Source organism: Nicotiana tabacum, chromosome 19, assembly GCF_000715075.1.
Source record: "Nicotiana tabacum cultivar K326 chromosome 19, ASM71507v2, whole genome shotgun sequence".
Lineage (NCBI taxonomy): Eukaryota > Viridiplantae > Streptophyta > Magnoliopsida > Solanales > Solanaceae > Nicotiana > Nicotiana tabacum.
In genome coordinates, this window is record NC_134098.1 from 125842214 (window position 1) to 125913945 (window position 71732).

The window sequence follows — 71732 nt, forward strand, 5'->3', positions numbered from 1 at the left end:
GAAGTCAGAACTGTATGAAGACGACTCCGGAATAGAGTTCTGTCGGTTCCGTTAGCTCCGTTGGGTAATTTTGGACTTAGGAGCGTGTCCGGACTATGAATCTGAGGTCTGTAGCCAATTTAGGCTTGAAATGCCGAAAGTCAAATTTTTTGGGAAGTTTGACCGGGGTTGACTTTTTGATATCGGGGTCAGAATGCGATTCCGAGAGTTGAAACAGCTCCGTTATGTTATTTGAGACTTGCCTGCAAAATTTGAAATCATTCCGGATTGATTTGATGTGTTTCGGCACAAGTTATAGAATTCGAAAGTTCAAAGTTCATAGATTTTGATTTGGGGTGCGATTCGTCGTTTTGATGTTGTTTGAGGTGATTTGAGAATTCGACTAAGTTCGTATGATATTTTAAGACTTGTTGGTGTATTTGGTTGAGGTCCCGGGGGCCTCGGGTGTGTTTCAGGGTGGTTTCGGATCATTTCGGACTATTTCGGAACTGTTGTATCTAGTATCTCCCTTCCTTCTTCGCGAACGCGAAGAGAGTCACGCGAACGAGAAGAAGAGTTTTGAGGCTGCTGGGATTTAGCCTTCGCGAAAGCGAAGGAGGTCTCGCGAAAGCGAAGGTATGCTTGAAGAACCTACGCGAACGCGTAGAAGGAAGGAGGGGACTGTGCGTGAAGTCATCAGCCTTCGCGAACGCGAAGCTTCAATCGCGAACGCGAAGCAGTAGGACCTGAGTGCATCACGAACGTGAGATCTTGAACGCGAACGCGATGATATGCATGGCAGGCCTTTGCGAACACGACGCTGGTAATGCGAATGCGAAGAAGAAATTTAAGCAGCGAGTTTTTGGCCTTCGCGAACGCGAAGAAATAGTCCCGAGCGCGAAGAAGGCCTATCTGGGCAGAATTAAAAGTCCCAAAAATAAGGGTTTGAGTTCATAACTCAAAATCTAATTTGGAGCTCGGTAGAAGGTGATTTTTGGAGAGATTCTTGCGTGGGTGTTTGGGGTAAGTAATTCTTATCCAGTTTTAATTAATTTCCATGATTATGTCTTTGAATTCATCATTTAATTCGGATTTAATGGAGAAAAAATTAAGATTTTTGTAAAATCTTCCAAAAACAAAAATTTAAGATTTGAAAGTAGAGTTGTTATTGAAATTCGATAAAATTGGTATGGTTGAACTCGTATCGGAATGGGTGTTCGTATTTCATAAAAATTATGTCGGGTGCCGAGAGGCGGGTCCCGCGTTGACTTTTGTTGACTTTTTGAAATAAATTTTTAAGTCGACGTATTATTATCCGGAATTTTTTTCGATGAATTTTAATGAAGTTATACAATTAATTTGGATAGATTTGAGCTGTCACGTGGTCAATTCAAGCAAGAAGGCGATTTTGGAATATCGGCATAACTTCAAAGAGGTAAGTGTCTTGCTTAACCTCGAGTGGGGGAAATTTCCCTTAGGCATTGAGTCTTATGTGCAACTTGGGTAATTGAAAATCATGTACGCGAGGTGACGAGTACGTACTTGGTTTATATGTGCAAATTTTATTGAGTTAAAGTCTTGAGCATATTGTGTAGTAAATTGGATAATTGTTGGCATATATTTAATCATCTACTTGTCGTGCCTAAATCCTTGTTGTTGACTCTGTTGTTATATGACAATGTGATATAATTGTTATTTGATTATTTATGAAATTTCGTGAATTTGCTGGTTTGATAATTATTGGAATTTAATTTTATTTTGGATTTTTCCCTCTGCAAATAATTAATTAAATGAGCTTAGGAAGAGGTGTTTATATAATTATTGAAAATTTGATCTTTTATGAAGATCTTGCTTTATGTTGAGTAATTTCTATTTCTATTGATTATTTTTGGGTGTTGTACATATTATGTGGAGTATTTGGCTATTTGCTGTGAAATTAATTGACTTGGTTGTAGCTTTGAAATTTGGTTGTGGCCATTGGGCAAATTATGATATGAATTGATTTTTGTTATGTTATTGTGATAATTTTCCGTGTAAATTGTTGTGTTGTGTGAGTTGTTATTTTGGGAAGATAAGGGTGACATTCACCGTTAATATTATGTGGTTATAAGGATGGCATTTCACTGTTGTGTTTGTTGGCTATTGATATTGTCTGGGCGGAGCGATAAGGGTGGCTATAGGAGCGATAAGGGTGGCAATAGGAGCGATAAGAGTGGCTATTGATATTGTCTCGACGGAGCGACAAGGGTGGCTATAGGAGCGATAAGAATGGCAATAGGAGCGATAAGGATGGCTATTGTCAGAGACGATATGTGATGATGTGGGGTTGACAATTTTCATGTGATGTTGTGATTTTCTTGTGTTTATTTTTATACCTTGTGAAACTTGTCTTGTTGTTAGTAAATTGATAATAATCTGATTTATGTTGAAATTGGGAGCATGTGGCTATTGCCAGGCGGTTTATAAAATGAAATTTGGGCACGAGGTGCCGTGAATTGTGATATGAAATGGGGATATTGGCACGTGAATTGTCCGTACAGTTGTGATATAAAATGTGGGCACGAGGTGCTGTGATGAAAAGATAATGATATTTGGCACGTGAATTGTCCGTGCAGTTGTGATATGAAATGAGGGAACGAGGTGCCGGAAAAATATGATGATTTAATTATGGGCACGAGGTGCCGTGGAAATATAAAATGGGCTGAGACCCGTATTTACGAAAAATATGAAAATGGGCTGAGACCCGTATCTTGATGATTATGAAATGAGATGTCACATGGTGACTTTTTAATTGAAAGAATTATATTCAAAATATTTATTTGGAAGGATTTTTACTTAGAAAGTATTATATAAAAGAATTGTATTTGAAAGATATTTATTTGAGGAAATTGTATTTGAAAATATTTATTGAAAGAATTATATTTGAAAAATAATTACTTGAGAAAATTATATTTGAAAGAGAGTTATCTGGAAGAACTATGTAAAAGACATTTATTTGAAGGACTTGATTTAATTGGGTGTAATTGTATTTATTAATTGTTGAGTGATATTAATGGTATTCTCGTTGTCTGATGTGCATATCACTGGTTGTTTTATTCTGCCTTTATTATTATTTGTTTCCTATTATTTTGTATATTATATTGCACAGGTTATTAGACTAGTGAGTGTCTTGACTGTACCTCGTCTCTACTCAATTGAGGTAAGTCTTGATACTTACTGGGCACCGCTATGGTGTGCTCACTCTACACTTCTGTACATTGTTGTGCAGAGCCAGGTATTGAAGATAACGGACTTGAGCAGAGTTAAAGCGGGATCGTAAGGATTCAAGGTAGAGCTGCATTGGTCGTCGCAGTCCCTTGGAGTCTTTTCGTTTCATTGTACTGTTAACTTGTAATCAAACAGTATTGTATATTCGATCCTCGTGATCATTCTATGTATTCAGTTAGAGTTCGTGACTCAGTACTACCAGTCTTGGGAGGTTGTATATTCATATTTGTTCCACTGTCAGTTTTGATTATTTATTTATTTAAAAAAAAGGCTTCAAAAGGTAATTGGAATCGGCTTACCTAGTCTTAGAGACTAAGTGCCATCACAACGCCTGTGGTGGAATTTTGGGTCGTGGCAAGTTAGTATCAGAGCTCTAGAATCATAGGTCCTACGAGTCACGAACAAGTCTACTAGAGTCTTGCGGATCGGTACAGAGACGTCTGTACTTATCTTCGAGAGGCTACAGAACTGCTAGGAAATTTCCATTTCTTTCATTCATGTCTTGCAGAATTTGTTGAATTTGGAATTTGAGTCTTTGCATCTCTATTCTCTCACATATGGTGAGGACACGTACTACCAGGTTAGCTGAGCAGGCATCCGCTCATACTGCTAGGGCTGCAAGAGGTCGGGGCCGAGATAGAGGCCGAAGTAGAGGTCGATGAAGGGCACGTGTTATGACTAGAGCACCTGTTAGAACAACAGTTGAGGAGCCACTAGTAGCTCCAGTTGGGGGACAGGTACCAGGAGCACTTGTTGTTACCCCCGGACTTCAGGAGACTTTGGCACAGTTCCTGAGTATGTTTGGTACATTAACTCAGGAGAGATTGATCTCTGTTGCACCAAACATTCCGTATATTGGGGGAGTAGCTCAGACTCCTATCATAACTTTAGAGCAGCAGGTTCACGTTGGTCAGATTCCAGGTGTAGTACCGGTATAACCTGTTATTCCGGTTAGGCCTGAGGTCAGGCCCGAGGTCAGGCCCGGGACATCAAAAGAAGAACAAAAGAGACTTGAAAGGTTTAAGAAATATGATCCACCAACTTTTAGTGGCACAGCTACAGAGGATGCCCAAAATTTTCTAGAAAACTGTCACTGTATTCTCCGCACTATGGGTATTGTGGAAGTGAGCGGAGTTGCCTTTACTACATTTCAACTGTCAGGCGCGGCGTATCTGCGGTGGCAAATCTATGAAGAAGGTAGATCAGCCGATGCCACACCACCAACTTGGGCTCAATTTTCAGAAATATTCTTGAAAGAGTTTGTTCCCCAGACTCTCAGAGATGCGTGGCGCACAGAGTTTGAATAGTTGTATCAGGGTACTATGACGGTGTCAGAATATGCTATCAGGTTCAGTGAGTTAGCCCATCATGCACCTATCTTAGTTCCGACAATCAGAGAACAGGTCCGCAGATTCATTTAGGGGATCGATTATGATATTAAAATATGTATGGCTCAAGAGTTGCAAGTTGATGCTCCATTTCAACAAGTAGTGGAAATTGCAAGGAAGATTGAGTGCATTTTAGGCGAGGAAAAGGAGTCTAAGGAGGCCAAAAGGTCTCGAAGATCTGGAGGGTTCAGTGGATTTTACTCTTCAGCTAGAACCCATTATAGCGGAGACTCGAGCAGTCGGTCAGCTCAATCCGCACATCATATTACTCGGAGTGCTCCAGTTTATAATGCACCACCGACACAAGATTCTTACAGTGCTTATTCCAGTTATCCGGCACAGACTCAGTACGAGCAACCGCAACCTCAGAGGGGTTGTTATGAGTGTGGTGATACTAGGTATATCATGAGAGATTGTCCTAGACTTGGGAGGGTGGATTTTATTAAAACACTCCAGCTATAAGCTTTATTCCAGTTGATACTCCACGTGCACGGTTAGCTAGAGGTGGAGGACAGGCGGGTAGTGGGCGCCTAAGAGGTGGAGGCCCGACCCGTTGATTTAATCGCTATGATTTGGCTAAGGCAAATACACCAGATGGTGTCGTTACATGTACGATCCTGATTTTTATTATAAAAGGATATTTCCCTTAATTTGATTCGGTTCTGAATATTGAGATGAGTACTTCTATTATGCTCCACTTATGGGTGAGCTTCGTAAATTTGTGACCCACTTATATGTTTATCCTTGTTGGGAGATTTGGGGGTGTGAGCCCATGTCTGTCATTTATTTTTGTACACCATTGAGGGCTATAACTCCAAAATTAATTTTTATTATTTATTACAGTGGGTTTAATGTGTTTCAGAATAATAGATTCTAATTTTTATGAATTATATGCCCTACCGCTATGAGGGTTCATTATGTGTTGTGAAAACTGTCTACGAAATTTATTGAAAAGAAGAAAGAGAGAAAATTGAAATTTCAATCGTCATAATGTGCAAAATACTTGTGATTCGGAGTTGAGGACGAGATCCTCGCATTTTTATATGATGTGAAATATTTGAACCGGACTACAAGTCACGGTGGAAGTTATATAAGGACGAGGTTCTTGTGGTAAAATATTTATGAGTTTAAAATTATTCCTTTGTGAAATTAATTTGTACAATAATATTAATAGGGAGTCATGCCTGTTAGGCTTATTTGATAATTCTTGTATATTTTTCTGTGCATATTCAGCCATTTTGGTGCTGTAAATATTGAGTTTTAGCCTATGAGGTGAGTGCCTAGGTGGCGTTAAATGTGACTCATTAATCCGAGTAAGTAATCATGAGGTCTTCATGCCTCACGTTCTGTTGTCAGTGTTGTGAAAATTTGAAACGAGGTGATGATTAATATGAGATTAATTTATGATGTTGGAATTAATTATAAACAACTTTTAAGACCAGAGATGTGGTGATGAGCATACATATGATGTGCTTCATGTCCTGATCATAATATTATTGATATATACCCTGTGGTATTTTGTTGGATTGTGGATATGTTGTTAGGATTTGTTTGGGTGTTACTCTGGTAGGTGGATATGCCCAATTACGGGGGAGACTCTGCCGAAATTTCTGAAAAATTTGGGAGTTAGTAAAATTTGAAGGATTGAGAATTGCAAAAGAAGAGACAAATTATGTTATGTGTTTGAGGGCAAATGATCCTAAGCGGGGAATAATGCAGCACCTCAAAGAAAGTTTTGAATTACTTCAACACTATCGAGAAAAATTGATGTGTGCATAGGCACGAGTTGCTATAGCCAGTTGAGACTAATACTGTGCGTTGTTGTGAGAAATCAGGCCTTTTGAAAATATTGGAGCGTAAGAAAATGGCCTTAAAGTTTACAAACATAGATAAAAAAAATAATCTCAAGTGAGATGATGTTGTCGGGCTTATCTCAAATGCGGTAACGTGGAATCAACCGTGAGTTTATGTGTAAAAGTAAAATTATCAATTCGGTAACCTCAGAATAATTCTTAGAACGTTCGAGGACGAACGTTTGTTTAAGAGGTAGAGAATGTAACGACCCGACTTGTCATTTTAAGAATTTATGTCCCGTTTAGTGACTTAAGGTCTCGAGCAGCCTCGCAATATGTATTATGACCCGCGTGTGTGGTCGAGTTTGATTTACGGATGATTCGGAGAGATTTGGGACACTTAGTCCCTAAGATGGAAGCTTAAGCCTTAGGATTTTTACCGTAGTCGAAACTGTGTGAAGACGACTCCAGAATATAGTTCTGTCAGTTCCGTTAGCTCCGTTGGGTAATTTTGGACTTAGGAGCGTGTCCGGACTATGAATTTGAGGTCTGTAGCCAATTTAGGCTTGAAATGATGAAAGTCGAATTTTTGGGAAGTTTGACCGGGGGTTGACTTTTTGATATCGGGGTCGGAATGTGATTCCGAGAGTTGGAACATCTCCGTTTTGTTATTTGGGACTTGCTTGCAAAATTTGAAGTCATTCCGGATTGATTTGATGTATTTCGGCACAAGTTATAGAATTTGAAAGTTTAAAGTTCATAGATTTTGATTTGGGGTGCGATTCATCGTTTTGATGTTGTTTGAGGTAATTTGAGAATTCGACTAAGTTCGTAGGATGTTTTAGGACTTGTTGGTGTATTTGGTTGAGGTCCCAGGAGCCTCGGGTGTGTTCGGGGTGGTTTCGGATCATTTTGGGCTGTTTTGGAACTGCTGTATCTGGTATCTAACTTCCTTCTCCGCGAACGCGAAGAGAGTCACGCAAACGCGAAGAAGCGTTTTGAGGTTGCTGGGATTTAGCCTTCGCGAATGCGAAGGAGGTCTCGCGAACGCGAAGGTATGCCTGAAGAACCTACGCGAACGCGTAGAAGGAAGGAGGGGACTGTCCTTGGAGTCATCAGTCTTCGCGAACGCGAAGCAGTAGGACTTGAGTGCATCGTGAACACGAGAGCTTGAACGCGAACGTGATGATATGCATGGCAGGCCTTCGCGAACGCGACACTGGTAACGCGGACGCGAAGAAGAAATTGAGGCTGCGAGTTTTTGGCCTTGAGTTCATAACTCAAAATCTAATTTGGAGCTCGGTAGAAGGCGATTTTTGGAGAGATTCTTGCGTGGGTGTGTGGGATAAATGATTCTTATCCAGTTTTGATTAATTTCCATGATTATGTCTTTGAATCCATCATTTAATTCGGATTTAATGGAGAAAAAATCAAGTTTTTTGTAAAATCTTCTAAAAATGAAAATTTAAGATTTGGAAGTCGAGTTGTTATTGGAATTCGATAAAATTGGTATGGTTGAACTCGTATCGGAATGGGTGTTCGTATTTCATAAAAATTATGTCGGGTGCCGAGAGGCGAGTCCCGCGTTGACTTTTGTTGACTTTTTGGAATAAATTTTTAAGTCGACGTATTATTATCCGGAATTATTTTCGATGAATTTTAATGAAGTTATACAATTAATTTGGATAGATTTGAGCTGCCAGGAGGTCAATTCAAGCAAGAAGGCGATTTTGGAATATCGGCATAACTTCAAAGAGGTAAATGTCTTGCTTAATCTCGAGTGGAGGAAATTCCCCCTAGGCATTGAGTCTTATGTGCAACTTGGGTAATTGAAAACTATGTACGCGAGGTGACGAGTACGTACTTGGTTTATATGTGCAAATTTTATTGAGTTAAAGTCTTGAGCATATTGTGTAGTAAATTGGATAATTATTGGCATATATTTAATCATCTACTTGTCGTGCCTAAATCCTTGTTGTTGACTCTGTTGTTATATGACAATGTGATATGATTGTTATTTGATTATTTATGAAATTTCGTGAATTTGCTGGTTTGATAATTATTGGAATTTAATTTAATTTTGGATTTTTTCCTCTGTAAATAATTAATTAAATGAGCTTAGGAAGAGGTGTTTATATAATTATTAAAAATATGATCTTTTATGAAGATCTTGCTTTATGTTGAGTAATTTCTATCTCTATTGATTGTTTTTGGGTGTTGTACATATTATGTGGAGTATTTGGCTATTTGCTGTGAAATTAATTGATTTGGTTGTAGCAGTCCCTTGGAGTCTTTTCGTTTCATTGTACTGTTAACTTGTAATCAAACAGTATTGTATATTCGATCCTCGTGATCATTCTATGTATTCAGTTAGAGTTCGTGACTTAGTACTACCAATCTTGGGAGGTTGTATATTCATATTTGTTCCGCTGTCAGTTTTGATTATTTATTTAATTCAAAAAAAATGGCTTCAAAAAGGTAATTGAAATCGGCTTACCTAGTCTTAGAGACTAGGTGCCATCACGACACCTGTGGTGGGATTTTGGGTCGTGACAGAAATATTTTTAATAAGAATTATAAAATCAAAGCTCACAGATTTATCAATCAAGCCATATTCGTTAATCCAATAAATAAAATACCAACATTTAGTAAACTCACACATCAGATTAACAGTTTAAAATAAATAATATCAACAGATAAAGCTTAAAATTTAATATTAAAATCAAATATCTTTTTTTTAAAATTAAAAATTTTACTGACTATAAAAAAAACTATCATTTGTTAAACAAATCTGTTTTTGGTATTTCAAATAAATTCTTTTTTGTCATTTTCATATTTGAAAATATGTTCATGCTCGAATATGATTAAACAAATTCAGTATCATGGGAAAATTAAACGTACTAATATATTATAAAAATAATAAATAAAATAATATAAAATTATTTTAATTATAAGTAAAATACCTAGGTAAAAATATATTATATAATATATAATATAGAATGTATTACATAAATTGGAGGATTTATAATGTCAAGGGTATAATAGACTTTTCAGGTAAAACTTTTATAAAATCTTGTCAAAGTGATTATCGTGATAAGTAGAGCATAGTAAAATAATTTTTGTGTAACAAATTAAAGAAAAATGACTTTTAAGTAATGAACGTAAAGTTGAATGACTTTTACGTAACAAAAAAAAGAAAAATGACTTTTGCGTAATGAACCAAAAGCTGAATGATCATCCATGAAATTTACTCATTTTTATTTATCTAATATGTAAATATAGTTAAGTTATTTCTCCATCACAAAAGTTAATTATGACTTAGCTACAATAAACCGAAAGTTGGATAACTATATGCAAAACTAATCCAGTAATCGAATAATTGAATACACTACAACTTGTCACATGGATACTTTTTAAAACTTTCAATTACTGTAGGAAAGAAACGGTCAAGTCTATAAACCATATTGCCTGTATAATAAAAAGAAGAAAATGAAAAATAAAAGCAAACTCCTAAATGAATAATTGAAGCAAACTCCTAAATGAATAATTGAAGCAACCAAATTCAGCAGGTTATCCTTTACTTGAGTGGATAATACGAATTAGATACACAGATTAAGGAGATAATATCGAGATAGAAAGAGACCCTACCTAATTACATAAGGTTGTAGACTTCTAGCTATTTTTGTGGGCCTTCAAAAGATAAGCATGACATTATTTTTACAAGAAAAACTAATATCATCACAAAACCAAGTCTCTTTTTGCCTCTTCCTCTCTCCTCTCTTTAAACGGTGATTGCAATAGAAATTATATTAGTATATCATTAGGAGTTGCCTTTTATGGTGTACTTGAGACTAGAATTGTAACTCTTGTCTTGTGTATTTGACTACTAAATGGACAATTGAAACATTTCGAGTCACTAAAACCTTGTCAATGCAAAAGCTTATATTATCAGAGATAGCGGAAACAAAGGTGCTGACAAAATTATAGCAACACATCTTCCTAAACTATAAAAAAGAGGAAAGTAAACTTTGGATGAGAGATTGTTACATAATTTGAGAATAGAACTCCATAGAAATTATTTTAGTTGAAATTACAAAATAAATGGACGAACAGGCAAAGGATCGGTAGAAAATAAAAAACATTAATGACATAACAAGTATAAATATTGTTTTCCATGATCACAACTGTCCCTAGTTTTATTGCAAAAAACAATCAATGAATTTACGGTCTGGTTGCACATATTTTGTTATTATTGGAATTGACATATTTGTTGAAGTAGTAATTTTTGTTCCTTTTCTTTTTTTTATATCAATCTCTTAAAACCCAAACAAATCTTTCTGATCAACTGCAAATTTGTCAAAAATGGCAGCAATCAACTCAAATATTTCTATTAAGTTGCAGTACACGAAAATTACAACTTTGTCTCATCGTGATGGGATGAACTTTTCTTATAAATCCTTTATTATGGAGGCCAGTATTACTAACTTATCAGCATTATTTTTTAGTGAATATAAATTTATATTCTCAAATTATATTTTGAGCTTTTTAAGAGAAGTATAGTACGTAAAATAAAGCAATCGTAAAGTGCATTTTTTTAATACTTTGATGGTTTCTACCATAATTCTCTCTTTTTCTTTACTAGTCTCATGATACGCGCGTTGCGTGTGAACCTTATATTAATGAGTATAAATTTTGTTAAATTATACAAATATTATTAGTTAATGTGTTTGAGTTATTAAATCTATAGTATATTAAAAGAACGAAACCCCTTAGTGAAATATTGTTCGCATTTTTATCCTTTAAAATTAATTTTTAAATTAGACAAAATCATCATTTAATTATTTTTCTAATATTTAGACCTTTGAAATCAACTGAAATTTTATTATTAAATCTTTCATTATTTAAACTAATTAATAAAAAATTCTAATATTTAAGACTTTAGAATCAATATGAGTAATAATGAGTTGAGAATAATAAAATTCACTTCCTTGTGATTTCTAGATTTGTCTTCAATTACCGAAGTTATGCGATTATTAATTTTTTTTTTGAATTAATTAGAAGAATATACTTAATATAAAGAATTAACTTTAGAAGATTGTAACAATAATCTTTCATATGCTTTAAATTAGATTATTTGAGCTTGATATTCCTTTGTTAATAACTTATTTAATTACCTTAGCACAACTTTTGCAGTCTTCAACATATTTACATTTTTTCTTAGAAATATAATAAATACCATAATCTATTTGTGGTTTCCTAGTTTTTTTTAATGTCCTCTTGACTTCTCCTAAAACTAATAGTCAAATAAAAAAGTATTTCTATTTCATTGGTATTTCTTGCTTTACTTTTTTTTCTTTCCCAAAAAATGATTATTATTTTTTATCACAAATAAATAATAACTATTTTTTCCTAGCAGTGATTACTTTTCTAACGCTAATGGTGATACTAATTGTATAAATATTTGCGGTAGTAAATTTTAAAAATAGGAAAGTATAATTTAATAACCAAACTTTTAAATAAATTACTTATCGATTGACAATTAAGAATGGCAAATAGTTTGGCATGAAAGAAAATACAGAGGCAAACTTGACCTGGTATGATTAAAATATTAGGACAAAGAACACAAAAGTTATCGTGGAGTTTTATTGTTGGAAAAAGTAGGATATGGATTATTCTTACGTTTATGCTTTTACATGATTTTGTGTTTTAGTTCATATTATTAAATTGCCTGCGGTTTTTTCTTTTCTTTTTAAATAATTTATATAAAGTAAAAGTTTAATTAGCTTTAATGTCCTAAATATTAGGACTTCTTAAGGAATGCTTTAATAAGTAAGATTTTAATTGATTTTTAATTTCAAAATATTATATAAATAACTTAAATTACAATTATGTCCAATATAAAATATATTTTAAAGGGTAAAAAAGGCGAACGACATTTTGTTAAAGACTTTCGTGCTTTTAATATAGTACTAGTTTTTATGTACGTGTTTCACACATAACAACCTAACTAAGAAGAGAGATGAAAAAAATAAAACGGTAAAATAAATACAGTACCATAGACACGACTAATAATAAATACTGTTAATTTCATGCAACTTATATCTCATAAAACATCACTTTCTTAGCTAGTTCATGCCATATAGGAGAATATTTTATTATCACTATTACATTTTAATTATTTATATAAACAAAGCGGGTAAGGAAACTTCAGTGTGCATTCATTTATAGATTGAACTATAAGAACTTGTGTTTTGTTGTAGTTTTTTACTATAGGAATGAGAAAAAGCTTTTAGCCTTTAAATAGATTAGTATATAAATAGCATGTCAACAAACATGTGTGGTGAAAAGCCCTTTTGTGTTAAAATATTTTAGTATGTATTACTATCATCTTTTATGGATCAAAACTAAGAAGGATTTTACTTTCACAGAATAATTTGACAATCGACATCTCATATAGTTGACCAACATATTCAATTTTGCTTGTTATTATAGTTGTTATCATAATGTATTTTGGAGAACTTACATTTTTAATTAATGATAAAAATTATTAAAAAATCTAGCACTACCATAATTGTTGGGATTAATAACCAATTATTTTGGAAGGAGACCAAATCATCTCTTCTTATACGCTCATGCATAATTCATGAATGCTGGATCTATTCTAGCTCTTGTATATATTGTTGGCTGAATCTTTTTTATTTGATGCTAGAAGTATGATTTTTACCAAACCTCTATTTACAGTCTCCGCCCTCGTCGATTTTGGAACTACTTGTAATATTTGATGAAAAGTACCTTCAAATCTCATTACTTTTCACCAAATGGTTCATCAATTTTCATTATACCTCAAAGCTCTTGTTAACTATTTCGATTGATTAACGCTTAGCTATAAGTGCTTCAAGCCAAATTGTTAAATTTTCTTTTCTATCCCTTTTAGCACCATCACTATGTTTTAGCACAATTGTAATGGTTATTTTAATTGTTTGAAAAAGTATATTGTATCGACTACCGATAAATTATTCAAAGCAATTAAGTTTTAAGTGTACACATGTTCTAAGAACCTTTTTAACCAAGCATTACAAATAATACATTGCTAACAATATTCTATGGCCTTTTTTTTTATCTGAATATAAATTTACTATAAATCCTGAATTAGGAGACAATTCATGGCATAAGAGCATTTAATTGTGAAAATAAGCCAATCAAGGGAATATTAAACTCCGACATATATTTCATCTCAAACCTAATCTAACATGCATTGGTCTGCTTTGAGAACTTTCTAAAAAAATTAATGCTTGAAAATAAATGTTTAACGACAAATTAAAGAGAAAATAAAAGGCTATCCCTTTTCCAAATATCTTAAATTCGCACGTTTTAGAATTGCCACAGCGAAGGGAAAGTTAAGCACATCTAGTTTTAGGGTTTCTAGTTTCATAATTATAGCTAAATATCGGAATGATATTTTATTTGAATTTAAAATTCTTTGATAGATTTTAAAATATTACAATTTGTTCAAAGTAATTTTTTTTCATTAAAGAAATATATCAAAGGATATAAAAATCAGTCAATTAAACTCATAATAAGATGTTTTCAAAAAAAAAAAAAAATCTAATAACTTTAATTAATATTGGGATTACTATTAGATAGAGCACGATTGAATACTGGAACGATGAACTCCTAACAAAAATAAATAAAAACATAGCTCTTGTTTTATATTTGTTGTGGGAGTTTAAGCTTAAAAATACTCTAATTTGACTTCTAAGGTGAAGAGTATTTTAGTTTTCGGTATTTTTGCTTGTAATCCACTATCAATATCTTATTTTGATATAAGTACTTGTGTTATTTTACAGGTGAATTTGAGTGGCATTGGAACTCTATCGTTTATTATAAATTCTAAGGAGTAATGATTTAGTTGAATTTGAAGTACACGCAAATTCTTTATCGTCCAACTTCATTGTCCAAGTGAAATTAGTATGACATAGTAACTAATATTACAATTTTATCCTTTAGACATATAAAAGACAATTAATATCTTAAGGTTATTTTGGTAAACCAACATTGTATTCATACTTTTATAATAATATAGATATAGATTGGAAACAAACAACAGAATTTTCTTTGAAGATGGCTATTTCTTGAAAATCTTACGGTCATAGGTTTATAAAGTCTGCTTGGAAATAATAAGGAAAATTATTGAGTTTTCTGTCATGACCCGCCACATTATGGTGTCACGTATGTGTTATTTGGCATATATTAATGCCACATGGAAGCTTACATAGGAGAAATGCTAGCATTTGTGAGAAGATTCTAGAGAAATATGGACATTTTCTTAGGAAGACCCTAGATCCCTATAGATTTGGTAGGAAAATCCTTGGAATCTTCTAGGTTTATAGAGAGTTATAGAGAAATTTCTTATCTTGTAAATATTAAGTACCTGTGTAATAATTAATATTTACATACTAGCCCCTATGAAACTAGTATATAAATGAGTTATTCATTTGTAACTCATCAAACAAAACAATCAAGTTCTCTCTAATATAATAGATCTCTTGTCTTTATTTCTATCATTCTCTTAGCGATCTTGAGTGTAGTAAGACTTCTACCATTCTCTTAACGATCTTGAGTGTAGTAAGACTGACTTGGCATAATAAAAACGTAAGCAAATTATGCAAGATCGTGAACAGGCTGTCAAATGGTTAGTTAACGACTAAGGACGTGACATTTCCATCCATTCCTTTTCTTTATTCTTTTTGGTTAAGAGGAAAGGGAGTGAAAAGGAAATTTTGTAGTAACTTTTCTTTCCTTTTCATTTATCAGACAAGATACAAGCCATAAAGGAAACCCGATTTTCCTTCATTTCCTTTCACTTTACCCAAAGCAAATCTTGAGAATCTTTACACTATTATAGTAAAAATTATCTGTAACTGTGATATGATATTATATAATTTTTTAACTATCAATATATATAAAAGTTAAATTCAAAAAGGAATTTATTTTTCAATAGCAGTGCAAACAGACGAACGAAGAAAGTCATCACCGATAACACAATAATTACGTACAACGTATTTTTAAATAATATAGTGCCTATATTTTCTATGATAACGACCTACCACTACCACGTTCATTTTTTTTTCTTATTTTATTCCAAAATTCTAGTCATCATTAAGGAGGAATCTCAATCAAGTTTTTAGTCTACCATTATAATCACCTTTTGATCAGATAAGACTACTTTGCTTCAGTCGTTTATTCTTTTGGCTCTCTTTCAGCTTTCAGGTGAGAAAATAATGTTAAATTTTGTTCTTGAATTTCAATTTAATAGTCTAGTGCTTTTAGTCTATATTTCTGGGGTTTTGATCCATGTGATCTCTGATTATTTTCAACTGGGGTTTATTTTTTTGTGGTCATATCTATGACTTTGACTTTTTAATGATGAATTTGGGGTTCTTTGTCTGTGAGATTATTCATGTGAAATTATTTTGATCTTGGATCAAAGTTTTGAGCTTTAATTGTTCTCAGCATAGTTTCACAAAGGTCTATTTTTGTTCTCTTCTCCCTTTTTGCCATACTATAGTTTGAAGTTTTGCTCGGTTCTTCTTCATTGATTACTGTTAGTGCAAATTTTCACTAGTTTGAGACAAAAAGATTATGGCGTTTGTCCATACTGATTTGTTTGAAGGTTCATATTGTCATAATTGGACACTGATTCTTGGGGGCTGTAATTGGAATCTTACGCTTTACATTCTTGCAGTGAAATCTTTTAGGTTTTTGGTCCATTGCTTCTGTTTGTAGAAAGTGAATCTCTTTTTGATGCTCTGAAAATATTCAGTTTCATCTGAATAGGGGGTAGATGGGGTCGGAAGGGCCTTCACCTGTGATCGTTCACGTGACTGGTTTCAAGAAATTTCATGGAGTTGCTGAAAATCCCACAGAAACCATTGTAAGTAACCTTAAAGATTATATGAAGAAAAGGGGTATGCCCAAAGGGCTGATCCTTGGGAGTTGCAGCATCCTTGATACTGCGGGCCAAGGAGCGCTGGTTCCTTTGTACCAGACGTTGCAAGCTGCTTTAGGTGGTGGTGACTCTGAGTCATCTAATTCCAAAAGAGTTATTTGGGTCAGTTACTCAATTGGCTTCTTTTTACCTTTCGTGCTCAACTTTGTTCTGTTGTCCACATGAGGAAAGCGTAGCTTTTTATTTATTTTAATTAGAAAATGGTTACATGGCCGGTAATTCTGTTGGGCCGTTGTATGTCATAAAGATGGAAATTCTTCTTTCCGGAATGGACCGTTTTGTATCATGACACCGTAAGTGTTCCTTTTTCTCCTATTAGGAAATGTATTGCGACCTTCTTCTTTTATTTGGATTCGGTTAGGATATATCTCGGAAATATAATACTTCTACTACTGTCGTGTTCGATACGCAAAGTTCTGGATCTTAGTTCATTATAAAATTGATCCTTTATGAATGCTACAGGCTACTGCTTTCGTATTTATGGAAGGATCCATTTGCTGACAAAAGGGTCAACTAATTAATTTTTTAATCCTGAAAACCCGTATACTACTGTTTTTTCAGAAATTTGTCGCATGCTATGATGGGCAGTGGCACTCTCTATATACTTTAGGCTCTTGGACCTATCTGAGATGAAATTCAAATCTTATTCTGGGCGCAATCCTGAAGATGTGTACTTAAATATGCTGCTAGAAGAACTCACAAATTTACCTTAACAAAATGAGTTTGTTTCATAGACTTGGGAAAGTTATTAAATCAGTTATAACATCAGAGTTGTATTCAGATGTTAAGAAGGGAAAAGAGGAGGGATAAAGGTAGCAAATGGAAAAAATAGGGATGGATAAAACTAAACAAAGACTCTATCTTCACAAGGTAGGGGTAAGGTCTGCATACATAGTTGCATGGAGTATCATTCCATGATGGCATGAGGGAATGAAGGTTAAGGTGTTCGAGTGGCCAGAGAATGTTATGGTTATGTGCTGAGTATTTTGATGCCCAATGGTCGTACTTCATATACCATGATTAATCTAATTCTTGATAATTTGTGTTCAGGTCCACTTTGGAGTAAATAGTGGTGCCACAATGTTTGCCATAGAGAATCAGGCTGTCAATGAAGCTACTTTCCGCTGTCCAGATGAGATGGGATGGAAGCCTCAGGTCAGTTAAATGACCTTTCAGTTTTCGTTGGTCCTGTTTCAGATTGTTCAGTCCATTAACTGAACTCAAGATATTTATCCTGGTACTTGCAGAAAGTCCCTATTGTTCATGCAGATGGTGCAATTTCGCGAAAACGAGAGGTAATATGATTTTTTGCATCCATCTCTTTTTCTAGATTGGATAAATTTAATGCTTATCTTGTTTCCCAACTCTGAAGTTTCAATCAAATATAGTTGGTAGTTGATACAGATACGACATTGTTATGTGTTAGTTCATACTTAATCGAATGTTATACTCCACCTTTTTAATCAGTAAACGTTGAAGTGAGTCTGCTTTAGCACTTCATTGAATAATACACTCCATATTTTTGATTTAACACCCTGTCTTGGTTTCCAAAAGAGGAGCAGGAGGGCAAGGCCAGAGAAATTGATTGGTTTACTTCCTTCGGATGAAGTACTGATGATGAACTTCCACTTGTTTGGGAAGTAAAAGTGACGTACTTCCTCTTTTCACTGTAGTTTTGAAGGGATACTGCTTTAGCTTTTGCTTCCTACCTGGAGAAATGACCCTTATAAGTCATCATCTAAATGATTGGTTACGTCAGGAGGCAAAAGTGCTTAGATATAACTAATTGTAGAAAGGTCAGTGTTATTAAAGGCGAAAAGCGCAAAAAAGCTCTAAGGTTTATTGGGGCTTTAAGCGCAAAGCGCAAATAAAGCGTGGGTTTCAATGAAGAAAGGCGCAAATGGAGAAAAACGACAAATATGTAAGCATGAATACCAAATATATGAACAAAGAAATTGAAGAAAATTTATGATAAAGTGAAATATCAATTGTTTTGTGTCGCCTCTTCAGAATTATGCTCATTGGCAAGGAAAAGTATGCCTTAAAGCTTGATGACAACACTGAAGCGCCTTCTAAGCGAGGCGAAGCGCTCAACATGTTTTGAGCCTCGCTTCAAGGCTTAAACGCGCATTTGAAAACACTGTGAAAGGTAACTACACTTCTGGGCATCCTATGTTGGAAATAGACATAGAGCACTCGGCTGAGGAAATAACTTGTAAAGGCATTCACAAGCTTCTGGGCTTATGCATGCTAAATCTTGAGTTAAAGGCTTAATTTTCCAGCCTCCAAGGTTCTCGTTTCCTTTTTTGATCATATTATGGTGAACCTTCAAATGCACACGGAGCGTACAGGAAAGATAGGGCCTTGCCCTATGTGCTTCTTTCTCTTCCCAGGAATGAAGAACTTGATTTAAAATGTGTTCTTTATCTCAATTTTTTATTTTGTATATGTATACATCATGAAGCGCTCTTTTCCACTCCTACCACCTCAAGCAAAGAGGTTTCAAGATACCAAGTGACCAAGTGGGGAAAAAAAGCATGTCTTCTAGAGAGCGTACCTTCAGTTTCTGCTCTTTCTCTATTCTAAAACTAAAAATAGAACAAAGAGAAGAAGCAAAATATTATTCTATATACCCCTTCCATCAGATTAGATTAACTAACTGTAATTCATTCAAAAAGAATAAAGGAACTGGTTTAAGAAAGGGCTCTTAAAAGTGATCTGTAGCCTTCTCCCCTTGGAGAAGTAAGATTATATAGGTAACAAGTGTTCATAGGTGCTCGATTGCAAGAGGCCAATTAACTTATTTCTGGCATGCCTGAGATTGCTATGAGACCTTCTCCCTCTTGGAAACTGGCTAATCAAAAGGGGACACTTTTTTCCATTTTAGTTTTTTGAAATTTTTCGCGCTCTTACCTTATCATTATTATTGTGGTTTTACAATGTTTATGGATAAGATTAGGCATTGATATATATATATATCGATCTATTATTTTAGTAAAAATAAGAAATTTCGATATTTCCATGGCAGGAATAGGGTAGTTGTATTAAGAAAGAGAGCTAAGGGTTTGATAAAGTTGATAAACTAAGTTCTGGACCTGCCTTAGTCTCAAATAGGGAACAAGCTAGGGACATTACTATATGAATGAGATGTCATCTTAGTTACATGACAAGGTATATCGCAAATTCCTAATATGAGGTGACCCCATGCAGCTGAAATTCATGATAATTGAAGACATTAGAAGGCACGAGGTAGACCAAATATTAGTTGGACGGATATCATCTCAAAACACTGCATTCTCGGGACTCCATGTGCACTTAGCTCAGTACACAAAACTGTGGAAGATAAAAATCTATATAGATGATGTGAAACTAGTCAGAATTAAGGGTTAATCCTTACTCACACACTAACAGTTGGTCTAGTGTATGTTAGGAGTCTTTTTTAGCTTGATTAGAGATTTGTATGTTATTTTATAGGGGTAAGTGTGAAATTTAAAGAGCCCCTAGCTTTAGAGAACCTCTAATTCGTCTTTATATTGAGTAATTGAATAAAGTCGACCCAAATATAGCATAATAGATGTGGAGAATTTGTACTGTCGATCGAACTAGCTCTCTCAAATTCCTCTTTCCTCCCTCAAAAAGTTTGGTAGCTTTTTCTTAAGGCAGTAATGTTTCCTCTCTTAGAAAGGCAAGACCTTTGAAGTAAAACCAAGATGAGGAAGAGGCAACTTAGTAAATAAGAAGGTTTTTGGTCAATTAATTGTCGGCGTTCTCCTTAATTAGGTTATGGCTACATAAATATAGCTGGTGATATTGTTTGTGAATCTTTTCCTTACCTTTTACTTTCTTGTTTCTCCTGGGAAAAGGGGAAGAGATATATATATATATATATATATATATATATATATATATATATATATATATATATATATATATATATATAAGAGAGAGAGAGAGAGAGAGAGGAGAATTCCAGATAGAATTTTTTTTTTGCCTTCACTACATAAGGCACTGGTTCTATATGCATTTTGTTGTGTTTGATATTGGAACTAAGATATTTTTGATTTTCATCTGTTGCTGCTCTCCTGCTGCTTAAGCAGGAATGCATGAGATGATCATTAGGAATCAATGAATGTTACAATTCAATTCTGCTGTTGGGTAACTGATCCCTGTAAGGGAGGTTTTTTTTTGAGATGGACCCATGTAAGGGAAGTATTTCGATATGCAAAATGACTAGCCTTCATCCTTATAATTCTTTTCCCGTGATTAAAATGCCTTCATTTTTTAATACTTAGGATGTGGAAAAAGCATTATGCTCAAATAATAATTAAGAGATCTTTTAATTATAGTTTGTATCCACTTGAGGAGGGTGTCATTTTAAGTAACCCAAAGTTTATGGGTTGGATACCACGTAGCAGGAGTGTGGTTGCCTCTCAAACTTCTGCAGATGTATGTTCGATAATTCTACTAACAAGAAAATAATTCAGTTATGTTTTTGAAGAGCCTTTGCATTTTGCTCACTAGACCCCCAATTTAAGTGGCCTGACACTTGGCCTCTCCCCATTCCCCCCCAAAAAAAACACCCTTCATCTGCCTATTGGTATCTTTACCTAGGAACAAATTATTTATGTTTGTCTTTGCACCTATTGGTATCTTTACCTCTTTTCTTACACTCTGTTCGCCCTTTGTCTAGACTGCTCTTCCCGTGGAGGAAATCACCAAGGTATTGGCAAAGATGGGATATGAGGTAATGACCTCTGATGATGCAGGCCGGTTTGTATGCAATTATGTATACTACCATTCCTTGCGTTTTGCAGAGCAGAATGGAATCAGATCACTATTCGTACACGTGCCCCTGTTCCTAACCATAGACGAGGAGACACAAATGCAATTTGCTGCTTCTTTGCTGGAGGTACTTGCCTCTTTATACTAATCTACTGCGTATGTGCCCAGAAGTGTATTTGCCTTGTTATTTATGCTGTGTATGCAGAAGAAGGTTTATTTGGATATAAATGTAATGCTTTAATAAACAGTAAACTTTTTTAGTGAATGGCAAATGCATATGGTATTTATACTATCTTCCTGGACATTCTTTGGGTGGTTATTCGCTTGGTTTTAGAGATGTTTCTTGCTAATGCGTTAGCAAACTTGCAATCTCCTTTTCAAAGTACTGGAAATGGTAGAAAGTTGGCCTTCAATTTATGTTCTTGTATTTAGTGTGTTTCTTTTCGTGTAACATTGAAGGCAGAATAGCCTAAATGACACCTATACTTGTGCCACTTTGTCATCCCGGTCCCTGTATTCAATGAAGTTTCATCCAGAAACCTGAACTCAGTCAAAACATGTAACCGTTGACCGAGCTTACGTGTCATTCATTTTGCTGAGTCAGAAAGATGACTGGTTACGCGCTCTAAAAAGGAGAGTGGATGTATTTATTTTGATTTAAAAATATTAAAAATAATAAAGAATAACCATAAAAAAGAAAGAGTAAATTAATTTCCCAACCCAAGTATCTCTACCCCTTTCCCAACCCTTCGGCCTTATTTCCCCCGTTTCTCCCCATCTTCTTCTCCCCCCTCTTTCCTATTGTAACCCCCCACCCCCACCCCTCTGCCCTTTGTGGATAGTTAGCAACAAAATTAATAGTATAAAAAGCAGAAGAATTTTCTTTTAGGAAAGCTAAATAAACAGATTTGTTAATGGGGTTAAAGTTTTTAAAGATATCAAGAAGCTATGACCAAGTAATTTTCGTGTTCATCGGTCCATTGTGATTATGGGCTTTCCAAAGGAGTCCGGTGAGTGGAGAAATAGGTGGTGGAGTCCGCTAGTGATTATTTTCCAGCGATCTGGTTTTGCTTTGTGGTGGTCGGCAGTGAAATACTTCCAGCGATGTAGTCCTTTGTTTTCTAGTGATGGTACGCTGCTCGTTGGTTGTTGCCCCTTTTTGTGTCTCTGTAAATTCTAAGATTACACTGGTAATCTGAATTTTACCTAAAATAGTGAGAGTAAGGAGATGAAGCAAGATAAATTTTTTTTTTTATCAAAATTGAAGAGTTTTATGTATATGAATTGGGGTTTAAGATTGTGCTTAGAAAGGAGGAAAGAGAGCAAAACGGTGGAGGCGACTCCGATTTTCCGGTTGTTTCCCGGTGATAAGGGTCGCCGACAACATAGGAAAATGGGGATGGATTTGAAATATTATTAAAAATTACTTTTTAAATAAATAAAGATGTGGACATGATATTTTCTCCACGCCAGGCGAGTGACCAACACGTAATGCTGAAGGGGTTTAAAATACATGTTTTGACTGAGTTCAGGTGTCTGGATGAAACTTCAGTGAATACAGGGACCGAGATGACAAAGTAGCACAATTATAGGTGTCATTTAGGCTATTCTGCCAACATTCGATGATTCATGTGGTTGATGACAGTAACGAAATTGGGGCTGAAACCCAGAATGGATTAACATTGCTTTTAGATGGGTCACCCAAATGGCAACGTAATGTGGACTTGATTGGTGGTGCCAGGGGCGGGAGCCAACGAAGAAGTTAGGGGTTCATCTGAACCCAGCTTAGTGTCTTACCTGTATATTTGTTAAAAATTCAGCTAAGTGTAAAAATAGGTTTTAAACCCAGTAAATTAGATATGATGTCTTACCTAAAATAAAAAATAAAAAATAAAAAAATTAGACGTGATGTGGTAGACTTCCGAATTTGATCTCATAAAGTTTAAATTCTGGATACGCCTTTGGGCGATGCGGTCTAACAAACTAAATGCTAAATCCCTTAATGCTTTTAATAGCATAAGAAATCTGACAAAAGAAAAAAACTAGATACTTAGATTTGATTACTGCAAATATTCCATTGATTGGTTAATGGCAAGAAAAAAATCGAAAAATTTCACTGTTCTGCATGCCCTCAGGTATCTAAGAACAAATATGAGGGATAAAGAGCCAAGAAACTTAAACTTATCGGTCATTTTTACACACACAAAAAAAAAAAGATACGAGACGGATTAGAAGGAAAAATTACCATCAGACAGTGTTTGCATCAAAACCTAGCTAATCTTAAAAGCTACAAATTAAGTGAGACCACATGTTACTTGACCATGGGTAGGTATTAAATCCTTATGTAAATCACACATGTTATGTGTTTATTGGTTTGATTGAAACATTGGGTGTGGGTAAACTTTTTCTGGGGCTAAAATCTTTTAGATAAATTGTGAAATATCAGTTGCATTAAATGGTGGAAGGATGGAAGCACCAAGTCTCTTTTGAACTGAAGAATATCCTAATCATCTTACTCTATAATTGCGAAAAAGTAATCAACTGAAGTGTTTTTAACCTAAAGAATCCCTAATTTTTGACATATACTTATAAGCACATGACCTTCAAAACAACAACAACAACATATTAAGCTTCTGTTTGGCCATAAAAATTGAATTTTTTTTTTCAAATTTTGTTTTGAAATATTTGTTTCTTTATAGATTTTAACCATTTTTTTTTTTTGTAGATTTTGAAAATAAAATCTTCAAATCCCAAAAATAGCTCTAGAATAGTTTTTGGAGTTTTTGAAATTTTCTACTTACAAAATTTTAAATTCTTTTCAAGTAAAATGATGTCCAGGCACAATTTCACCATTCAAAAATTATTTTTTATCTCATCTTCAAAAACTCATTTTTTTCAAGTTTCAAGTCAAATCTATGTCCAAATGCTAGCTAAGTGTGGTCCCACAAGTGGGGTATGAGGATGATAATATATACACGGACCTTGCCCCTACTTTGTGAATGTGGAGATACTATATCCGATAGACCTTCGGCTCAAGAAACACACGTAAAGAGTCAAAAAGGAGATGACAAGCTAAGTTATCAAAGGGACTTTTTCAGTTGAGTTTCGCGATTTAACAGAGATGCATTGTGTTAAGTGAGTCGTTTTAGAAGATTTATCTCAAAACTGATCAGGTCAAATTTGACAAATTTCTAAAGGTGATAGAACTAGTTGATTTGGGAGAAGAAGTAGGTTCCATTGTGCACCGGCCACAAACTTTTTCTGAGCACGCCCCTACAGCAACTCTGTATTAAAGTTAAAAGTGGTACATTTTTAACTTGTGCTAGTAATTTAAATGCAGTATATGTCGTATTTGAGAAGTTGGACAGGGATAAAGTACAATAGCCGCAGCCCCACAGCCGCCGCCTTCCTCCATTTGCTATGTTTGGGACCTCTCAATTTTCCATTTATAATGCCGCTGCCACTATTCCCACATTGATTGAATACTCTAATCATTGCATGTTCTTTAATTCTTTATGTCAACAGATAAGTTACACAATTAGTACTATTTTATTTTTCACGTTATCATATTCTATAGATTTAGTCGCCAAAATATTCTAACTTCTATACGTATATCTACTCAAACATACGGCCGCCCCACGATCAATCAAAGTACTCATACTTTATCTTTTACACAGATGATGTTGTAATTGCCGTTTCCTTTACTTTTCTTCCCTTGTTGAGTAAGAATGACAGTGTGTTGCACAAGAACACTACAAATTAAAGGGGTCAAAGGAAAGACTTAAATGAGAGCTAGACTTGCTAAATTATTACCCTTACATCTGTTTGTGGTTGAAATACATCATTACATACATGAACTATATATATCACCAAAAAGGACTAATGTGGGTTACTCTTATATCCACTCAAAATCTTCTCATGTGGGTGAAAGGAAAAGCATTGTGCAGCCTCTGCTCGTAACTAATTTGAATCACTAGTATTTGGCTGCATGTTACCCAAATAGAAAAGCCGTTGTGCGTCTTTTACTCAAAGAATTTCTACTACTAGGGACTTCTCCACTTAGCCTACAAATTACCTACGTGCACGCTATCCTACCTAACGTAAAGGCGATTGCCAAGCCTATTTTTCTAGTATATAACTGATAGTATACAATTTTTACATTATAACTCAGAATATTTTTTTTATGTGACTATTAGAAGTTAAACTCTGTGTCTTTTTATTCACACTTTATGTCTTTAGCCAATAGCCATGGAGCAAAATCAGGAAAAGTTCTTTTTAGAATGATTCATATTACAATACATTTCGTTCCTTTCTAAAAAAACTTTTGGCATGTAGCGAATGACAGGTGTGTGGTTTAGTTACTTCTTAAATCATTAAATGGTGAAAAGTGACAAAGTTCTTGATTCCTTTCTATTGCATTTCATAGACATCCTAACATGGTCTAAACGCTGAATTTTGGTTTCTTTTACTTTCGCTAAGCTAGAGATCAGGTAAACCATTCATTTGCAGAAAAAAAATATCAACTTCAACTCTTCAAGAGTCAAATGAAAATAGCAGCAGTCAAAACACCCAAGTTTAAGGAATTGAGAGACATAATTTACTTGTTAACGTAGATACATTGACACTGTAAATTTTATTAATATGTACTTTAACTTATTGTAACACATAATCTGTCTGATTTTTCGAGTTATTAAGTCTATTTTTGAGCAATCTACGCTAAATGCCTATGCAACTCCAATTTATTAACCATTTTATCCATTTTAAAATCATTACAAAACATACTCACCCCACTAAAACTTATTACTCTTCTAGCCAAACTCCAATCCTTAAGTCACACAAAACTCCTAAAGCTAAACTGCCAAACTTTCCTAGCTATTCTTTGGTTAAACAACCAAAAGTAAAGTAATTTTCTTTTAATTCTATTTTTTCCAAGACTATTGGTTTTGGAAAGAGCTAAACTTTTTCTTTATTTCTCTCCTTCTTTCTTTCAGTTTCAATTTTAATTTCAGTAATGAATTAGCTGCTAATTTGTTTAGTATTTGAATTAGCTGAGCACATGATTCAATTATGTCAAAATTTCATACCTTAAAAAAAAGTTAAACTCCATGTATATGAGTTTAAAATTTCAGATCTGAATTTTCATGTGTGTTTTATTGTTGGAATTCAATGGGTGTTGTTCTATGATATGTAGATTGTAGTGTTGGTGATGATTTTTGGAGATTTTATTGTGACAAAATTAGATTTGTCATTGGAGGATCTTGAAGCTTGAAACTCATATATTGGGTTTATGGAGTTTGTAGTTATTTTGATCTGATTCTGACTGGGGTATGTTCGAAATGTTAATTGGAGGATGTGGCTATATTGTGAGTCAATCTGGTGGAGATTTTGGAGTGGATTTTTTAAAATTTGGGTTGAAATTGAGTTGAACTAGCAAAGAAGATAGATTTGTAATGTATACCAAAATGTTACATTGTATACTGTATTGATATATAATAATTAATTCAGGAGTATATAATTATTTACAATATTATACTACTATTTTTTTTGAAGGAATGAACAGATCCTTTATAATACCCTGACATTATATGATATATACCATATGGGTGTCATAGAGGATTACTAGTTTTCTTTTTGAAGGAAATCAAGGAATGAATCAATCCTCTATGATACCCTGTAAGTGTATGAGATATACCATATGGGTAATGGGTGTATTTTTAGAAGGAATGAACCAAACCTCAATGATATTGTATTAATATATGATATATACCATGTGAGTAAGTGGTAACATAGAGGACTAATGAGTTTTTTTTGTTGAAGAAATGAACTCTGTATGATATATACCATATGAGTAACATAGTATACTGTAACAATATACTTAAACTGCTACTAATATATTTTTTTGGTATACTATATGCTAGAATAATTTTTTTAATAATTAATATACGAAAAATAAAATAAATAAAAAGGTGTACTATATCAGTTATCTTTTATTTTTGATATAGTGAAAAAAAGGAGAAAAAATAAAAAGAAACAAAAACAAAGGAGCCAAAAATGTGTGAGAAAATAGAGATTGAAAAAAATAGGAAATAAGGAGAAAAAATTGAAAATAATAATAAATGAAATTTGAAAAGGAGAAAAAAGAGAAGAAAAAACATGTATAATATATAAGTTGTTATAATAACTGATTTAGAGAAAAAGAAAATGAGAAAAAAGACAAACGATATATTATATTAGTTATATTAAAGAATTACATTACCGATAACCATTAGAATTTGTAATTATATGAGAAATAAGATAAATTACCTACTACCATTTGTTAAAATGCATTGATAGTCAAAAATTCCTTACACTATTAGCGTATAATGAGTTAAATCCAAATGGAAAAGAATATATTCTAAAACTAACAAAGCATTACCATGGTTTAAAAGATATTTATATCATTAACAAAGGGATACATGCTTACACTTTAGTTTTTAGTCCCTCTGCAACAATATTAGTAGAACTAAAACTTTAATACATATTGATTATCATACTAGTATCTTTTTTCTATGCAACAATAATACATCTTATACAACTTTCTATTCTTAGCAAATCTATCAACACTGATCAACATCATTACTTGGCAATGACTGAGGTTTGCCTTCCAACAAGCAAAAAACTGGTGGAATAGTAAGACTCCTAAGATCTCCATAAGCATTCCAACAATATGGTTCTATAATTTTCTGTCCTTGAGCTGGATATAACTCCACATCTACAAAAGTCAAATTTGTGCAAGGGACACTATCACTACAAGCCAAACGCATTGGTGGACTTCTCACATCATAAGTTCCCTTTATGTTTGAATAAATCACATCAGAAATGTACACTGCTGAAGTTTGATTTGCACAGCTCTTGTTGTTGTTGTTGCAGTAATATTGATCTAAAATTATCGGATTTCGGACGTTTTCCATTCTAATGTTGTTGAAAGTAACCTTTGATACTGTCCCAAATCCACCTTGCCATGTCTTGATCCTAACACCATTGTCTGAATGCTTAATAGTTGAATCTGAAACTGTAATGTTCGACACACATGCCCGCGAATTGCGAATGCCTAGGCTGCCAATGCTGAAAATTATGCAAAGACAGAGTCTTTATTTTCAAGATTTTGGGAAAAAGGGAAAGAGGAAAGACAGAGTAGACATCTTATTATGGGCTTAAAAGTGTTGTTCTTTCTACTTTAGTACAGTAGTGGTAGGGCATACCTCTTTCACTCTGGCAGTTTTGTTAGTTAATGTGCCATTTTTTAAGGTTATATATGTGGTTGCAAACTTGCTTGTTACTTTTTACATAAAAAGATGGTGATATTCAGAGTTGCAGAGAATTGAATATACCTTATTCCATGACTAGGACCACAGGTCATGTTCCTTATATCAACATTGAAACAACCAGCTCCAATTGAAATACAGTCATCACCTACAAAGACAAATGGGAAGTGCTTAGAAAGAGAATAAGAAGAAACATCATAGAAAAAGAATAAGTTATCACTTTCTTAAATACCATTGTAGATTATTGAATTATGTATAGTGACATCATTGGTATTCTCTATGTGAATTCCATCAGTATTGGGGCTCAGAGATGGTGATTTTATGTATAGTGAATCAATGTGAACATCATGGCAACTGTCAAATCTGAAATGGAAAAATGGACTGTTCTTGATTTTAAGTCCTTGAACTGTCAAATTTGAGCTCATGAAAAACCTTAAAGCCTGTACAAAATAAACATTCAGTGAATCAGTGAATGTATAATACAAAATAAACATTCAGTGAACAAAATAGTGTGTTTTTGGAACTTACCACTGGGCTGTCACAAGGAACAGGTGCAGTTGTTCCATTTATTCCCTGTTGCATTGATTTTTTTACATTAGAAAGGAAGTTAATTTGCTCAGTGGAAAGTTTTACGTTCAACTCTTATTATTGGAAAAAAACAAAAGGGATAAAGAAAATTACCTTATGAGGTTTGCAAGGAAGATTCCACCATTTTTCACCTTTGCCATCTATAAGTCCACCACCTTGCATTGACATTCCATCAATTCTGTAAAAGACTAACCATTGTCTTTTACTGACACTTTTTGGCCATGAATCAGGTCCATCTGGTGGCATTATGGTTCCTTCAATCTACACCATCAGATTAATTAGTCACTTCACCAATTATCAAAAGAATGTAAATATTGAAATAGTTAGCGACATTACCTGAAAAACTAGTCCACTTTTACAAGGACCAGTGAAGATTGTGGATTGAATCATGAAGGAATAGTGATAGGGAACTAATACAATGGCTGAATCAACTTGACAAGCAGCATCCCAAGCCATTTTAAACGCTTGTGTATCGTCGGTCACACCATCTCCAACAGCACCATAAGATAACACATTGAAAATGGCTGCAGAATCATTTGAATTCTTGCCATTGTTAGTTTCTGGTGCACCCTCAGGTGCAGGGGAAGGTGGCAATGAAATTTGTGACAATGCACGAAAACGGGGCACGTTCGGGTAGTCATAAAGCCTACCATGAACTGAACAAACAAAGGAAAGCAAGATAAAATGAAAAATCAAGAATAAAATCTTAGTAAAGTCCATATTTTGTGTCTAGATCTTAGGATGTTAATTGAAACAGAGAATTTATAGAACCAAAAAAGGAAGTGAAGGAAAACAATTTGGCTACTTGTTTTAGTAGACCCCTGGCTAATCCTAAGTCCTATGAGAATAATGTCAGTTTCACTAGGCTTAAAAGATCATGCCTTTGATCATTAAATCAAAGATGCCATACTCAAAGTTCATGAGTAGGTTTTTCTTGTCATTATCAGTAGGTAAAAAAAGAAGCTAAAGACTAGGTTTTTCAGAAGGTGAAGGATATAAGGGAAGGCACCCACGTTCTTGGAAGTCAAAAAAAGAACAAAAATGAAGTTGTTAATGTGACCACCACCAAAGAAAAGAGCACTTGTAAACAAGTTGAAAGACTATGCAAGTAGTTCAGTTTGCTGCTGCTGCTGATGAGTATGGTATTTACAAGTTCTCAAAGTGAATATCCCCTTTATACTAAGTGATTCTCAGTGGAACAAGGGTTCCTTTGCATGGTCGGCATTATTTTAATCATATTAAAACCGACCAATTCCATTTCCAGAATGGTTTTTCTGGTTGAGGAAAAATGGAGGATATCCCTTGAACAAGTGTGTAACTCCAATATATAAAACAAGTCCAGTATAATCCCACGGGTAGAGTATTGGGGAGAGTAGTATACTGTACTTGGACTTTACCCTACCTTATGAAGGTAAACATGCTATTTTCGGTGGAATTTTACTAAAGGGGGTCAAATATAAAAAGTAAACACACAAAGAAAATAAAGGAAATCAACATATAATATATATATATATAAAAATTAAATTTTTATCTAGCTACATAATGTAATTTTTTAACAAATGGGTGTCAATTGACACCCCTTCGCATAAGGTAGCTTTGCCTCTGCCCTCGGCTCAAGATATTTAACTCCAATATACTGACAGTATAAAAAATATGTATATTATTTAATCACCTAAAAGATAACTACAGTATAAGAAATGGAATTACTAACTTAGCTATAGGAAAGACAAGTTACCTACTATTAAAATACACTAATAAGATAAATATTTTTTTACGCTATTAGTATATACAGTATAAGTTAAATCTGAACAAAGAAAAGATAAGGAGTACTGGGAGCTGGTGTTGGGGGTGGGTAGGTATGAGATAATCATAATAGTGATAATCTAAAGAACCCCACGTTTTCTTCCCATTACTTCCCACTTTCTTTGGTCCCAAAACTGGTGAGACTGCCCAATAGGCAATTCTTCTTTCAGTTATGCTGATGGAACCTCCTATAGTTTAGTGTATGGTTATAAATTTACCTCAGAGAATATTCTTTTAGTTTTCAGTTAGGAACACTATTGAAATTTGGATAACAATTTTTAGTGGTCACATAGCAAAAAGATTGCATTTGCGTTGGTCGGTAAATTTTCAAATTTGTCTGCTTGATTACACTAACCGAAAAATGACCAATGACTTATCTATCTGAATTTTCATATATAGTGCTATCTTTTGATCAGCTCCTTGTTAATTTTTCTAAGAAATTAATCTCTCGAATCTTGACTTTAGGGGAAAAAACTACTCTAATTATTTAATAATCTTTCACCTAGTTAAAAACTTCCTTACAGAGTTTCACTAAAGAAACTCCTTTAGTTTTTTTTTTTTTTCAATTCTTTTAGGACGATGGATTTAGGGCGTCTAACAAAATATAGTTCCACTAGGAGTAGATAAAAACTCCTTATAGCCATAGGACCACTCTTTGCTTCATATTAAATCCCATTATCTCAGATTGGCTTTACAAAGTCAAAAGAAAGCATTTTGTTGAATGCTTGCAAGAAACAAATATATTACAGAGCATGCTTTGATACATATTGTTTTGGAATTTTGTGCTGACATTACCTTATGCATACTTTGATTTTTGGTACTACAAATGAGGAGTTTACTTTGTTGGAGTGGCGGAGATAGTATTCTTTATGGACACGATTGAGATAAATAATGATAAAGTTTGATAGTGCATCACTCATTAGTAGAAAATAACACTTACATTCATGTAAAATAAAATAAGATCTAAGTGCTTAACACTCTAGAATATTCCTAAGTTAGAAATGTAGGTTCATTTAGAAATGTAGTGTAAGACACAAAAAACACTTAAGTGCTTAAACTAAATCGGGAGCATTATTTAATTGGAGTCTGGAGATATTTAAGTACCAAGACCTTGAGTATCACCCTAATTTTATATATTTAGCTAATTTGATTATTAGCAATATTATCATCTCCAAAAAGAAGCAAACACTCATAATATAGATGTGTGATTTGGACCACTTATCATTCCCATACACATAGATGTGTGATTTGGACCACTTATCAAATTGTGCATTAAATTTATATGAAATTTATTTTTAATTTGTATGTTGTCGTACAATATATTATTTTTTTCTTAAAATAGATAATTATGGCAAAGAGAATAGTTGTGTCAATCATATCATATCATTATATCATACTAAAAGTGAGAAGCTCATATTTTCTAAGTTGGATTACTATTTTGCCCATGTTATAAATTAATTTTAAGTAAAATGTAATAAAACATTAAACATTTTATATAATAAATATGAAATAGTAATATTATAATTACATGAAGGTTAATCACGTTCAGGAGCATTTAAGTTATTTACTGCGTTGTGTAATCCTAATTAAAAAGGATGAGTGAATAAGAAGCTCATAAGTCCTATTTTAATGCTCCACATTCACTTCTCCTACTATGACTAAACTACTCCTAATTAAATATTTAATTTATCCTTTGTCACCTCTTTGGTTTAACGTAAATTGAATCTGAACACACAACCTTACAATTCCAAGTATTCAAAACCGTAAAGATCAGTTATTATTTTAGTTTTCTAATCATTTAATTAAATTAAATGATGCAATAAAACCAAAAAAGAAAAAAAAAAACTCATTGATCCCTTAGCTTTCATCTGTTACGAATTTAGACAGCTAATTCCTTTACATATATATTGTGGATTGGTAATCATTTCTTTACCTCCTGTCCTTTTGTAGTTCTCTTTCATTTGCTTTGCTCTAGTATATGAAATTTTCTTGAGTTTTGTTTACCAACTAATTCTTATGTGTTTCTTTTTATTTCAGATTTTACTTTGAAGTTGTGCAGTTTTCATTTCTCAATCACATAATCAGGTACATAATAATATGATATTTACAGTACTCCTTTTCTTTTAAAAAAAATTCAAAATATATAATGAATTTGTAGGGGAGACGGTGATATATATATATATATATATATATATATATATATATATATATATATATATATATATATATATATATATATATATATATATGTGTGTGTGTGTGTGTGTATGAAACTTTTGAGAAATATAAAAGATATAGACTTAAGATGCAATACGTAATTATTAGTTCTTTGAGGAATCGTTTGGATACTTTTTTTACATATTTACATCCATTATTTTTAAACAACTTTTACATATTTGAACAGCTTATATCAAGTTCTTGTAAGCGCGAGACAGTATCCAATCATTTTAACATCAACAAACACGCTACTATATGACGACATCATTAATCATGCATTATCAGAAACTTGTATTTTATTTTTTCATGCGTAATAATTTATTTAAAGTTTTGTTTTAATAATATTGATAATTTTACAATGCCGTACACTACAAGTTTTGACATACACGTGCCGAAAAATTAGTATGATTTTAATGTGTCTTTTCTATTTCCGTACTTATGACAAATTTTATATGGGATAAACACCTCCAATACATCAACTATTCAAGTTGTTTGCTATTTGTCCTGAAATTTCATTATCTAGCCAGGCGACGCACAAATCTAGGATTTTAAGTCGGTGACTGTGATTGTAACCTCAGTCGTTGTTACTTTGTGTTTAAACAATTCAACTCATATTCTTCTGTCAAAATCAGACAAAATTATTCATAATCAAATCAAACAATGGATACTTGTATATGCAATTTATTATTTTTATAGATCGATTAAATTTTCTAATATCAGTAATATAATTATTAACTATCTCTATCACGAATAACTATTATTTTTTTCCAAAATGAACATCATGAAACTAATAATGACATACTAGACATCTTAAAGACGACATACGTTGGTCAAATTTTTGTACAACGTTTACAAAATAGGTATGTGAACGTAAAAAGGAGGAGGCTACAGTTTCTTAAAGACAAGATGCAAACTTTAAAACATGAAGCATTTATAAACATAGATGACGTTCTCATATTCACATCTATACTATGTGTTGTTGAAATATCAAAAAAAAAAAAAATGACACACCAAAATTTTTGATATATTAGAACTACATAAGAAAAAGGTTATACCAATTCAACTGATCATGTGTAACTACATACTATTTGTACTTTCCTTTCAAATTTCAGTTACTCTTTACTTACATATGTTTTGATATTATTTATATAGTTTAAAAGTTTATACTAATTCATATGGGACACACTCCATAGACTAGTTATGGCTTAAAATAGATAACACGCAACTAGAAAAAGTCTTATTTAGATGGAAGGACACTTTGAACTTCGTTCCTTTCCGTTACTCCCTTTACCAAGCAAAGAATCTCTTAATTTAAGGCACTAATATTGGATTGTATATAAATTATAAAAAATACTTGTTTAGGACGGGTAATATACAAAACTTGGACAATTTTAGTAAATAAGTTTTAGGAAGAAAAAAATCCATAAAATAAAATAAGGTATTCGAGATGAAGAGAGCACTGCATGGGAAAAAGACATCATAGGATATTGGTTTCATGTGTCGCAGAAGCTCTAGAATTGATCCAGAAGTGTTTCAGACAATTCAAAATAATAGTTCCTTCTAGGTAATTGTACCAACAGTATAGATGTCCAACTAAGCTAAGGAACCAATCTCATTAGATACAAAAAGTAAAATGTCAACATGAAAACACCTTAGGCTTTATTACAATGCCCAAACTAATCACTCCTAACGCAGTAGGACTGGACTGAACTCACCCTCTCTACAAACTTATTAACGAAAAATGCGTAGTGTCTCTCCTGATCTATTCTGAAATCAACAACTTGTAAGATCCAAACACTGCTGCTCAAACTCATCTAATTTGTAACCTATAAATGATAGCCACCAAGACCACAGTCAAGCAATTAAACTAGTAATCCACATCTTGCACCCAAGGTAGAGTTACTTACAGGCCCAATCACAGTATCCTTCCAAAATCAACGTCTATTCGACTTTAGTTATTGGGCAAAAGGAAAAAGTGCAAGAATAGCCTTCTGCAACTAAATATGTTGAGCATTTTGTCCAGCCAGCACACTCAAATTTTCCAATATGAACAACAGGTAAGCTGAAGTCCAATGAAAATAAAATAACCAGGTTATAATTAAACTAAAACCAATATCTTTGAAAACTCATACAATCATACTCTTTCGGTGTCACTGGACTATACCATAAATACCTACATAAGTAAAAGATTCTTCCACAGCAATGTAATGTACACAAAGAGGACCTTGTACTTGAGAAGGGGAAAGGTATTTCATAATTTATCAGCATCTATACTTTCCAATCTCAAGTTAGCCTCAGTCATATCAACAAAGAAAATACGAAACCTATAGAAGAGGATCTTAGTTAATAATGATGACAACAGCTATACTTACTACCAATATCCATTCAAATTTCTTGGATTATTAGACTTTCAAAATCAGGTACAAGTTCCACGATTACCAAAGCATCATGATAGCCGAGCAAGAGCATAGCTAAAGATAAGCAAAGTCAATACCAGGAAAATTTAAGAGCACATAAAATGATAAAATAATCATACGGACAGAAAATATCCCCTGATTCTAACTGCACATCACTCAGCTGAAATTGCAGTCATCTATATCTTCCATAGTCAATGCAGTACTTATATTTTGAGCAATCATCATGTTTCAATCAACCTACTCTAAAGCATATCTGACAAGAGTAGTAAATGAGGTGGCAGACTTATCCCCAGTCAACAAAAGGGAGAGGTGGATAACCACCCTCTGGCGGAGGCCTTAGAGAGGGAGGCAGATTGCCCAGCTTTGCTCCGGCATTTTCTTTGAACACATCACCTGCTACAACCAAGAACATCACAATTAAACTTATTTTGAAAAATAAAAGATAACCAAAAAGAAAACACCAAGAACATCAGCTGATGATTAATTGTGGGATGGAAAGCATCAAAACACAATGGATTTCAAGGTTAGATCTCAAGTCCTTTCTAAAAAAAAACTGTTAGATCTGAAGTGATGCTTGCCTGGAAAAGATGCTGAACCGAAAGGTTGACTATTTGGTACACTCTTTAAGTGAATACCCTCTCTAGTAGTTGTTCCTGAGAATTTGATAAAGAAAACGAAATCAAAAGTTGCAAGCACTGAGTTCTTCCCAGAGCTATTCAAATACATAAGAGATGAGCAATCAACTACTCTCTAAATTCAATAGTATATCTATATCAAGAATTAATACTTCGCAACTTTAACAATTAATTCTGGTCTGTCAATCATTTGGAAATACTCCAAGAAATGAAAATCCAAAATCACAGAAAAACAAAATCTTAAAAAAGTTTGGGATATAAACTTTGACCATGGATAGGAAGGTATGGAGGTTGAGAATAAAGGTAAAGGGTTAGGATAGGTAGCCGAGCGTTGTCGTGTCTGTGTATTGTCGTATCCCTTGACTTCTGTTATTACTTGTTGTTGCTTTCGTTTCGGCTTTCTGATTATCGTACCTACTGTTAGTTTTGTATTTTTGCTCCGGTTTTTCGATTGATATACTTGTAGTTGTTCTTTTATATTTTCCGAGCCGAGGGTCTACTGGAAACAGCCTCTCTGCCTTATTGAAGGTAGGGGTAAGGTCTGCGTACACTCTACCCTCCCCAGACCCCACTAGTGGTATTATACTGGGTTGTTGTTGTTGTTGTTGTTGTTGTATATAAACTTTGAACTTCTTGAATGAGGAAGTTGCAACATTACAAGATAAGCCCCTTGACTTCTGCAGATTGCCAATTCCAAGAAATTCACAAAGATTGATTGCCCAGATCTACTTTAAAGCTACGGTTCCCAAAAGTTCTGTTACTTTCCTAAGATATCCCTTTGAGAGTATTACAACATCTGACAAAAATAGGACATCTTTCAGATGAGTTCTCCGGAAATTGTTTCTGGTGAGCTGACTAAGACAAGTATTTCAGGAAAAAGCAAACTACATCAATCATTGACTGCATTCCATCAGTTTTCCAATTCTCTTCCAGAAAGAAAAAACCCCAAAAACCATTAGAGTGTTTCAGGATATACTGACCCACATATTTGTAATTTGAATCCAGAACACTTTCTTGACAAACTTTCTTACACAGACCCTTCCGATTCCAAAAGGAAAATATTTTGTCTTCTTAAAAGAATTTCTTGACATCATCAATTGTTAAATGAAATTGTTAGTAAAAACACTCTAATTATTCTAGGGAGAAAAGAGTTAACTGAAGTGTGATACTCTTTCAAGTGATAAGGCCAAAATCAGATTAATATCTAGTTCATTATGAAGAAAGCTGATTATTGATAAGTATGAAACTGATTGTTGATCGGAATGAAATAGTGATAGTGAAAATTTTGCTTTGTCCAGGTTGACACCCCAATAGTCTACGGTAAGAAATTCACCAGGAGTTGGACAGTTATTCTTCCCTAACATGCGAATAACCTCATAATTTGTCATTGGTTTATAATTACTCACAACTTGCTGTATAGTAGTTTCACTTTGAAATTCACCTGGTAGCGGACAGTCTATAAACTAATCCAATTCCTTAGGATAATAAATTTAATTTCTCTGTGGCTGAGGCTACCCCGTCTTCCAGCAACCTAGTCTTCTTAGACAAACGCAAGTACTTGTGTCCAAGTAAATAATTAAAATACTTTGGGAGGCCAGTAAGTTGAAATAGCTAGCGTGATACTCAATATAGTTCTAATTTTAAGGCATTAGTTGATTAAAAGTAAAATATTGAATATCAATATACACAAAATTTGCAAGAAAGATACCTGGAGGAATTCCCGTTTGTTGCACATTTTGAGAGTTTTGCTTGGGATGATAATATTTGCAGGAGTCCCCATACTGGCAATACCCCTTTGATACATGTAAAAGATATGATCAACAATATTATCCAATCAAGGGTGTCAAACACATATAATTTAGGGTGTAGACATCACCATCCCCTATCCATTATAGTTACTCTTTCAACATGTAAATGATGCGTCACGTTGAAGTTAACAATATAAGAAGTGTCATCTGACCTTGAGCAATAAATTCAGGTGGGTGAAGTAAAGCAACAAACGTTATGCCCGTTTGTGCTCATAACCACCAAATTACTAGACCTTCTATAGTAAATTATTCTTAGAGTTACCAAACTTATGTTGTAGAGTATAATACTCAAAAGGCCAAAGCTCCAGTTACAACTTGACGGTATTCTGCCATGCTGACAGGTCTTAGCAAACCATATTTTTTTCTACAAAAAAAAGGCCCAGAAAGCCTCAAATCCTATTTCAACCTATCTTAAAATGCAATAATCTCTCTTCTTCTTTTTTTATTGGTAATTATGAAATGCATCAATTAAACTCCCAAGTATAGCCAGTCCAATCTCGCATAAAGGAAGACGACTGCAATAGGTTAGCTATGGCATAAGGACTCAAAATATGATATGGTCTCCGGATAAAGGATAGGAATGATTCATATAACTGACTCCAACTAGTTTGGGATTGAGATGTAGTCAGATTGTTTAATTGATTAATGAAATGCATCAAACTGGGTCATTTATCAATCCTATTCCTTCTTCCATCACGCTAATTCAGAATTGCCGTACAATAAACAACCAAAATCCCGAACAGGATGAGGAATTAGTACAATTCCCGTATCTCAAAAGATTGCAGAATTTTTGCATATTAAAACAAAGGTAAGAGCAGTACCGTACGAACAAAGTGATTGCAGACTCCTTTACCAAACGAATCAGGATCGTTATATAACTGAGGATCTGCTATCCCACAAAAAAGCCATTTAACTCTTGCAGAAGAAGTACTTGCATATATGGGGAAAGAAATAACTATAATTAAGAAGTAGAAAAGGGAGAAAATTACTGCGCAAAGAGTCGTACCAAAGAGCTTTAGCTCTCTGATGTTGAACGCCTTGAAGATGTCGCTTCCGAGCCGCTGCAGTATCCTGGAACTCCTTATCGCAATAATCGCAGTAGTATTTCCCCAACGGCATTTTTAGTAAGGGGTTTTATATGCTTGCCTTCGAATTCCTGGGAATATAAGTTTTCAGGTCTTTCTCGTTTAGACTCCGGTTTGGTCTCCTTAATTATAAAACCACTGTTTTTTTACAAATTAATCTATGTTAGGAAAATAATTATATTGTGCATGTCCATTTATTACTTCGCTATAAATAATCTTATTAAAAAAGATTATCCATTTAGTACCCTGTTGAAGTTTATCTACAAGCAGCTGATGCAGGCAGGTTACAAGCAGCTCAATGAAATGATTTGCAGCAGCTTCTTATTAAACAGGCAGGTTGCAAGCAGCTCATGCAGACAACTTACAAGCAGCTAAAGAAAAGCCTTGCAGCTGCTTCCTGAAAAGCCTCGCAGATGCTTCCTTTTCTTCTATAAATAGAGGAGTTTTCAGTTCATTATGTACATAAGTTTGAAGTTTGAATAATATATCAGTTTCTCTCTATACTTGTCTTTACTTTACAGTTTTTATTTTATAACACGTTATCAGCACGAGACTCTGTCATCTCGAGAAAATACTTTGAAAGTATCAGAGGTACGAACTTTCTTTTTCTAAATAATGTCAAATATTTCTAAACTTGAGTTTGTAACCCTTGATATATCGGGCAAAAGCTACATGTCTTGGGTGTTTGATACCGAAATTCATCTTGATGCGATGGGTCTGGCAGACACCATCAAAGATAAAAAATCAAGCATCAAACCAAGACCGTGCCAAAGCAATGATATTCCTATGTCATCACCTTGATGAAGGCCTGAAAATGGAATATCTTACTATTAAAGATCCAGTCATACTGTGGAATAATTTGAAAGATAAATATGACCACCTGAAGATGGGCGTTCTTCCACAGGCACGTTATGATTGGACTCATCTAAGGCTACAAGATTTTAAATCTATCAGTGAGTATAATTCTGCTATGTTCAGAATTATTTCCCAATTGAAACTATGTGGTGATAATATTACTGATCATGATATGTTGGAGAAAACTTTCACCACTTTTCATGCCTCGAATATGCTCCTGCAGCAGCAATATCGAGAGATGGGATTTAAAAAGTATTCTGAACTTATCTCACATCTTCTTATAGCCGAGCAACATAATGGACTATTAATGAAAAACCATGAAAGCCGACCTACTGGTTCTTGTCCATTCCCTGAAGTGAATCAGACGAACTTCCACCAAGCTAAGCATGGAAGAGGACGTGGCCCCAGTCGTGGTCATGGCCGTGGTTGGAGAGGAAACTCTAATCGTGGTAATAACAATGCACCAAAGAACCCTCCTCACCACCAGCAGTGAAAAAGAAAGGAACAAAAGCACGAAGCGGTGCAAAAAGCAAAGCCAGAAAATGCATGTTATAGATGTGGAGGAAAAGGGCACTGGTCACGTACATGTCGTACGCCAAAGCACCTGGTTGAGCTGTATTAAGCCTCCTTGAAAAAGACAGAGTAAAATGTTGAAGCAAATTTTATTTCTGAAGATAATTTAGACTTCATGCATTTGGACATTTGGATGTAACTGATTATTTTGCACTCCCAGAAGGAGAAACAAGTCATGTGATCGGTAGTAAATCTGTAGAAATGTAAATATTTTAATTTTTGTTATTTGTAGTAGATAGTATGGTTATGTAATTGTTGTACATAAATAAAAGTTATGCTTTGATAATAATGTTTACTATCATATTTATTTTGTTTATGTCATTTTGAAGAATATGGATAATCCTCAAATTATGTTTGGATCAAAGACCAATCATGAAGATATTTGTGTAATTGATAGTGGAACAACTCATGCCATATTCAAAGGTCAGAAATACTTTTCTTATTTGCATAAGGAAAAAGCAAATGTTTCTACAATTTCTGGTAATATAAGTTTGATTGAAGGGTCCGGAAGAGCTATTGTATTTCTGTCTAAGGGAACAAAATTTATTATAGACAATGCATTATTCTCCTCCAAGTCCCGAAGAAACTTGTTGAGTTTTATAGATATCCGCCGAAATGGGTATCATGTTGAGACAATAGATGAAATGAACGTGGAATATCTTTGTATTACAAAGAATATTTCTGGCCAGAAATGCATTATAGAAAAGTTACCAACTTTATCTTCTGGCTTATACTATTCAAAGATTAGTACAGTTGAAGCACACTCTATCATAAACCAGAAGTTTACTGATTCAAATACTTTTGTGCTTTGGCATGGCCGTTTGGGCCATCGTGGATCAATAATGATAAGACAAATTACTGAAAATCCGAGTGGGCATCCATTAAAGAACCTGAAGATTCTTACAAATGATGAATTTTCTTGTGATGCTTGTTATCAAGGCAAAATGATCACTAGACCATCACCAATGAAGGTTGGCATTGAGTCCCCTACCTTTTTAGAACATATACATGGGGATATATGTGAATCTATTCACCCACCAAGTGGGCTGTTTAGATATTTTATGGTCCTAATAGATGCATCTTCAAGATAGTCTCATGTTTGCCTACTATCATCTCGCAACCTGGGCTGTTTAGATATTTTATGGTCCTAATAGATGCATCTTCAAGATAGTCTCATGTTTGCCTACTATCATCTCGCAACCTGGCGTTTGCAAAGTTATTAGCCCAAATAATTCGATTCAAGGCACAATTCCCAAATTATCCTATAAAGGCTATTCGCCTTGATAATGCTGGAGAATTCTCATCTCAAGCTTTTGATAATTACTATCTATCAGTTGGAATAAAAGTTGAACATCTTGTAGCTTATGTTCATACTCAAAATGGCCTTGCAGAGTCATTTATTAAACGGCTGCAATTGATAGCAAGACCACTACTTATGAAAATAAAATTGGCAACTACTGTTTGGGGCCATACTATCTTGCATGCAGCATCACTTATCCGTCTCATACCAACACATTATAATAAATATTCTCCGTCACAATTAGTTTTTGGTCATGAACTAAATATTGCCCATCTACGAATTTTTGGATATGCTGTATATGTGCCAGTAACACCACCACATCGCAGTAAGATGGGCCCCAAAGAAGGTTAGGAATATATATTGGGTTTGAATCACCCTCTATTATTCGCTATCTTGAACCATTGACGGGAGATTTATTTACTGCTCGATTTGCAGATTGTCGATTTGATGAAATAAATTTTCCACAATTAGGGGGAGAGAAAAAGGAAATCAAAAGAGAAATTGTGTGGAAAGTTTCATCATTATCTCACTTTGATCCACGTACCCCTATATGTAATCAGGAGGTCCAGAAGATCATCCATTTACAGAATATAGCAAATGCCAAACGCATTTACTGATTTGAAAAGGATAACTAAGTCGCATATCCCTGCAGAGAATGTGCCTATCCGAATTGATGTCCAAGCAGGACAATCTACTAGCATGACAGCTAGTGAACCTAAAGCACGCCTGAAGCATGGTAGACCTTTGGGTTCTAAGGATCGAAATCCTAGAAAAAGAAAATCGACAAATGATCAAAATGATATTATGAAGGGATCTCCTGAAGAGACCCAAGATCTGATTAGAGATTCCTGAAGAAATCAATGAACCCGAGACTCAAGTGAGTGAGAAACTTTTAATAAGTTCTACTAGTAATGGGATTAATTTAAATCGATCTGAAATAGTGGTGGATAATATTTTTTCATATAATGTTGCACTTAACATTATGCAAGATAGTGAGAATCTTGAACCCCGATCTGTCGAAGAATGTCGACAAAGATCTGATTGGCCAAAATGGCAAGAGTCAATTCAATCGGAATTGAAGTCACTTGCTAAAAGAGAGGTCTTTGGACCAGTAGTCCAAACACCTGCTGGTATAAAGCCAGTTGGTTATAAATGGGTTTTTGTGCGAAAAAGGAATGATAAAAATGAAGTTGAAAGATAGAAGGCTCGCCTTGTTGCACAAGGATTCTCACAACGACCTGGAGTCGATTATGAAAAAAACATATTCACCCGTTATGGATGCCATAATATTTCGATATCTCATCAGTTTAGCCTTACGTGAAAGGCTTGAAATACATCTAATGGATGTGCTTACAGCTTATCTGTACGGGTCACTTAATAATAAAATTTACATGAAAATCCCTGAAGGATTTAAAATTCTTGAAGCATATTCAAAATCTCGGGAAATGTACTCAATCAGATTACAAAGATCTTTGTACGGTTTAAAGCAATCTGGGCGCATATGGTATAATCGCCTCAGTGAATATTTGTTGAAAGAGGGTTACATAAATGATGTTATTTGTCCATGCATTTTTATAAAGAAAATGACTTCAGAATTTGTTATACTTGCTGTTTATGTTGATGACATAAATCTTGTTGGAACTTCAGAAGAACTCCAAAAGGCAATTGAATATCTTAAGAAAGAACTTGAGATGAAAGATCTTGGAAAGACAAAACTGTCTTGGTCTGCAAATTGAATATTTAGCAGACGGGATCTTTATCCATCAATCTGCCTATACAGAAAGGGTTTTAAAATGCTTTTACATGGACAAAGCGCACCCATTGAGTACACCAATGGTTGTTCGATCACTTGAAGTGAATAAAGATTTGTTCCGACCTCCAGAAGAGGATGAGGAACTCCTTGGTCCCGAAGTACCATATCTCAGTGCAATTGGTGCACTAATGTATCTTGCTAATGCTACAAGGCCTGACATAGCATTTTCTGTTAATTTACTAGCAAGATATAGTTCTTCTCCTACACGGAGACATTGGAACGGGATTAAGCATATATTGTGATATTTAAAGGGAACTCTTGATATGGGTTTATTTTATGCTAACAAAGATAGTGCAGATCTTGTTGGTTATGCAGATGCAGGTTATTTATCTGATCCACATAAAGCTAGATCTCAAACCGAGTACGTGTTTACATGTGGAGGTACTATCATATCATGGCGCTCCACAAAGCAATCTATTGTTGCAACTTCTTCAAATCATGCTGAAAAAATAGCTATTCATGAAGCAAGTAGGGAATGCTTATGGTTGAGATCAATAATTCATTTTATTCGAGAAAAATGTGGTTTGGAATGTGAGAAAATATCCACAATTTTATGCGAAGACAATGATGCATGCATAGCCCAATTGAAAGGAGGATTTATAAAAGGAGATAGAACGAAGCACATTTCACCAAAATTATTCTACACACACGATCTTCAGAAAAATGGTGATATTGATGTGCAACAAATCCGTTCAAGTGACAATCCGGCAGATTTATTCACCAAATCTTTACCAACTTCAACTTTTGAGAAGATGGTATATAAGATTGGAATGCGAAGACTCAAATATTTGAAACAAGATTTTCATCAGGGGGAGTAAAATACGCGATGTACTCTTTTTTCCTTACTAAGGTTTTTTCCCACAGGGTTTTTCTTATAAGGTTTTTAATGAGGCAGCTAGCAATGCATATTACTAAATATGTGTACTCTTTTTCCTTCACTAGGATTTTTTCCCACAGGATTTTTTCCTAGTAAGGTTTTAACGAGGCACAATACCTTTTAATGAACATCCAAGGGGGAGTGTTATGAAAATAATTATATTGTGGATGTCCATTTATTACTCCGCTCTAGATAATCTTCCTGAAAAAGATTATCCATTTAGTACTCTGTTGAAGTTTATCTACAAGCAGCTCAATGAAATGATTTGCAGCAACTTCTTATTAAACAGGCAGGTTACAAGCAGCTCATGCAAACAACTTACAAGCAGCTAAAGAAAAGCCTCGTAGCTGCTTCCTGAAAAGCCTCCCAGATACTTCCTTTCTTCTATAAACAGAGGAGTTTTCAGTTCATTATGTACATAAGTTTGAAGTTTGAATAATATATCAGTTTCTCTCTATACTTGTCTTTACTTTACAGTTTTTATTTTATAACATTGTAGTATTTATTACTTATTAATTATTATTATTCAGTTAGGTGATTTCGATGGTACAATATTGGCATAACAAAAGCACGAATCATCTTTGACTCGATCAGTTTGTAAATACCATTCTTAATATGCTGTTAAGATGACAAAAAGGACACAATCATTTCGAATAGCATAGTCTCATGACGTCGATGCCCAGCTGAATCTGAAGAACATAGCACTAACCACCATTTTACAATATACTAACACCAGTTGTCACCAATCTTTGGGTCCGTTTGAGTGGCTCAACGCTTTTCTGAAATCTTACAAAGACTTGGAGAAATCACTTGACCCATTGAGAACAAAAAAGTACTCCGTACATCCGCCATTTCACAGCAGTTAGTCGATGATAGAGTTAAACTCCTGCTAATTAATAGTGCACAGTTGTTTTTACAACATCAAATTAAATGACATACAAAGATATGGAACTGACTATAGTGACACTTATTTTGTGGCATGTAAACATGCTATGACTGACTAAAATACACAGTATAAAAGTGTTACACTGCCAATGTATAAAAGCTAAATTCTATTTCATCGGACAACCATGTCAGCAGGCTGTACTGAATAATGTCTCGCTGGGGACAACAAAATCAAATGTCGGTCAATCGTTAAAATACCAAGTATCTCAGGAGTGACATATGCCAATATCACAAGCGAGAGAAACGGCCATATCAACCGTCACCCTACCATCACTTTGAAATCCCATAATAATAATGTTCACTCAAGACTGTTAATTCTTAACCACATAATGTTACAAGCGTAGGACATACAGGAACAGGGTAAAAGGAACACAATTTGAAGATCGGGTATTTGTTAAAGATCAATTCCCTACATCTGCTTTTACAAAACAAGATAATAACAACAACAATAATAATAATACAAAGGGACAACAGATACATGGGGGATAAGGGAAAGAAAAAACAAATTGATACAGAGAAGAAACACGGCTTCAAAGGGTACACTTAAATTATTCTATCATTAGGCAGGAACTCATAACCCAAGGGAGGGGCACTGTTTTCTGGCGTGCTCTGGAACCAACTTCACTAATGTCTCTGCATGCACATTCTTCAACTCTGGTGACAAGAAAAAACAGTTTCAATAATTCAATTTCAACTATCGAAATGAAGTCAATCTGATAGAAGTCTAATCAGCAACATACCGTGAGCCTTAAAGTTAAACAAGGGAGGAAGGAAACGTCCATTAGGCAGGCGTGTATTGGGATCACGAAGCTCATCAAAAAAGGGGTGAGTCAAGGCATCCAACTGCATTCAAAATTTATACACCTATCACAACTTAGAACGAGACATGAATTCTTGTAAAATTGCAAAATAAACTACAACATGATCACCCAAAGAAACAAAGATATATATGCTTTGTACAATGAACAAACTCCAGAACCAAGCCATGCATATCATTTTAACAGTGTGACTAAATTGAAAGATCTAACAGAACAAAAACTCAGTATAGCCATCCTTGAACCATGAAAACCATAGCTTCAGCAATGTATAAAGTTTCATTGAGAGAACTAAGCAAGGCCAGTTATTCTGTACATACCATTTAAACAAACAAGTATCCAAATGAGTGGAAGAAACATTGCTCGTGATGCCTAAAAGTACACAGCTTCAAAACCCAAAACACCTACATCTTATACTTCTACTCTGTTGGCGAGATATCTGATATTAAGTAATAAACCAAGCCACAACGCACATCAACAAAATACTCCCGTCCCAACAATGGAAGGATCCGTGATCACATCCTTCCAAATAATGCATGCACTGCATCTACTCATCAGATGGTGGTATTTTGAACCTGAAGTCTCAAAAAAAGTTCTGCTTTGACTAACCATAACATTGCTCTTCAAGAATTCCCTTTTTATTTTTTTGTTGTGATTGGTACTCTTCAAGAAATTATATGAAGGCATAAAGACGAGAAGGGAGAATGCCATGGTTGTCAGCGAAAAAATTGTTCATGTTTAATCATTTACAAGATGTCTAGAATATCACACTATGCTCAACACTGAACATAGATAGAGCAAGATGACCCATGTATAATCAGTGAGTACACAGAGGCATAAGAGATTGGCTCAAATAAACAATTGTGGTATACTTACAGCAGCACAGCGTAAGTTAGGAGAGTACTGCAGCAGTCTTGAGACCAGATCAACAGCTTCTGGAGGCATGCGCTTATGAAATATCTGAAAATCAAACATTATAACTGACTTGTTGCTTTATATATACAGTCCGATGAAGGAGTTGGTTATGATAAGTTGTATTTCACGTACCTTGTGCCATGGATGAGCTTTAATTTGAGGAAATTTAAACTCATTGTAGTTGGGATTCATACATTTAATTTCTTCTCTTGTAGGAGTGCCCAAAACCTGCAAAATATAATGGGAGATATATATAGTTTGGGCAGAGGAAATATCAACATCAGGCCAAAAATGAGAACAAATGAAATAACACGGCCATACAAAAGGTTGTGTATCTTCTTAGCCATATTTATAAAAGACAGCAATTGAAATGTCAATAATACAGAAAGCTGCCTTATCACTAAAAAAGATACTTCTATTTCACTTTCTTTTTAGTTACAGCAATTCCATATCTGAAACTGTTACATCAAGCAGAATAACAGATTACATGTATGCCATAGTTCTAATTCCTCAACATCCAGAAAAAGCTCCTTCCTTGAATTACAATCTAGAATCTATGTCTGTTAGACAAACTGAACTTAGCACAGAATAAGAACCTCTATTTCCAGAACACGCACCCTAGTAGAGGCCAAAATCATTGGCAGGTAAAGACTATTCAGGTCAAAATCTCATATTTCTAGAACCAGATGCATTACAAACTATTCAGGTCAGAGTCTCCAATTTCAGAACCAGACTCCAACTTTTTGGTGGGTGGCCTCATCTACACTATAATTGGTCCAAAAAGCCCATCCCACCATCCTCAGGGCTACTCGATTCACAAATCATAAGAATAATAACCTTAAGCTTGGTTGAATGGCAGTTCGAAAGAGGTGGATCTTCACCTTAATATCAAACCGTGGAAAGAACAGCTAGGAAGCAGTGTTCAAACTGAAAAACAGGTTAATCTGTATGTATATTGACTTTAGTCCCTTACCTTTTCTGTTAATTTCTTTTTTTAATTCCCTTATTACATCTTAAGGAATTCCCCTCAAATGATTAAATTGATAGGGATGTACTGAACCAGCCCCCAGAAAAAGCTACTATCTCCCTGATAAAATGCATTCGCAAAAAAACAGTTGTGGAAGGCAGTAATTTGGCACTAAAAATCACACAAAGGTTTCCGCACAACATTGCAAGACAAGTAATTGACAATGCCAAAACAGAAAGGCAGGAAGAAGGCCTATAAGAAGCACGATTGGATGCAATAAATGAGAAGAAAACCCAAAAAGAAAGAGAAAATAAATGAACACATCAGGCCCCCATGGTTTTGGTCTAGTGGTAAGAACAAAGCACGTGATGTGCGGGTTAGGCGCACATCACGGGTTTGAACATTGCTGCAAACAATAGCCTAATATTTAAGTAGAAAAGAATAGAGGGCCAGGCCCATTATCTATGGCGTTTTTAACCATTCCCCACTGGCCCTCGGGGATTTCTCGAATATCAAGAATGCTAATAACTGGAGAATGATTCCTGCAGCAATTTTTTGGTGCGTTTGGAATGAAAGGAATGGTAGGTGCTTTGGTGGGATTTCAACTCCAGTTCACTCTTTGAAAGCTAGGTGCTTAGTTAATTTGTTCAGCTGGTACTCTCTTACCCCTGTAAATAGTGTTAACTTTTTGGATTTCGTTAGCTCCTTGGACCTAGTTTAGAAACTCATGTACTGGATCTAACACTATTTTGTAACTCTTTTAATTAGCATCCTTTAGTGATATCATTTACTTCATCAAAGAAATAATGACAATGACTGAACATCAGCACAAAAAAAAACAGAAAGCTCATGGAAAGAAAGTGAAAGGGACTGCAGACTAGGAAATCAAATAAAAAGGAGATTACCTTAATGATCTCAACAAGCTGGTCAACTCCACTTTCACCGGGAAACAGAGGCTGAAATGGGAGAAAGAAAAGAGTGAGATGAGAGAATTGTCCATGTAAAACAATGAATACAGAACATGGTCATAATAGGCTAATAATAGGAGAAAGTAACAACCTACCTGACCAAGAAGTAGCTCAGCTAGGACACAGCCAGCAGACCAGATGTCAATAGCAGTAGTGTACTCTGTTGCACCAAATATGAGCTCAGGTGCTCTGTAATACCTAGAGCAGATGTAAGAAATATTTGGTTCTCCTTTAACCTGCCAAAAAAGTAGAGTGAAATATACAATCAGAAAAACACCATATAGACTCAATGTTAGGATGGACGAGAGACAAGCAAAAATGGAAACACACCAGAACTTTAGCACTCCCAAAATCGCATAACTTGACCTGGTGGGTATGTGGGTTCACCTGCCAAAAAGAGTACAGGCCATGGCTGCTTAGTATCCAGAGAGAAGCGTGAGATGGGAAGGGGCAGCACAAATAATTCTTAATAGCATTTGATACATGTTCAATGGTCATAAGAAACGATAGGTCAAGGAAAACAAACCTTTTTGAGAGAAAGGTAATTAGGTCAAGCAAAATAAATAAAACCTTTCCTTTCAAATTCTGAAGAAAATTTGCATCATTCTGTGACAATTAAAAGTGCAGGGATATAGGTTCTCCTATTATATTTTCGAGTCGCATCAAGTATTTCGTCTTTCGTTGCTTCTTTTTAGTCTTCTTTAGATTGCAATCCCCTCAGGAGCCCATAAGTAGGATAAGCAATAGCTAGCAAGCTGATTCAAATTATTTTAATCATACGCAAGCAAAGCAGAATAAATTGCCTGTCTAGATAAGCCCATAACAGGTGCACCAAAAACTTTTCTTTTGGACAAGTCACAAGTGCGCCAACTATGTTACTATCAGTCCGATCTCACATATTACTACTATCTTTGTAAGAGAATTCATAAGAAATTGAAATAATCCTCCTTCTCTCTTAGAAGTAATAATCAACCAAATTGCATTACTCTTCTCCATAAACCAAATCATCAACAAACTTTCACGTATCAAAGATACAGCTTTTTTCCCCAGTATATTTGGAGTAGATATTCACAATAATTTCTTTTTGATAACTATGATATCCAGTCCAGCTTGCTCGCACCTTAACTAATTCCATAAGTTGCACGGACTCTTCGTTTTTGGTGCCGCACCCGTCTCGACACGGGAGCGGGTGCGGGAGCGGGATACGTCCCAGATTTGGTCAACTTCGGATACTTTAAGTCCATCGACAAATTTGGGGGGAAATTGAGATTTTGATTTCTCAAAATTAAAAATAAAGCAGATTTAAGACATGGGAAATGGCATACCTTCAATATTGTAGTACTTTTGTCTCATATTTGCTGCTTTGTGTTTCAGAAAAACCAAGAATTCAAGGAGTCGTGTTCTGAGTTCGGACTTCCGGTAGACAGTAGCAGCGATATAGATGGAGAGTTGGTGGAAGGCCTTGAATGGCTTTCTTTTTCTCTTCGTAGCTCTATTTTTTTTTAATTTTGAATTTCTTTAGCTGAATCCCCACACCCGTATCCATACTTGGATCCGCACCCCCGAATCTTAAAATTTAGATTTTGCCGAATCCGACACTCGGATCCGTGCCCGTATCGGATGCCCGCACCCGAGTTCGAGCAACTTAGCTAATTCCATGAGATACCTGCTACCTCCCACCAGCAACAGGTACCAGATAACTCTATCCACAAGGCTTGGATAGATGGAAAGAAATCACCTAGTGTTTTTTGTCTCCACGGGGAATTGAACCTGAGACCTCATGGCTCTAGCCCACTTCATCGACCACTACGACATACCCTTGTATTAGATATTCACAATAATAATATATATTATATTCACAATAATAAATATTATAATTGCAGCAAAAGGGTTACGAACTAGGGTAGGGGTAGGTTGCGTACATCCTACCCTCCTCAGACCCCACTTATGGGATTACAATGGGTGGTAGTTGTTGTTGTTGTTGTTGCAGCCAAAGGGTTACGGGCAACAACAATTTTTAACCAAAAGCTAAAGGGAAATAAGCAAAAAAGAGAATGGGATAGATGGGTATACCAAAAGATTCTGAGGTTTGATGTCCCTGTGACACACTCCAATAGTGCGGTGTATGTAAGACAGCGCCCTGAAAATCTGCCACACGGAAACAGCATCTCGTAATTCAGCTATATTACAAAATACAACCCCCTCAAGAAAATCAAGAGCTATCAAGTACATAAACAACAAGGTAACTGTGTAAAAATAGTTGCTCATTAAAATTACCGCGGTTGGATGAACTTTTTTAAGTTTAGCCCATCCCTCAAAACAAGCAAAAGACTAGAAAAATATTGGAGCAATTTACCAATACTGTCTTCCCGAACATGCCCTTTTTTATAAAACAAAAGGAAAAACAATCTCTTGTACAACGGAATTTGCTGAGATCTCATATTTGGCGTTCCTCACAAGGAGACAACTCACAAAAAAGAGTACACTACCTGATATGTATAAAGCTTCACAAGTATCAATGGCATCCTTTGGTTCAGCTTATTGTAGTGTTTGATAACACGGTGAACAGTTTCAGGGACATACTCAAGTACCAAGTTAAGATATAGTTCATCCTTGTCAGTTGTCGAAAAGAAGCAGTGTTTAAGAGAGACAACATTAGGGTGGTCAAGAAGACGCATGGTCTGCAACTCCCTGTTCTTATATCTCTTGTCTTGAAGAACCTTCTTTATGGCAACAGTTTCACCAGTCTCTAAGCATTTTGCCTGAGTAACCAAATCAGAGAATCACATAATTCTGCACATTATAGCTCTCGCATGGGTGTAGGAAGCGTATTTTGATAGGCATACATGAATGATGACCCGTGTAATGAAGAAAATAAAGTAATACCTGAAACACCACTCCAAATGATCCTTGTCCAACAACACGTTCAGCCATGTAACTAATAGTCTGCAATCATTTCCACCACAGAAAAGAACATGAATAAGAAAAGCAACTACTCCATAAAGACCATTTGAAATTATGCAATTTACAATTTGACCTGTAATAAGAGCATGTGTCTACCCCTAATCAATTCAATTGTCTTAATCATCAATTCAAGAAGATGAAAGCCGGAACCACCAAACTTCTCCACAACCAACAGAACCAAACAGGAACAAACATCAAAGTGAGAGACATGGCATATTACCTGTTTTGGCTGGCCATTTCTACCACCAATAGTTGTCACGATTATGTGGCCCGTCTCAGTCCCGTTACCATCGACAATTGCTGCTTCCATTTCCTACAAATAAACAATTAAATCTGGTGAATAAAGTTGGAAAAGGAGAACACAATCGCCACAAAAATAAAAGATCTAATAAAGAAAAAAACAAAAAACAAAAAGTCTATGCTCTTTAATATGCAGACCTTATCATCCCTGATTCTCATGTCATTCATCTCCTCAGGCAACCTATCTACCCCAGCATTATGGCCACTGGATTCTCTCAAACCCGACGTGGGTGCTAAACCCACAGAAGCCATTTCCAAGAAAAGCTTGCTCACTATTTATTACCTCAAAAGGTCATTCACCTGAGCAACATGGTATCAAAAACAAGAACATTAAACACATATCCTACAAAGGTTCGCTTTATTATAAATCATATCAAAGTAAATAATATTTGGGGCAAAACCTCCAATCAAACAGTTCAAATATACACGACTTCAGCTCAATATCAATGTCACAGCACAATAACAAATACTAAAGCAGAAATAGCTCCGATTGAAAATCACAGCTGGATTCCAACAAATATTTCTAAAAAAACGAAAACCAAAATTCCTAAACATCCACCTAGGAAAAATTAACATAGATTTGAAAACTAACGAGGTCAAACTCTACCTTTTCCGTACAAGAGAAAAAATCGGGGAAGAAAACTAGCAACGGCGCGAATATTTTTCAGGTATGACAGAAATGGAAAATACAGATATCAGAGAAGGAAAAAAATTAAACAAGATAACACAATACCAAATCCAAAAGACCGTTTCAAAATAGGTAAAAATCAATAAACAAAATTACGCAACAGCCGGTTTTAATAATTAAAAACCCGACAATAACGAATTATCAAAATTTACAAAAAGATCTAAGCAGATCCATAAACAACCCGATCCATAGGAATTTAAACCGAAAGATGGAAAACGGATCTACAGCGAAGAATAACGGAGCTAAACTAATTTCCCAAAACAAGAAAAATGAGAGAAATATGAACAAGATAAAGGTGGTTACCGACGGAATCAAAATGTAGAGGAGATGGAGAAAGACACCGATCACCGGCGGCTCTCCGACAAAAATTGTGGCGGAGATGATACCATCACCATGAGATGAGAGAGAGAAAAAATACAGAGAGAAAGAAGAACCTGATATTGATTGAGAGAGAGAAAGAAAGAGAGAGGTGTATTTATTTTTGCTCTATCTCATTTATTTATTTATTAATTTCTTACATTTTTGTTCACAAATCTTTTGGGTTGGTAAATGCGGAGTGTGTGACAGTCAAAGCTGAAGCAATATAAAATACATTTTGGTCGGTCTAATTTCCTGATGATTTTTATAGGCACAAGGATTAATACAGAACTTCTTTAATGTTATATTTTATGTAGTAAAGAAAAATAAAAGAAGTTTAAATAATTACTCGTAATTGATTGTGAAATAATTTGACATTGACAAAATTACACAAGTACTGTATATATAAGTATCATGTTAGGGAATTTTTAGTGGCCTAAAAGTTAGTTAGATTGATTATCAAACTAAGTTTTAGAATATGAGTAATCAAATGAATTCTAATCTTAAAAAAAATTGTAAGAAGTAGTGTGTAATTTCAAGACAATTGCCACATGATTTGGACAGAGAGAGCAATTAGACTTTACTAGAAAATATATTAAAATTAAAACATATTTCATAAATTACTTGTATCTTGACCGTTCAAAGCAAACTTTTAGAATTTCCAGTGTTTAACGAAAAAGAAAAGAAAGGCGCAATGATTTCGGCGCCACGGCCAGCAGCAGCTTTGGACAACACTGTTGTTATAGGGGCACACCTCATGCTGAAGAGAAAAATCCAAAAAACCCAACAAAAAAAAATTAAGGAGTAGACATCTCATGTTTTTTTTACATTGTAATTCAATACTTGTAAATTGTACTCCTTTTGTATAAATAAATAAAAAATGATGATATAGATGATTGTCAACTATTTAATTATTATTTTAATCCAAAATATTGTAATTAAATTTGATTTCCTAAATAACGCATAGCTTCTATTCTTTTTCCTTTTTCATGTGAATGATTTTTTTCTTTTTTGTTCTTAGAAAGTAGCTCCTCCTTAATACCGGACAAAAAAAAACGGATGTCCACTTCGTTTACATTATATCTCGAATTAAAGAATTAATAAATGAGATCCAAAAGTATTAGAAAAAAGTTGGAACATGGAACACTCACTTACGCTGAATACACGTCAGGATTTGGATTAGGTTTTTTTTCCTCATTCTTCAAGTTCTTTTTGGGTCCTTTTTTCAAAACTAAGTAGGCGTTTGGACTTAAAAAAAAAAAAATTTAAAAAAAAATAGTATTTGAAGTTAACTTAAAAAATAGTATTTGAAATTATGTTTGGACATGCATTTCACTTAAAAAACTATTACAGTTTTGTGAGTCGGGAAAATAATTTTTTGAAAATTTTAATTTTTGAAGAACTCATTTTCGAAAAAATTCCAAAAGCTTGCAGAATTTCATAAACAAACACATTTTTGAAATAAAAATTCGAAAAAAAAAATTAAGGACAAACGGGTCCTAAGTACTACTATTTTTACTGTATTTGCAATAACAATTTGGATCCCAATTATAACAAAGATTGAATAGGGTATAAGAAAATTTTGAAGTTAATAAATAGGAACTGCTCGCTCTTATTAAATTTAAATTATCTTTATTTTTTTAGATTTTATGTTTCCTTTCTTTTTTTGAGACTCCATTCTTTCCGTTTTATTCATATCTAATAATTTGTACAAAGTACAAGTCTTCCAAAAGGTGTACAGTCAAATCTCTCTATAACAGTCTCGTTTGTTCCGATATTTTTTGACTTTTATAGCGAATGGCTGTTATATACCTATAATAGTATTTGACATTTAAATATTTTTTGATTGTTATAGATAAAACTTATCCAGAAAAAACAATTATTTCTCTTTTTTTAATGTCACATATAAAAATTAAAAAATAAACTTCAGATTTAAAATCTCATAAGATATTCATATTTCACTAGGTATATATTGAAGAAAGCTAATACATTATTAATAAATTCATACTAAACGTACAAAGATTTAAACTCTATGGCACACATTTTAAAGTTCTTTTTGGGTCCTTTTTTCGAAACTAAGTAGGCATTTGGACATAAAAATTATAAATTTTTTAAAAAAATAGTATTTGGAGTTAACTTAAAACATAGTATTTGAAATTATGTTTAGACATGCATTTCAGTTGAAAAACTATTACAGTTTTGTGAGTCGGGAAAATAATTTTTTGAAAATTTTGATTTTTGAACAACTCATTTTCGAAAAAATTCCAAAAGCTTGCAGAATTTCATAGACAAATACATTTTTGAAATAAAATTTCGCAAAAAAAAATATTTAAGGACAAACGGGTCCTAAGTACTATTATTTTTACTGTATTTGCAATAACCATTTGGATCCCAATTATTACAAAGATTGAATGGGGTATAAGAAATTTTTGAAGTTAATAAATAGGAACTGCTCGCTCTTATTAAATTTAAATTATCTTTATTTTTTTAGATTTTATGTTTTCTTTCTTTTTTTGGGACTCCATTCTTCCCGTTTTATTCATATCTAAGAATTTGTACAAAGTACAAGTCTTTCAAAAGGTGTACAGTCAAACCTTTCTATAACAGTCTCGTTTGTTCCGATATTTTTTTGGCTTTTATAGCGAATGACTGTTATATACCTATAATAGCATTTGACATTTAAATATTTTTTGATTGTTATAGATAAAACTTATCCAAAAAAATAATTATTCCTCTTTTTTTAATGTTACATACAAAAAATAAAAAAAAATTCTTCAAATTTAAAATCTCATAAGATATGCATATTTCACTCGGTATATATTGAAGAAAGCTAATACATTATTAATAAATTCATACTAAACGTACAAAGATTTAAACTCTATGGCACACATTTTAACGTTCTTGTTTGGTCCTTTTTCCAAACTAAGTAGGCGTTTAGACATAAAAATTATAATTTTTAAAAAAAAATAGTATTTGGAGTTAAGTTAAAAAATAGTATTTGAAATTTAAAATTATGTTTAGACATGCATTTCACTTGAAAAACTATTACAATTTTGAATCGGGAAAATAATTTTTTGAAAATTTTGATTTTTGAATAACTCATTTTCGAAAATTTTCAAAAGCTTGCATAATTTCATAGACAAATAAATTTTTGAAATAAAAATTCGAAAAAAAAAATAAATTAAGGACAAACGGGTATTAAGTACTACTATTTTTACTGTATTTGCAATAACAATTTGGATCCCAATTATAACAAAGATTGAATGGGGTATAAGAAATTTTTGAAGTTAATAAATAGGAACTGCTCGCTCTTATTAAATTTAAATTATCTTTATTTTTTTAGATTTTATATTTCCTTTTTATTTTTTGGGACTCTATTCTTCCCGTTTTATTCATATCTAAGAATTTGTACAAAGTACAAGTCTTCCAAAAGGTGTACACTCAAACCTCTCGATAACAATTTCGTTTGTTCTGATATGTTTTGACTTTTATAGCGAATGACTGTTATATACCTATAATAGCATTTGACATTTAAATATTTTTTGATTGTTATAGATAAAACTTATCCAGAAAAATAATTATTTCTCTTTTTTTAATGTTACATATAAAAAATAAAAAATATCTTCAAATTTAAATTCTCATAAGATATGCATATTTCACTAGGTATATATTGAAGAAAGTTAATACATTACTAATAAATTCATACTAAACGTACAAAGATTTAAACTCTATGGCATACATTTTAAAGCTACTAGAAAAATAAATCCTTTAAAGATTGATGGAATAACTTTGTAATTGTAGCTGTTTCATATATTTAATTCTCTTACTACCGATATAACGCTTGAATTGGCGAAAATTTGTGTCTAAATTTTCAGCAAAAAGGTATCCAACGTAACATAAATTATGTGCAGATCTTTAAATCTCATGTCTTATGCAAGATAGAAACTTTATTCAATGGAAAAGATTGGGTGAATATTTTTAGAATTATTATTAGTAACCTTAAAGATACTAGATAGTTGTTATAGATGGATAATTTTACAAAGAATGTTCTGCTGTAAATATGGCTATTGCTGTTATAGGTAAAATATAACTAAAAAAATCGGTTCTAAGAAAAATTTGGCTTTTATAGTGAATGATTGTTATATATGAATATCGTTATAGAGATATATGACTGTATTACAAATTTACAACATGGACCCAATATTTTAAACAAAATTTAATTACATGATTTTGAATTTATTTTAACATATCAATGTCATTTAAGGGACTAAATTGCTTTATCTATTATTATGAACTTATGATGTGCTCATTGAATTAAGTAAAACTTTAGGGAAAGTCGTCAGTTTTAATCACTTTGTTGACTTTTAGTAATTGGTGAGATGAATAGGCTTCATTTATTTTTCCAAGATCTTTTATCCCAAAACTAAATGGTTGGTTAACTCTCTCATTTACTATTTGAGGTACTTATAATTTGGCCAAACACAGACTAAATTTAAGAAGACTTACCTAACTATTTAAATAACAACTTCATTTATGACTTCAATTATTGAACGCTTATTAGTCTTTTCTTCATTTTAACCAATGAATTGTCCATATATGAGCTGAACCAAGACCAAACGCTAATTAAAATTGATAATACGATGTGATATACTTAATAAAAAGGGCTAATAAGCATTTATTGGTTAAATTTACTATTAAAATAATCTTAAATTTGCTTGCACAAAAGGAAAAGCTAATAAGCTAAAACCCAGCGGGGATAAATTAAAAAAAATCTTGACAAACCAAAAGTACATAAGATGAAAAATTATAAATTGAAAGTGATAAACTTATAGCATTTCATTGATAATGTTGGTATCAGCTTAGAAGTTAAAAGAGAGAATTCCATTTGTCATATCCAGTTAATTATTAATCAAATAGTATATGTATTTGTAATGTGATTATTATGAGACACTCCATACAGAAAAAAAAGACGAGATGATCCGAGTGGCTAAATTATATACTATATTCGCTGACATTGAAAGTAGATATTTCTTCAATTCTTCAATTAATGGCATTACTTCAAATTGCCTCAATAAATATATTGGATTAAAAACTTACATAGAAAAAAGGGTATTTTAAATTAGTTTAGCTAATAATTGAACGAGCATTCGATAAGCAGAGGGGTTGTAATCTAATCATCAGTTATTATAATGGGAATAAGATGGAAATGACATCACCTATTAAACTAGTAGCCACACTTCCAGTAAAAATAAACGTATTTACTATTCTACTCGCATCTTAAACCAATGACGTATTTCAAGGATGACTACTAATTCATTTATTTTTGCCCGTATAATTTCGGACAAAGTTTCCTATTTTCTAATATAAAAACTTCACATAGAATACTACAAATCACCAGTTAAAAAAATGAAATACCATAGCTCAAAAATATTATTTACTCTCCTAGAATGATAGCGTCATATAGAAAGACGGAGGAAAATGGAATACTCAATTTGTTACTCTTTTTACTTAACTTTTAGAGGGAAGGTGCGGGTAGGGGTAAGGTCTGCGTACACACGACCCTCTCTACCCTCCGGAGTAGGGGTAAGATCTGCGTACACACTAACCTTCCTAGACCCGTAAGATTATACTGAGTTGTTGTTGTTGTTGTAGAGTGAAGGTGCTGCATGGAATTTGTCTACGATGAGCCAGATGAGAATATTCCTAAGATAATTTCTGAGATAATACCTTGATACAGTTATATTGAATCATTAAACGTTAAAACACAAAAATCTGGGTAATTCGTTTTATTTTCCACCAAACAATAGTTGACCGATGATAAAAGGACAATCCATCATTATACTGTGCAACAGTAAGAGTGACAGATCGTAAGGTGGACTGATCATATCAAATTGGTCTCCAATCTCCATGTATTAAAAGCAGCTAATTGACTAAATAAATTCATGATTGCATTAATATATTTCTGCTCTAATCAAAACAGCAATACTTAGCTGGCTTGTCTGAATTATCCACGTTCAAGAAATGATTACACAGTCTAAATTGTTAATTGATTAACAATTTTAGGTATGTGACATATGTCAACTAGTCCACTTTGTCATGCCATCAGGCAATTTAGTCCTATTCAATTGTGCTTCACAGCCTAATAAAACGGTACAAGGGTAAAGTTGGTTTCATAAAGAAAAACAACAAATTATGTATCTTACAAATATACATTTACTATTTAACCATAACTAAATGAAATGTATTCATACTTTAATTTATAACTATGAAAGTTAAATTGTCTAATTCGCAGTAAACATGGAGTGAAGCAGTATTTCTGGTTGCATCTCGTATAAGTTCGACCTATTCCTTCGCCTTCCCACTCACACATTCCTGACCTTCTCAAGAACTGAAACATCAGTGAAACAACTGAACTCCAACTTTAAGGCATTAGGATTGTACCCTTCTAGGTATTCTGACCAAGCATCAATCCTACTTGAGAACCTACACAAGGTATTAAAACCATTTAAAGAAACTACTCCAAATATTAAATGACAGCGGCAAAACCAGAACAAAAAACACCTTCCGATGTATATTTATTATTTACCACAGCTAGTAAGCGTGTTTGGTTACAGGAAGGACAAGGAGAAGGTAAAGAGAAAATTGTTCACTTACTTTGCTTAGATAAAGTATAAGAAGATTTACTTCCAATCATTTAATACAGTTAGAAAGGAAGAAAAATTGATAACACTTTCTGGGCTTCTAGATGGTTTTGAAAAACTGGGGGGAATGGCACCCAGTGTCACTTCTCCTTCAGTCCTCTTTTATTTCTCACCACGTGAGGAAAATGACGCTTACCACTCTATGTGTTTCCACTCATTCAACCCCTCTTTACACCTCAAACCAAAAATGTTATTAGTCCGCAGAAGAATGATATCAAAGAGAATCTCGTCAATAATGAATCATCAAAGTACATCAGTGTCTTGACGACATAGCATCTCTATAAAACATAAACAGATAAGAACAGAAGTTGCAACCACCAAATATAATTACTCCTATGACCTTTGTGCACACTTTCCAGAACTACTTTCTCTCATGAAAGTTTAGAGGAGGGAGTCTGCAAAGCAGTTATATACTTATCAAATTAGCCTCCACTTTGCATTGAAAACTGAGGCACTCGACCTAGTGGAATGATTAGATCTTTCATGATCTCATATTCCACTGCGCTTATCTGAGCACCATCAAGCACCTGTTTAAGCCAAAGGGAACAAAAGAAACTCAGTCCAACCCGTACTCACAAAGTCAAGAAACTACTAACATCTCATGCCGGAAACTCTGAAAAGATTGAAAATACTTGAGTGCAACAATGTACAAGAAAAGCTACTTTCCTATGATTTTAGTTTTCGTACAACATAAGCAGTCATTGTTTACTCCTAACAAGGTAAGTAAATACTCTACTACTAAGTACAGAAGCAGTACTCAGGATCATTTTCTGAAATATTCAAGTTCAACTTGGTGATAGCTGCCACCATTACAACATAGGCATTTAAGTCCTTTTATGCCATTCTGGAAGGTGGCAAACCTAGTGAAGATTAGGAAGAAACAACTAGACCTGGGGAAGGAGAATACCAGAGAAAAAAAGTTAAAGAGTGCGAAAAGGAGAACAAAATCGCGTGAGAGAAGCCAGAATACAGCTTTGGAAGATGCCAAACTAACATTATCGATCAAAACAAATATACTACATATGAAACAGAACATGAGAATATAAAAGGGTATAATCCCAGAATTCTACCTTTGGAAGCAAAGTCCTTCTCCCTGTCATATATGGAGTCAGTACAGGTATCCTACATATGGAAAGAGCATCAAGAAACAGAAGAACAATTAGTTGCCACTGCTTTATTCTGAATGCAGGGAGTGGATCCACAAAAGACATTGTATCTATCAAGAGAACCTGCACATGTCAAACGAAGAAGAGTTATCCTCACATGTGATGATTACAACATTAATCGTGACATGATTATTAAACCACTAATACCCATCATCTACCCAACTACGCCATCACAGATTCACAGCCAACGGGAAAATGTGAGTAGCTAACCCTCTACACGCATCAAAGAACCTCCTATAGCTTTGAAAATAAACATCAAACATTATTAAAAGTATGATGGCGCTAATGAGAATACCAAATCACACAAGCTTAGTTTCAGCAAGCCATAGCCAACTTTCCCATTAATTTGTTCATAGAAACAAGATTCTGTCCCATTACCATTGCCGGCCAATTACATACTGCTCCGGAAAATCTTTCCATCATAATGACTGGGTGATTCTTGTACTGACTCCCTCCCCAACCCCGTCACATAATGTTGATGTGTCTGGGTGAGTGAAAAAGAGAGCCATAAAATTTGAACTTTCAAGTACCCTAGACAATCCTTTAAAAGCTTCCTGCATTCTACAACTTCATGCAATGCACACTGCAAATAGTCAACATACATAATGCATATGTAAAGTATCCCCTACTAACAAATGAAGTCCTAACAAACAAAACAATGAGATTAATATTGCTTCCCAATACCAAACCAGATCAAAAAACTAAATTGGGTCCTAACTTCACCCAAAAAAGAACACTTAAAGTCTCCTTACAGCATGCAAAAGTCATTGAATTGACTACTTCCATAATTCTGCTAAAATGGCTTGGGAAGGGGAAGGTTACTATCTGAAAGTGTAAACATACCACTCCTTGCTCTAAAACTGATATTGGTACAGGCAGCCTAAGGTCAGCAACCAATTCCGGTAATGCTCGAGCGAGACAGCGAGCAAGAGTCTGCTTGATCTCAGTTGACCGGCCATCAGATAACACAATTTTGCGAGGATATTCTCTTCCATTGATAGACAAATACTCCTCATTAGAGCTTTCATCGTTGCCATATATAAATGACAAGGACGATGATGATATCCATGTGAAGAGTGAATTAAACATTGTAGCGAAAGGTGACAGCTGAAGAAAATTAGAAACACATACAGAGAAACCCAAAAAGATTAAAAAGGGAAAAAGGAGAAAACAGATTTTTTTTGGTGGGTGGGGTGGGGTAGGGGGTAGGGGGTGGAGGTAAGGAATGAAGAGAGAACAAACACAATAAACATTGGTAGCAAGTTTCAGAAGTGTAGAAGGTTTGATGAGCAACTTACATTCAAATTAAACCCCTCTGGTGGACTGTCATACCAAGAGTCCTCTGATTCAAAAACATCATAATTTGGCACCCCTTGTTTTCTTGGCCATTTTAAAGGAGCTGGTTTTGTATCAAGCACCTCATCGTTCTCCTGAAGTATTGCTTTATCCACTTCTTGTGGGGGTGGCAATATTATAATCCCGGCATTGGACACTAAAAGTCACATGCACAGCAGAACTCAAAAGCTATTAGATCCAAAGAGTGTATGACTTACTCATACAATCTCTATTAATATTACAAATATGGAGAGTCTAATGAAATTGTCATACCAGCATCAGGGACATCAGAACCTGAGGCAACAGCCTTTGCTGCTTGTTTTAGTGCTGCTGCACATGCTTCTGCAGATTCAAATCGATATGAATCATCAACCTCTTCCATGTCTGTAGGGCCTGATCCCCTATAAGCTTGATCCGCTTCTTCTGATATTTCGGATGAACACTCCATTTTCTTTACAGTGCCTTTATCAATATTTTCATCAGCCCAAGTAACTGAACGAGTCATTTTCGTGTAATTTGAGGATTTTAGAGAAGATCTGAGCGGTTGTTTTTCACGTGCACCATCTGATGCATGTTCTCTTCCGGCATCAGACATATCTAGTACCTCAAGACTTATGTTCTTGACATCATGTTAGCAAGGACCAGAAGACACTTCTCCGTTGTCAAATTTATCGACCTTATAACTTCTATCATTCGAATCTGTTTTTTCTGTTTCTTCTCCAGAATGCAACTGCAAGGCATCAACTTGCTTCCCCAATATAGAAACATCAGCATCCCCAACTTCATAGCTTGTTTTTGTTTGTGCTTCTTTAACCTTTTTACTTGAGACAACATTGACAGAAACTGGTAACTTTGAACTGCTATACCCATCTTGAGTTATTATAGTGCTGGAAAAGTCCATCTCGTTTAGTATCATGTTTTTCTCATTTTGGAGTTTGGTCTGCTTATTCTTGAATCCTGACAAATTACAAGTATTTGTCTTGATCAACAAAGGCATACATTGATTAACTAGAATATGAAGTCTCTTATTCTAAGATTTCAAATGAAGTGACTCCAGCAAGCATAAGCATGCAGGTTCTTTTCTCTGTTAACTACATATGCACATTCAGATCATTTAAGTTTTTTCTAGATTTCAAATGTAGTGACTACAACAAGCATAAGTTTGTAGGTTCTTTTCTCTGTTAACTACCACATATGCACGTTTAGATCATTGAAGTTCTCGTACCTTTCTTAACGTTGTTCAGCAGTGCTGGCTTCACACTTCGATCTCTCTGTGGAACATAGCCTTCAATTGCGTCAGATGGACCCATCCACTCTTCCATTGAAACTTCACCACCCTTTACATCCAGTTTTTCCTGAATCTTCAACTTGGATAATCCTAGATCTCCATTTTCCTTCACATCCTCTATGGAATGCAAATGCAATCCCACAAATAGCTTCAGGACTTCATTAAGTTTTGCGGTATTTAAAGTAGTGCTTCTCTCATCTTGCAAGCTACGAGCAAATGCTCCACTGTTGACAACACAGTTTGTTGAACAGTACGTGTATGTTTCGTGAAGATCATAAACTTTATGCTCCTTCAATGATATCCGGTAATGTCCCTTGCTAGGCCTTTCAGAAGGCAGAGAGTTGCTGCAAAGAGGATAACCGCACATGTTTACTATTGAGCGTTCAGTTACTACATCCTGATAATCCCTCCGGGACAGCAAAGACCCAGCAGCAAAGAGTTGGTTTTCATCTTTAATGCCTTCAAGAAGACAGAGTTGCAGCTTGTGGATAGCATCTTTAACAGCGATGACTTCTTCATTTGCCATCAGAGAACTCTTCCCAAGTACTGATAACAAGCAAAATTTCGCTCATAAGTTCATAAAACACATGACAAGAATAGATGTTGCAAATAAACCTCACCCATTATGCAAGTTACAAACCATAAAAGTCCATGGACACCATAGCATATAAGAGAACATCTAATATAGCATTTAATACCTGATACCAATAAAGGCTAACTTATTTGGCTAAATTACTAGAATGTTCAAAACAAAAAAAAATCTGGTCTAAAAATAATAACACCCTACCAGCAATTTTTCTTTTTTGGCTAAATTACTATATAGCCCCTCAAACGTGGCACAATTTGTCAGCTAGACATACAAACTTAGCTAATGATCATGTAGAAACTTTTGTTTGCCAGATAACTTAGCTAATGATCAAATAGACACTTCTGTTTGGCGCGGTTGTGTCCCGTAAACACCTCAAGCTGGCAAATGGTATGTTTTCCACTTGCATATGCGCATGAGAATGACTTAAATTAGACTTCTCTCTGTTCTTTTTCCTCAAAATGTATTTAATTTATTTTTACTTTGCAACATATCCAGACTCCACTTGTGGGACTCCAGTCCTAAGTTGCACGGACGATTTTAGTGCCGTTCCCGTCCCGATACGCGACGGGGACGGGATACGTCCCGGATTCGGTCAACCGACTTCGGACACTTTGACCGGAGTCCAACGACAAATTTGGGAGAAAATTTGAGATTTTGATTTCTCAAAATAAAAAATTAAACAGATTTAAGTTATGGAAAATGACATACCTTCAATATTGTAGTATTTTTGTCTCATATTTGCTGCTTTGTGTGTCAGAGAAACCAAGAATTCAAGGGGTCATGTTCTAATTTTGGACTTCTTATAGACCCAGCAGCGATGTAGATGGAACTTTGCGTTGAATGGCTTTCTTTTTCTCTTATGAGGGAAGAATGAAGGGGCGTGAACGAAGCGTGCATGACGATCTGTAAGAGCTTGAAAGAAGTAGGGGAATTTTGAGCATCTGTAAGAGCTTGAAAAAAGTTGGGGAACTTTGAGGAAGATGACCTAGAAGAGACGATACGCAATTCCTTCCTAAAGCACTATTAATTGTAATTGTAATAGTAATAATATAAGTAATATAATAAGATAACCCCTTTATTCTCCATTATATGCTTCTTGTCCCCTTTATTCTCCATACCGGTGACACGTAATTGAAAAGTTGCTATTTGCAAATGTTTCTTTCTCATACAATATAGTAATTATTTCTAAATTAATTATTAGCATGTTGATTTTTTGCTAAATAATTTATATATTTTAATCGCGCAAAATTAATTTATACGAAATTATTTACTAGTTGTACATAATTTATCGTAACTTTGTAGTATTGTATAATTTTCAAATATGTAAATTTTATTTCGACAAATTAAAAGATTCTATGTCCAAATGTACAATCAAAATTAGGAAGTTTGAATCTCGAAAAAAAAAAAAAAATTCTATGTGACCAACGTGTAACCACCAATTGAGGGAAATTATTAATAACTAAATTGTTTATACGAAATTATTTACTAGTTGTACATAATTTACTACTTGTATAAAAAGCTAACTATTATATTAGCGATCCCATATTTAAAATATAATTAATATAGGAACCAAGGATGAACTTTATCTGACTAATTTAATCGATAACAAAACATATACACTATTATATTAGGGATCCCATCTTATTAGATCGTTTGATCATTCCTATCAGTACAAGTTTTGAAGTTTCTTAGCCGTATCCCCGCACCCGTATCCATATCTAGTTTTTGGAAAAATCACTAATTTAATCGATAACAAATCATATACACTATTATATTAGGGATCCCGTCTTGTTAGATCGTTTGATCATTCCTATCAGTACAAGTTATGAACATATATTCCATGTGTGTCCCACAATTTCACCATCCTTCTTGTGCACTAATTTTTCTACGGAAACAAGCTCGTGCCTATGTCAAAGATCAAACTACCATCTTGAATAAAATGCCTACAGTTCACATTGCCACATGGAAATTTCAACAATAACCCACAAAGAATTTAACAGCATGTGAAGCCAACTTGCCCACAGTTTAAACAAGCATAGATCTTTTCCAACTTAATCATTCAGTAACTCGTGAAACACAGAAACTTGAAACCTTTTCTTTTAGTTTCAAAAGAACTGGGATAAACAAATTAAAATAAACAGACTTGCTAAAACATTACCAAAGTATGCATTTGAATTTATGAATATTTAACGCCATCATATTTAAGAACTTGGACTACATCATTGTAGGACCAAATACACACCGAAACGAAGGACTAAAAAGAATCTAACTCGACCTGCTGGATTTCACTCAAGGACTTTTGGGAACTATATGCAAGCTGTGGAGTAGGATGTGTTGACATTGAACTGTATCCGATATGGGTAAGAACAATTGACAATTACAAGAAGGATTCAAGGGGGTAACAACTAAGGTATAAGGACTCTAATCCAAGAGCCATTAAATTCTTCTAACCCAATAAATTATAGTTAGGGTTCCTTGAAATTGGATTGAGATAAGGAAATTAGGGCGTGCGGTTATACCTTATACGGGGCGGGTTGCGGGTTCAAGCTATTAGCGACATTTGCAATTATATATTGCAACAAAAAGTTGAAGCCATACTGTGGCCTAAAGCTAACCATCCTTTTTAAACTTCAAATTTCTAAACTTTCCTTTTTTGTTTGAAATGCAACAACAAACCCAGTGAAATCCCACACGTGAAGTGTAGGGAGGGTAATGTGTACGCATACCTTACCCCTACGTTATGAAGGAAGAGAGGTTTTCGATAGACCCTCGGCTCAAGAACATTGAATTGTTTGAAATGAAGGATCTGAATTTATTACTCGTAATAATTTGATCAACAACAACAAAGACATATACCTTAGAAATAATATCAGGCCCAAGTTAGAGGCGCGATTGTTTTACCTCAGAGGCTTTGAATTGTTGGGAAATGACAAGACAACGCTTATGTTAGTACTAGATGGGTGCAGCCCGTGCCAACACAGGCCCAATGAGCTTTAATTTCACAATGGGATCATGGAGAGATATTCAAGTTTAAATGAGTTCACCTGAAAATTTGTTATGCAAATGAGTTCAGCAAAGATAAGAATATACCTTGCGTAAAGGAGCCACTAAGAAAAGTTCAAGAAAGCTACCAATGAAAAGAAACTCTATCATCCATGCAAAGAGTGGTTCTTGATAATAGTTGCATTATTAGCTTCAACAGACTATTTTGCAACAACTTGACTCATGCCAAACAAATAGCTTCCAAAATCTCCTGCCCTCCAAAGTAAAACAAAAAAAAAGAGTTTAGAGTCATTGAATTTGAGGTGCTCCTATCATTCTTAAGAAGATATGTAGGAAGTATTTACATATCTTTTCAAATAAAGGCGTGGAGGAAAAACAAACGGTTGTTACCAAGTCAATGAGCTAGCATTGTTGCGAGAAAATGATGGATTTATCATGGGAAATTCCATTATAACAAAGTTTTGTGGTAGAACAAGGCTCAATATTGGCAAGGTTAACACTAAAGTATGATAAACACTCACAGTTGATTGAGTTTATTTGATGCTTCAGAAGATTTAAAACGAAAAGGAAGAGTAAAGGACCTCAGTTTTTACATCCATGTTTAATTGAAATCAGCCAAACAAAGCTGCAAAAAGTTTTGTCATGATTAAACTCCCTGGATCACAGTCAATTAGACGAGGTTGTACAGTAAAAGTGAGTTGTAAGTAAAATTTATAGGTTATTTTAGCTTTTATAATAAAACAAGTAACGCTAAAAACTAGCAACATTGGAGCATTTCCTAGGATTGTGCCAAGCTTGGAGCCACGCTGCCATGAATTATGTAAGCGCATAACAACAATAGTAGCTGGCGTCCAATGGACCTATTTAATAGCCAACCACTCAATATTAATCTAGGATTCCAAGTGATTCTACGTGTACTTTATTCCTTTACTGGAAGAGCAAGATGTCTCAATCTACAGATCCACTAATAGAACCTCAAATGAGCTAGTCAGACAACTTGACGTCAATATTCTTGCAAATTTGGTGCTCTTCTGTTGCAGCACATTTCCAAGGAAGCGTATATTGTCTTCACTATTGCAGCCAGCTTTTCAAGACCCATCAAAAAATATAATGCAGAAACCGAAAAACAAATGGAGAGTGCTAAAAATATGCAGAATGCAACAAAAATACTGTGTAAGAATCAAAAAATTAAGTGCAGTGGCGAAGCATGAACACATTTGAAACATTACTGGTAAGGTAAGATTGTAGAAATCATGTTGATGGAGTGTTGAGAGAAAATGGTGTACGTTCTATAATGAGGGCCTTGCTGGTTATTGCATTGGTGGAAACTTTTTCTTCTTTTCTTTTCCCTACTGGCATTATGAAAAAAAGTCATCATTCACACTTTTCCTAAATTTTCCTTTCTCTATTAGGCAAATCCTGCCTAAAGTTCTAATCAGCCTTTGGCTCAATTAAATAAAACCTACTTAAAGCTCTTGTCTAAATATTTGGATCACAAGTTCTTGTACTTTAATGTTAATTAAGCTACTGCCAACCAAGGGTTCTATCAGCACGTAGGTTACATAAGTGAGTCAAACTAATATTTTCATATGTGACAGAATATGTTTCGATTCAGCAGTCACAGTAGAAGAAAGCAGGTAATTCAAGAGAAAATAAGGGAATAATGAGCACATAGGTTACCTGAATAGCTAAGGATTGGTCATTAACAATATACAACCCAAGTCTGAATAGAAGTCGTCACTAATGGTATGTTTCTTCACATCAAGGTAATTATGGAGTCTACTAAGAAAAATCTCATAAGTTGACAGCAGCACACTACTTACTCCTCATAGGTTTCCCCAACTATTCCACGACCGGTAATGCTGGATTTATCATTTTAATTCCATTATAACAAAGTTTTTGGCAGAATAAGGCTCAATATTGGCAAAATTAACACTTAAGTATAATAAACACTCACATTAATTCCAGTCCATCGGCGAAGCAAGAAATTAAACCCAAAACAATAGTAGAAATCTAGAAAAAAGCCTGATTCATTCAAGAATTTCCTCAAACACCTAAAAAAAACAAAGACGGTGGACATATTAAACTTTATGTGGAGCAAAGCCCTAGCATGCCAGCAAAGATTAATAGAGAAACACAAGATGAGAAGAAGAAAACTCACAAGAAACAACGGTCCAAAGGGGAAAATTCACCAAAGTGTAAAGATAAGAACAGGAAGCGCGAGGAGCGAAAAGGTGGAAACTGGAATTTGAAGACGGTGGAGTTTTTCAGATTGGTGCAAAGTGTTGAAATTGTAATATATAACCTCGGTATTAAAGTGAGAAGCTTAACGCTGCGTTTTTTGGAATTGAAATTTACACTTCCGCACCCTATTTATTGTTTCCTTTTTTTCTAATTTTTTTTCCTTTATGTTTATCCTTACTTAACTAATCTCCTTATTTCCCCGGGAAAAGGTTAGTGTTAGATTTTGAGACAAACCTCATTTACTCTAAAGGGACAATACAAATATCATGGTACTAAAAATTACAAATGGATGTCGATGCCAACTGGAACTGTTGCAAGTCGATTAATTATATAACCATTATGTTATCTTTTTTGGGGGAGGGAGGGAGGGGAAGATCAATTTATATCTTGAAAAAAGTTGAAAGCGAAAGAGATTGTGTTAAAACATTTATAAGTATTTTTTTTCATGTCGAATAAAATGTTCGTTTCAGAAAGATTATTACTCATTAATTTTTTTTTCAAAAAGAAACCTGAAAGTACTTAAACCAATTCAAATGAAACTATTTCTTTTATTAGTATATTGATTCTTTAGAAACTATAGACGCCGTTTATTATTCCCGCATCATCTTTAATTTAGATCATACTATGCATATATTTTACGAGAATAATAGTCCAAGAATTTTGGTGGAAAAAAAAAAAACAGAGATTTATTTTTAAATTTAAGTACCATATCACTAGGAAGTGCAAACAATATTAGTGTATATGTGGATGCGTTAGATCTTAGTAAAAATATTAAGATTAAAAAACCCTGTCAAGTTTTATAATATCTTATCGAAATTAAGATATAGTGAGGATCGTGAATGCATCCAAACTAGCACATAAGTTAAGTTAAGACTTACTAATAAACTCTAAAACTTGGCTATTTATTACGATAACTGCTTTTAAATTTGTTTTTGTTACAATAACGTACTAACTCCCTATGTGTTGTCGCCGGCATTATCATGCATATCTAACAAATAGAATAATCAATAATTATATTAGTCTATTAATGGAATGGAAAAGGTCTTCAAGTTGACAACAGAATTCCAGACAATAGGTCCATTTTATATTACATTGTTAGTGCTATTCAGGAAGTTAAACAAAATTTAACGACATTGTTTGGCAAATATTTTCTTGTCATTTCATGTGGTTTTTAATTATGTAACTTTATTGTTAAAAGAAATAAAGATACTTAATATGTCAAAGCAAGTTGAAGTTCAATTAAAAAATTTACTATCCACGTGGCTTCATTTAATCGCCTCTAGAATTGACTAATTTTACCTAAGTTGTCAACCTTTTTCCTTTATCCGCATTTAAGACTAACAAAGTGAGCTCAATTAGGTGCAGTAAATGTGTCATACGGAGAACTATTAAGATCTTTTGGTTCAAAATAAGATCATTCCAGGACAATATAATTTTGGAATTTCATCTCTTATATGAGATAATATCAATTGTTTGGTATAAAATCTATATCTATATCTATATATATAATAAAGTTGGAATAATAAAAGATGACGTGGCATGTTTCTTTGGCCAAATATCACATTTATCTTTTTTCTTAGATTTTATACCTATTTCCTTATTTTTGCATTTAAATTTTGCTAACAATTAAGCATGCCTTGTTTATTTATTTCATCATTAATATACTATTCATCTCTTTCCTAGATCGTTTTCTATTCCTTTTTTCCGTTACAATTTTTCCTCCACTTAAACATCATCATTATTGCTATTTATTTATTTCCTTTAAATCTCCCTGTTTTCTTTCTATGCTTTAGTTTTTTTACCCATAACTCAAAAATAATTCCAATGCTCGAGGAGTGTTCCAATAGAGGTATTTTGCTCTCCAGATATCCAATTCTAATCCTATAATATTTTGTAACTTTGTTTGCTTTACTTGATATCGTATGAGATTATAGATTGTGCAAAGTTTTTATTCATATTTGATTTCCTCAATTGAATTTGAATTTGAAAGTAGT

The 71732-nt window shown here is 34.1% G+C and overlaps 4 protein-coding genes and 1 pseudogene across 7 annotated transcripts; 1 reads left to right on the top strand and 4 right to left on the bottom strand.

Annotated features, from left to right (window-relative positions):
• The first annotated feature begins 15541 nt into the window (after positions 1-15541).
• On the top strand, positions 15542-21510 carry LOC107782468 (uncharacterized). Of its 3 annotated transcripts, none has more exons than XM_016603354.2 (5): positions 15542-15697; positions 16265-16538; positions 17487-17591; positions 17684-17731; positions 21127-21510. In XM_016603354.2, the coding sequence occupies exons 2-5, from the start codon at positions 16272-16274 to the stop codon at positions 21364-21366; spliced, it is 660 nt and encodes a 219-aa protein (XP_016458840.1). In that variant the 5' UTR covers positions 15542-15697; positions 16265-16271; the 3' UTR covers positions 21367-21510. The 3 variants fall into 3 exon arrangements, with proteins under 3 accessions (XP_016458840.1, XP_016458842.1, XP_016458841.1); XM_016603356.2 differs by having other exon boundaries at positions 15559-15697; positions 16251-16538; XM_016603355.2 differs by having other exon boundaries at positions 15561-15697; positions 16173-16538.
• Positions 21511-27631: 6121 nt separating this feature from the next.
• LOC107782467 (polygalacturonase At1g48100-like) lies at positions 27632-30408 on the bottom strand. The gene is made up of 6 exons (XM_016603352.2): positions 29447-30408; positions 29204-29371; positions 29051-29095; positions 28755-28962; positions 28589-28670; positions 27632-28322 (listed from the first exon to the last, which is right to left on the bottom strand). Exons 1-6 carry the CDS (start codon positions 29828-29830, stop codon positions 27815-27817), a joined length of 1395 nt encoding a protein of 464 aa, XP_016458838.2. The 5' UTR covers positions 29831-30408; the 3' UTR covers positions 27632-27814.
• A 5104-nt stretch (positions 30409-35512) lies between these two features.
• Positions 35513-39186, bottom strand: LOC107782466 (zinc finger CCCH domain-containing protein 3). The gene is made up of 5 exons (XM_016603351.2): positions 38980-39186; positions 38812-38876; positions 37891-37975; positions 36126-36200; positions 35513-35940 (listed from the first exon to the last, which is right to left on the bottom strand). Exons 1-5 carry the CDS (start codon positions 39107-39109, stop codon positions 35831-35833), a joined length of 465 nt encoding a protein of 154 aa, XP_016458837.1. The 5' UTR covers positions 39110-39186; the 3' UTR covers positions 35513-35830.
• A 6544-nt stretch (positions 39187-45730) lies between these two features.
• Positions 45731-53551, bottom strand: LOC107778566 (shaggy-related protein kinase NtK-1-like). 2 transcript variants are annotated; one of them, XM_075238579.1, is made up of 13 exons: positions 53359-53551; positions 52506-52667; positions 52288-52380; positions 51990-52049; positions 51593-51865; positions 51177-51251; positions 49434-49490; positions 49199-49339; positions 49041-49091; positions 47301-47396; positions 47130-47213; positions 46179-46281; positions 45731-46092 (listed from the first exon to the last, which is right to left on the bottom strand). In XM_075238579.1, the coding sequence occupies exons 2-13, from the start codon at positions 52617-52619 to the stop codon at positions 46010-46012; spliced, it is 1230 nt and encodes a 409-aa protein (XP_075094680.1). In that variant the 5' UTR covers positions 52620-52667; positions 53359-53551; the 3' UTR covers positions 45731-46009. The 2 variants fall into 2 exon arrangements, with proteins under 2 accessions (XP_075094680.1, XP_075094681.1); XM_075238580.1 differs by having other exon boundaries at positions 53363-53526.
• A 6403-nt stretch (positions 53552-59954) lies between these two features.
• On the bottom strand, positions 59955-69831 carry LOC107778563 (putative RNA polymerase II subunit B1 CTD phosphatase RPAP2 homolog; annotated as a pseudogene).
• Between the last annotated feature and the right edge of the window lie 1901 nt (positions 69832-71732).

Bases quoted from the DNA above. Each gene is read 5' to 3' on its own strand.
- LOC107782468 (XM_016603354.2), top strand. From the start codon at position 16,272: ATGGGGTCGGAAGGGCCTTCACCTGTGATCGTTCACGTGACTGGTTTC. The intron at 17,592-17,683 runs GTCAGTTAAATG...TGGTACTTGCAG, and splicing joins AGATGGGATGGAAGCCTCAG to AAAGTCCCTATTGTTCATGC. The intron at 17,732-21,126 runs GTAATATGATTT...CCCTTTGTCTAG, and splicing joins CAATTTCGCGAAAACGAGAG to ACTGCTCTTCCCGTGGAGGA.
- LOC107782467 (XM_016603352.2), bottom strand. From the start codon at position 29,830: ATGGACTTTACTAAGATTTTATTCTTGATTTTTCATTTTATCTTGCTT. The intron at 28,671-28,754 runs GTATTTAAGAAA...TTGTCTTTGTAG, and splicing joins TAATTCAATAATCTACAATG to GTGATGACTGTATTTCAATT. The intron at 28,323-28,588 runs GTATATTCAATT...CATAATTTTCAG, and splicing joins GGTCCTAGTCATGGAATAAG to CATTGGCAGCCTAGGCATTC.
- LOC107782466 (XM_016603351.2), bottom strand. From the start codon at position 39,109: ATGCCGTTGGGGAAATACTACTGCGATTATTGCGATAAGGAGTTCCAG. The intron at 36,201-37,890 runs GTATCTTTCTTG...TCAAATTCTCAG, and splicing joins ACAAACGGGAATTCCTCCAG to GAACAACTACTAGAGAGGGT. The intron at 35,941-36,125 runs GCAAGCATCACT...TGGTTGTAGCAG, and splicing joins CGGTTCAGCATCTTTTCCAG to GTGATGTGTTCAAAGAAAAT.
- LOC107778566 (XM_075238579.1), bottom strand. From the start codon at position 52,619: ATGGCTTCTGTGGGTTTAGCACCCACGTCGGGTTTGAGAGAATCCAGT. The intron at 51,866-51,989 runs GTATTACTTTAT...TTGGTTACTCAG, and splicing joins CATTTGGAGTGGTGTTTCAG to GCAAAATGCTTAGAGACTGG. The intron at 47,397-49,040 runs GTAATCTCCTTT...TATATTTTGCAG, and splicing joins AGCTTGTTGAGATCATTAAG to GTTTTGGGCACTCCTACAAG.